General features: G+C 43.2%; 1 protein-coding gene across 2 annotated transcripts; it reads left to right on the forward strand.

Moving 5' to 3' along the window:
• Positions 1-23,993: 23,993 nt before the first annotated feature.
• Positions 23,994-56,222, forward strand: LOC142652380 (uncharacterized). Of its 2 annotated transcripts, none has more exons than XM_075828013.1 (7): positions 23,994-24,221; positions 52,610-52,775; positions 53,121-53,290; positions 53,614-53,791; positions 54,538-54,572; positions 54,856-54,935; positions 55,752-56,222. In XM_075828013.1, exons 1-7 carry the CDS (start codon positions 24,100-24,102, stop codon positions 56,147-56,149), a joined length of 1,149 nt encoding a protein of 382 aa, XP_075684128.1. In that variant the 5' UTR covers positions 23,994-24,099; the 3' UTR covers positions 56,150-56,222. The 2 variants fall into 2 exon arrangements, with proteins under 2 accessions (XP_075684128.1, XP_075684129.1); XM_075828014.1 differs by lacking the exon at positions 23,994-24,221 and adding an exon at positions 42,651-42,765.
• The last annotated feature ends 15,867 nt before the right edge of the window (positions 56,223-72,089 follow it).

Below are 72,089 nucleotides of genomic sequence, written 5' to 3' on the forward strand. Positions count from 1 at the left end.
GTATAGTACTGTATTCGGAGTAACCTTATTCAATGTCTGATATATTATGTATTCTATACTTATATTATATGTGTTTGTTTTTTTTACGGAAAATAATAAAGATTTTAAAAAAAAAGAAAAAAAAAGAAAGGGTTAAAATAACTGTTACAGGAAATGTGGAAGACTTGTCCATAGCAACCAATCAGGTTGCTGCTTGCATTTTGAATCCTGCAGTCAGTTAGAAACCGTTGGTACCTGCCATATTTGGCTGATGGTGAATGCTGAAGAAGCAGTGGTTGTTTTCTTCCTACATTTATACAATAACTATTATTGATAATGTTCATGACAATTATCATCGGGAGCATTATTGTAACAATTGCTCTGGGCCAGGCGATAAAAGAAAGTCCAATAAGGGTCCTATGCTCAGACCCCTCAGACAGGGTCTACACACGGAAGGACAACGAGACACAGGTCAGTTGCATTTGGAAATCAGAGACTGAATTTACATTTGACCCAACTTCTACAGTGGATGTGAATGGCCCCCCACCAAATTGTGCCTGGCACAGAAATAGAGAAAAACTATTTGATACATTGGCCTGGTCTGGCACCATAAAAGTCTCCACCACTGTTGATGATACAGTCACTGTACATTGCATCACTCCCACCTGCTCTTTACCTACTTGTATTCACAAGAAAACCACCATTACGTTGTACAAACAAGATGTCAAGTTCTTCTTCAGTCCCCCATCCCCCATTCAGCAGTATGAACTTGTATATTTTGGTTGGTGTGCCAAGATGAAGAGCAGTGCCTGGAAATATGAATTTTCCAGCAGGCAAGGTGAGGCAGCGACTGTTATACCAAGCAATTACCACACAGAGATTGAAGACTCGGCTTACCCGGCAGGTCTACGTGACTACTGTTCTACCTACTACAACTACAAGGTCCATGTTAGATATAGCAAAGTGGGAAAATATGTGGCTACTCTTACTCTCCAAAATAACATGATGCCCGAGCTGGTGGTGTCTATAGAAGTTGAACGGGCTCTGCTGTATGTACTGAGGGCCACCTCTCCCCTACTTCCCCCTAACACTGAGGTAAAACTTTCTTGGATGTTTGAGCAATTGACAAATAAAGTGTCTGCCTTTCAGCTCACAGATGAAAATAGAATAGGGAATTGGGATGTGGCCTTCACCAAATCTGCAATTAACACCGTGTTTTGTTCATCACCTTTCAGTACTAGTGGACATGGATTTGCAGTTGCACATTTCTTAACCAATGGGAGCAAAATAGGAAAAGTCAATGGGGATTTTTTGTACACCAAAGGTGCTGTTGCCTTGACCGTCAACCTTAAATCTTCATTCTCTATAAAACTAAACCCTAGTATTAAAAAAAGCAACACCTACTACTTTAGTCAAACAAGTGGCCTGCACTTCTCATCTGAGAATAAAGAGGACATGAATGGCAGCGACCACTTTATATTCCTTCAACAGGAAAGTTTTGTATATTTGTTCCAGCTTAAGTTTGTAGATACAGAAAAATTCTCTCTCACAGTAGCCGTGTATTTAAACAGAAAAAGCCTTTTGTATAAGTCTTTAAATGATACGGGTCTGGAGGTTCACCTGTTCAGTAGTGGATCTTCATTACTGTATACATCCATATACATAGTTTGGTTTATACCATTTCAACATCCATCTTTACAGTGTGAATGGACCTTTATACTAGAACTATATGGGTCTAAAAAAAACTACCTGTTCAGAAATACAACATACACCTATACAGATAAGGTTTCCAATGCAGCATCATTCATACCAGGCATTGTCCTACCATTCAACCCCAGGTATTATGCAGGCTTTGTAGCCAAGGTGAACTTTACTAGAAGTGGAGTGAAGCCTGTCGTCCTAAAAGCTGTGTATGGCAGACATGACAGGAAAGTATTAGAGACCTCGGTATACTGCTACAAAGTCTTCTGTCAGATAGATGAATTCCACATAGAAAGACCTGCACATCCAGCAATTATAGTGTCAACAAGAGGAGCACGTCTTTCCATTTTTGTAGCCATACAAGTAAATTGCTCTGCCATGCACGGGGTAAATATCTTGTGGAGAATCTATAGCGTTTCCTCAGAATCTGACACACCAGTCTGGGATAACTATTTACAATTGCCACAAGTATTAGCAGTAAATCAAAACAATATTGAAATTCCAGAGTTTTCTTTAAATTATGGGTTTTATGTTTTTAACGTCTCCATTGACATTGCTACTGCTGATGATGATGAAGAGTCCTCACGTGCCAATACAGATTCTGTTGTTGTGGAGGTAAGGGAGAGTGACTTGATAGCTGTCATTTCAGGGGGCTCTTATAGGACTGTTGGTTTCAGTGAAAAGTGGACTCTTGACGGGCATTCTTCATATGACCCAGATTCACTAGATCCATTTGAAGGGCTGACATTTTCATGGTATTGCTCAAAAACTGCATCTGATTACCAGACTATGACTCTAAGTACAGGAGAAAGCTGTCAGTCAGAACAAATAAGCTTATTATGGGTGAACCCGAGTGCTGTCAGCCAGTCTGTGGAGCCTGAAACCTTACAAGGCAACAGACATTACCATTTTAGACTGTCTGTTAGTAAAGCAAACAGGACAGCCTATATTGATCAGACCGTTTTCATTGCTCCCGGGTCTCCACCTGCTGTCAGTGTTAAATGTATAGAGAATTGTCGGAGAATTTTAGTTCCAACTGAACGATTTTCTTTGTCAGGAAAATGCACTGATTGTAGTAAAACAAGCCGGCCCCAGTATGAATGGTCTATACGTCAGAGTTCAACAGAATTGAGCTTTGACTGGAAGGCAAAGACCACTACTGGAAGGTCTATTGCCTACATGTCCTTCATGGCTTCAGCATTTATAGATATTGCAGATATGTGGTATAGTCTTGATCTAACAGTTACGACTTGGACTGGTGCACCATCGGTTTATAAATACACATTTTATGTTAATTCCCCTCCAAAAGCTGGCAGCTGTAATATTGAGCCGTCTATTGGCATCGCTTTGCAGACTAAATTCATTGTTAGTTGTAAAGGATTCTCGGACAAAAATTTACCGTTACGTTATAAAGTTCTAACAGCTTTAGATAAAGTAAGTTACATAAGTTCATTGCAGCAAAACTCATTAGGTGTAATTATTTATGATGGCTATAACAGTTCCACGTCACCATTGTTGCTGCCAATCGGAGCCCCTGATAATTCCTATATTTTGACCGTATATGTTCAAGTGTCCGATGCTCTTTCTTCATACACACAAATAGCCCTAAGTGTAACTGTGGTCAATTCATATGAGGATCAGCCAGAAGAATCATCCATTGAAGAGCTTATTTCCCATGCCCATGACCCCACAATGAGATTTTTTCTTGACACTGGAGACTTTTTAAAAACAGGGCATTTTATATACATGATAGCCTCTGTTTTAAACAGTTTTAAGACCGACACCTTTGTACAAGCTTTCATGGACAAGAGAAGTGAATTGAGAGAAAGTCTTCTGAACATGTCATCTAGTATAATGATCACAAATATCATGGCTGTCAACCAAATAATCACAAGTATCAGCCAACTTACAGAAGAGGCCAAAGAAGTGAATACAAAATCTCAACACATTGCATTGACAAAGTTAAGAGAAGTTAGTGTCGCCTTAACCAAATATAGGAAAGGAATCATTGGTTCCGTAGAGAGTGAGAAGTTAAGCTCTGGTATACTAGAATCCCTGTCCAATGTTCTGAATGCCTCATTAATAAAGATGGACAGATTTGCAGCTGAAATACCTCTTCCATCTGTGGACGTGCTTAAGAACACTTTATCTGTACTGGAGACTGTGACAGATGCTGTATCATTTGGGAAAGTTCCTGGAGAATCGGAAACGTCCATGGTAACCAATAATTTTAGGATCACATTAAAAAGAGAAGAAAAATGGGATCTTTCTGGCTCACATAGAAAAACAGAGAATACGTTCCCATCTTTTTTCCTAAAATTACATGATAATGAATCGACTGTACCTGTTGATGCTATTGTAACATATGCGTTTTATGAATTCCTGGAGGATCCTCTGCCGTGGTTAAAAAATGGAAGAGATATTGATACGGTGATAACTGGGTTTTATATGGTAGCTCCAGATGATACAGGAAGGTTAATGAATTTACATCCTACTCAAGTTGATGTTATTATGAAAAGAAAGAATATACCTCCCGTTTTTGATATTTGGGTTTCACCAGATGTTCATAAAACAACAAGTGGAATATTTTGTTTTGAAGTTGACCAAACATCGGAGGCAGAGTGGTTTGTGCAGTTTTTTTATGCAGAAAGCATCATCTTTGATATTTCACTTCACATTGGGGATAATATCACAAATAACCCTGTTGCATTTTTCCGTATTCCTAATTCAGAAGAGCAAGCAAAAACAAGCGAAGACGAAAACATAAAGACTTGGAATTCCAAAATGATTCGCATTCCATTGGAATCTTTCCCTGAGATCTCGCTCATACACAATATTACAATTGAACTGACCACTACATTTGTTGTTTGGCGCAAAACAAAATTATTGCGCGCATCTATCTTTAATATTGCTTGCTTAGACTTTGAAGACATGGAAAATAATTGGAATGAAGGGAACTGTAAAGTAGGTCATTTTTCAAACAATACAGTGATACATTGCATTTGTGGGGGTTTGACAAAAGCACAAAGACGAAATGTGCCCTTTCTGAAAAAAAGACACACATTTCTATCAGCCAGAGTATTCGTTCTGCCTAATCCAATAGATTTAACGAAAGTTACTGTCCGATCTTTACAGTCAAACTTAGTGACATTGCTTTCTGTTCTTGTCATTTGCGTTACTTATCTGGGATTGTCTATGTGGGCGAGAAATAAAGATATAAGTGACCAGACAAACCGAGATGCAATAAGGTTACCAGCCAATAGCCCAGACCATGAACATCGTTATAGTGTTACTATTTATACTGGCAGTGGCTTTGGATCTGGTACCACAGCAAAAGTGTATTTGGAAATTATGGGCACAGAGAGAGACCACCGTGTATTGTGTTTAACATTCCCTGGTCGTCAGTTATTCAGACGAGGAGGGATAGATACATTTATTTTTACTACTAGCTACCCCTTGGGAGACATATCTAAAATCCGAATATGGCATGATAATACTGGGAATTCTCCTGGCTGGTTCCTAAGCAGAGTTAAAATTGAAAAAATGTTTAGTGACCAAGAATGGTTTTTTGTGTGTCAGACCTGGCTTGACGCTGAAAGACATTATGGATTAATACATAGATCATTCTCTCCTATGAATACTCAACAGCCGCTAGAAAAATCAGAATATTTCTATATTATATTATCTTGCCGGCTCAGAGAAGAACATTTGTGTTTTTCCGTTTTCCTCACTAATTTGCCATTAACTTTGACCAGATTTCAGAGACTTTCGTGTAGTTTTGTGATTCTCATGTGCAGTCTGCTCATCAACATCATTTTTTTCAACGCAGAAAAAAGTGAAATCGATGAACCCGAAATCCAGGTTATTCGATCTTTTATGGTTGGACTTCAAAGCTCCACAGTTATGTTTTTTATAGAGTGGCTAGTAGATAAATTAATACCATTTTCTGCACTGACAAAAACATCTTTAGTAAGTGACACAGCAAACCAGGATTCTTCTGGAGATGGAACAACGGAAAATAGTTCAGAAAACATAGGAATGGAATCTCGTGTCTCCCCCATGGAATGTTTACCCACCAGGCAACGCATGTCACATAACAACTGTGTGCTCCCGGAAGACATAGCGAATCAAATAGATGTATTAGAGGATAGTGATACATGTACTGAAGAACACCCTGAGACACAGCAAGAAAATGTCATGCTAAAAACATGTTATAATGTGTGTAACCATCTGAAAGTAGCTTCATGTTTTCTTGTGGCTTGGGGGTCTAAGTATGTTGTGTGGGGATTACTTTTTAGCATGACCATTATATCAGCAGTACTCATTATATTGTATGGCTTGTCATATGGGTTTAATTTGTCAATGATGTGGCTGACCGCGTCTGTAACATGTTTTTTCCAAAACGGTTTTCTCCAAATTGCCAAAACTGTATTCTTCAGTTTAATTTCCTGCATTAGGCCAAAATATTGCAAAGACATCCCTTGGCCATGTAGACATATGTCAAAGAATAGTGTACTAGAAATTCAGAGGTGTTACAGTTAAGAAAAATGTTGCATTTCACATGTTTAGCACTTTGAAACATTTATCAAATAAAAAAACAAAACGCTAATAATTCTGAAAAATGCTCTAAATAAAAAAAGTTAGTTTATCACAGTCTGTGAATGGATTATTTTTACGTTTAATCGGCTGGAAACAAAATGTATTTCTGCCCAAGTATAAAAACATTGGCATGGGGTGGGTGTAGCCTGTATAACACCAGATTAGTTATCTCAGTGCTTTGGAACATGTGCTTTAATTCCAGAAGGTTTCGGCTAAAGCTGACTTTACACCTTAAATGGATATTCCCAGAATCTTCAATTATCACCGATCCACAGCATTGGGGATAATTGTCTGATCGCTGAGCGCCCCAGCCCTGGGACAACCAGCGATCTTAAGAACGGGAGTCCCGAACCCCCAGATCTTCCTCAATGCTCGACTGTAGGCATTGAATGGAACGGCTGTCCAGCGTGCGCTCTGTGGCTCTATTCAAAGTCCATGGGAATGACGGAAACAGCCGAGTAAAGCCCTTGGCTGTTTCCATCAGTCTCATAGACAGTGAATGGAGCGGTGAATGTACGCAGCACGACACAGTGATCTTTGGATGTTCGACCTGTATCGTGTGTAGCCCCAGCCCAATTGACAAAACTGATAGTATATAATGATTAAATGATGGGCATAAGGCCTCATTTACACGAGCGTAATATACGCGCGTGCGACGCGCGTGCTTTTCACGCATGTCGTACGCACCTATATTAGTCTATGGGGCAGTGTAGACGATGCGTGAATTTTGCATAGCGCGAGTGCGTTGCGTAAACCTCACGACATGTTCTATAATCGTGCGTTTTTCGCGCATCACGCACCCATTGAAGTCAATGGGTGCGTGAAAACCACGCATGCCGCACGGAAGCACTTCCGTGCGAACTGCGTGATTCGTGCAAGAGCTGTCAAAAGGATGAATGTAAACAGAAAAGCACCACGTGCTTTTCTGTTTACAAACATCCAAACGGAGTGTCAAATTAGAGATGAGCGCACCGAACTTCACCGGGTTCGGCCGAACTCGTTTTGACCGAACCCGGCAAAAAATGTTCGGGTACGCGACGGCAGGAGACAGTCACTGTCCACGGTGCTGAAAGAGTTAAACTGGTTCAGCACCATGGACAGTGACTTCCGATCACAATATACATGAACGTGTAAAAGAAAAGTTCTGACTTACCGATAAACCTCCCGGCTTCTTCCTCCAGTCCGACCTCCCGGGATGACAATTCAGTCCAAGTGACAGCTGCAGCCAATCACAGGCCAAGCACAGCCTGCAGCCAATCACAGGCTGCAGCGGTCTCATGGACTGCCGCGTCATCCTGTGAGGTGGGGCCGGATGACAAGAGAGGGACGCGTCACCAAGGCAACGGCCGGGAGACCGGACTGGAGGAAGCAGGAAGTTCATGGTAAGTATGAACGTCTTTTTTTGATTCACAGGTTGGTGTATATTTTGATCGGAACTCACTGTCGAGGGTGCTGAAAGAGTTACTGACGATCAGTTAGCTCTTTCAGCACCTTGGACAGTGACGGGCGTCGACTAGCCTCATCTCTATGATGGCGGCTGCGCGAAAATCACGCAGCCACACATCATACACGGATGACACACGGAGCTGTCAAATGCCTTTTGTGCGCGCAAAACGCAGTGTTTTTTGCGCGTGCAAAACGCACACGCTCGTGTAAATCAGGCCTAAAAGACTGCTCATGGAGATACAAGCTTTAGGCTGCGTTCACACGTAGCATCCACAGCGCAGCTGATTGGCGGATGGCGAGCTTTTCGACAAAGTTATTATTTTGGTTTCAGGACTTTGTATGTGCAATTCAGCGTTCACTCAATAGTTTAAAATATTTCACTCATGTAAGTTTAATAGGTTGTGGATTGTGGATGGTGTCGTGGTTTGACAGCAAAACAGCAATTTTACCTGAAAAACCGCGCTGCCATTAACAGTCATTAAAAAAAAGTGCCATTTTTGTGGTTTAATCGCATGTGGGCGCAATTTATTGGTCACATCACCGTGCTGTGGCCGCTATGTGTGAACTCAGCCTAAGGAGCTTATCTGAGTGAAATAACTTTACCCATTTAACCATTGAGTGAATACTGAATTACACATACAAAATCCTAAAGCGAAAAAAACCTTGCTGAAAAACATGCTGGCCTGCCCCACTTTTTCAATGGAAGTGATTGTTTGTTTTTATTGATATCATTTTTCAATATAAACCCCTTCCCAACATTTGTCGTATGGATACGTCATTGAAAGCCAGTGCTTCCTGTATTTTACCGTATTCATACGACAAATGGATGGCACCGGCTCAGAAGCCGAGTCGGTGCCATCATCGCCGAATGTCAGCTGTGTATTACAGCTGACATCCGGCTGTAATGGCGGGGACCGAAATTAGCTTAGATCCCCGGCATTAAACCCTTGAGGGTATGTTCACACGGCTTATTTTTGGAAGCAGAACGCCTCCAAACATCTGCCCATTGATTTCAATGGAAAAAACAGCGTTCTGTTACAATGGGCCGTTTTTTTATGCGGCCGTTTTGAAAAAAACGGCCGCGTAAAATAACAGCTGCGGAAAAGAAGTGTATGTCCCTTTTTGGGACGTTTTTGAAGCCGTTTTTCATATACTCTATTGAAAACAGCTCCAAAAACGGCCGTAAAAAACGCAGTGAAAAACGCAGCGAAAATCAAGTGTGGCTTAAAAAACGTCTGAAAATCAGGAGCTGTTTTCCCTTGAAAACAGCTCCATATTTTCAGACGTTTTTGAGTTTGCGTGTGAACATACCCTAAAGGGACAGTGTCATGATTTTTTTATTATTATTAATTTATGTGTTTTTATTTAATAAAATATTATATTGACATTATTTATTTTTTCACATAAAAATTTTTTTTATTAACATATACACAGATGGAATACGGCAGCTAGAGTGTATACGGCTCTCATTCATTGTATCCTCTGCTTCTGCTATGTCACTCTGTACTGCGCAGGCACAGTTCAGAGCGACCCAGCATAGAAGCTGGTTTGTAGTTGGAAAGCCGGCGCCATTAGGAAGACCGGCAGCACTGCAGGTAAGGTGTTTGTCCATGTCTGTCTCTAGCGGACCCCCTGCCACACCCCCCCCCCCCCTCGTGGCCACCCCCGCACACCTGCTGTAACTGTGTGTGTGTGTGTGTGTGTGTGTGTGTGTGTATAGCAGAGCTGTATGTGTGTGTGTGTACAAGAGCTGTGTGCTGTGTGTGTGTGTAGCAGAACTGTGTGTGTAGCAAAGGCTGTGTGTGTGTATGAGAGCTGTGTGTGTAGCAGAGCTGTGTGTGTAGCAGAACTGTGTGTGTGTAGCAGAGATATGTGTGTGTGTGTGTGTGTGTGTGTGTGTGTGTGTGTGTGTGTGTGTGTGTGTGTAGCAGAGCTGTGTGTATAGCAGAGCTGTGTGTGTGCGTAGTGTGCGCAGAAGAACTGTGTCCTATTTTTGTGCAACGGAGTATGCAAGGGCACCGCTGATCCTTCATAGCCGCTTATCAGGTGCTTTGAAGAATCAGCGACAAGCACCCCCCACCACACTCACACACACAAATCCCGCCAAACATGCAGCTGTGCCACACACAACCCCCCCACACTGATCTTTTTTATGCAAAATTATATTTTAAAACGCTTGCATAAAGAAGTAACGGCTCGTTTTCCCATTGATGTAAATGGGAAGCTTAATCAAGCATTTGCCACCTTGTTTGCGTGTTTTTTGACGCATTTTGTGTGTGCATTTTGGCGAATAATTAGGACTCCCATTGACTATGGGAACATTTGGCGTGTTTTACGTGCATAGTAATTGACTCGACACTTCTATATTTACACAGCGCGTTTTTTAAAAACACGTGTCTAAAAAAGCGGGTTGTATATACTAACAGCGCACTTTACCAATTATGTAAATGATAAGTGCAATCAAGCGTTTTTTGATGCAGTCTTTGGTACGTAAAATGCACCAAAAAATCACTCCAAATACACGCCATGTGAACCTGTCAATTGAAAAGTCATTCACTTCACTTTCATCATTTTTAGGGTATGTGCACGCGTAGTGTTTTCAGACACTTTTCGGGCAGTAAACGTCTCAAAAAACGGCTGAAAAATCAGAAGCTGAACGCCCACAAACATCTGCCCATTGATTTCAATGGGAAATATGGCGTTGTGTTCCAACGGGGCATTTTTTTACGCCTTATTTTCAAAAAACGGCACGTAAAAAGACGCCCCACGAAAAAGAGGTGCATGTCACTTCTTGAGCTGTTTTTGAAGCAGTTCTTCATTGACTCTATACAAAAACAGCTCCAAAAACGGCCGTAAAAAAACGCAGTGAAAAAAGCAAGTTTGATTAATAAACACCTTAAAATCAAGAGCTTTTTTCCCTTGAAAACAGCTCCGTATTTTTAGACGTTTTTTATTAAGCGTGTGAACATACCCTTAGCCTTTTGGTGTGTCCTATAGCGTCTACCAGCTGCATTGTACAATCACTCCCAAAATGGGAGCCGGACAATGCTTAGCAATTTGAAGACACCTTTTCCTGGCTTGTAGACAAAAATATGGAGGGGGGTGAGATTCCCTTACACATTTACAGCAGCTGTGAGTCAGCTTGCTTTACCTTATTCACCTTGCTGTAATTCTGGGAAGTACTCCCTCTGGTGGCCAGACATCCACCTGTAATGGCAGGAACCGGAGCAAGCTCCGATCCCTGCCATTAACCCCTTAGATGCAGCGATCGCTGCATCCTTGTGGTTGGCGGCAGATCGGCAGCCCTGCCCTGCAATCGCAGGGCCGCCGACTGCTGCTATGGCAACAGGAAGCCTAACGATGGTCTCCTGCTCTGCTATTATGTAAGCCGATTAGGCCCCGCCCGGAGGCAAAGCTTAATCGATTTGCTGTTAGTGAATGACTGACAGATCTGATACATTGCACTACATAGGTAGAGCAATGTATTAGAAAAAAAAAATCAGACAGTTGGACCTTCAGGTCCCCTAGTGGAACTTAAAAAAAGTGTCAAAAAAGTTTCAAGTAATAAAATAAAATACAATCGTCCTTTTCCCTTATCAAGGCCTTTATTATTATTTTTAAATTAATAAACCACACATATTTGGTATCGCCGCGACCGTAACAACCTGAACTATAAAAATATTATGTTATTTATTCCACGTGGTAAAAAACCCATAAAATCTATACCAGAATTTCTGTTTTCTGGTCACTTTGACCTACAAATATTGGAATAAAAAGTGATCAAAAAGTCGCATGTACCCAAAAATGATACCTATAAAAATTATAGCTCGTCTTGCAATGAAAAAAGCCCTCATACAGCTCCATCGACAAACAAATGAAAAAGTTATGGTTCTCACAACTTGGCGACAGAAAAAATACATTATTTTTACAAAAGTAATTTTATTGTGCAAAAATTAGTAAAACATAAAAAAGTCTATAAATTTGGTTTCGCCGGAATCGTACTGACCCGCAGAATAAAGTTAACATGTAATTTATAATGCATGGTGAACGCTGTATAAAAAAAACCCTAAACAAACTATGCCAGAATTGCAGTTTTTGGTCACCTTGCCTCACAAAAAAATTTGATAAAATATTATCAAAAAGTCGCATGTACCCCAAAATGGTACCAATACAAACTACAGCTTGTCCCACAAAAAACAGCCCTCATACCACTGCGTCTATCAAAAAATAAAATTAGTCAAGGCTCCAATAAGTCCGGAAATAAAATATATGCAGTTGTGCAAGCCCGAGGGGAACATTTCTTCGATTTTAAGAGGCAAAGAATCAAGGGCCTAAAATTAGGGAGCCAGGAAGGGGAAGGCCCAAACATATCTGCTGGGGTGCCCGTATTATACCAGGACAACACTTCCCAGCAAAATTCCCCAAACTGCAAAGGTGCCGAGTGTGGACCAAAAGGGGGATAAGGAAGGACATATATCAGTGCGACACCGGCCTGTGCAGAAAGGATTGTGTCACAGCATAACACACATCTATGGATTATTTTATTGTTTTTTTTTTTACCCCATTATTATACCACCTGACTATGCCCCTGATGTACTTTGCCCAGCTCACATATGCCCAACTGTGAAATTAATCCCCATCACTCTTGAGTTCCTTTTCTCCATAACAGAATTTGTCCAGGATTCATTCATATTTACAAAAATGACCGATCGGGAGAGATTGCACATACAATGGTTTGATGTACAGAAATCTAAAATGGCTGTGGACGGAGCCTTTATTTATAGGTTCATGCTTTCACTTAAGACACAACCAATCAGATGATGCCAAGTACATATAGGTATACACCCAACAATACTTCCATATAAGGTAATGACTTTATTCCTGGTACTCATCTGTTTGGAATGCCAGATGATGTAATCTTTACCCTATCTTAGGGGATAGGGAATGCATTCATTTAAGAGAAGATTAAAAACATATCTAATACACATCTAATACATATCTCAAACAATATAATGCAGTCATTTTGTATTGATAATATTAATACAAAATAAATCTAACAGGTATTAGATTTATTACTGACAGTTCCCCTCTTTTTGACAAAATACTGCATCCAACTATTCTATCCCTATGGGAACCGATATCCTCTGAAGGTGAAAACTCGGATCCTCCTATCCCTTCCTAACCTAGTATGGTGTCCATTAGATTGGGGAATCTACCTATCATGAGTTACAGCTGAAACTGTGGTATTGTAATGACGGGGTATTGAGACAGACAGGTGAGCCCTAATCTACACGCCACTCAGTCCCTGCCTACTTGCATGGCCCGTCCTAGGCGACGGCGTACAACTGAGCGACAGTCCCTACGCTCAATATGTGTACGACAGACAAACAGACAAGGGCACACAGAAGCTAAGGGAAATGGGGCAGTTGCCCATGGCAACACCGTGAGCAACAGGAGTAGTGAACAAGCCGAGTCAAACCAGGAAACGTAGAGCAGGAGCGTAGTCAGTAAAGCCAGGGTCAAAATGAAGCAAGCTCAATAATAATAGCAGGAGCAGCAGAGCCAGGAAACAGGAAAGAATCACAGGCAAAGACAAGCAGGAAATGCAGGTATAAATAGACCGAGGGCGGGAGCTAGAACTGTCTGGCCTTGCTGTGATAGGTTCTCCCACTCCTGAGCCTACCAGCCTGAGTGGTAGCAGATCGAGTCACTCTATCAGACCTAGGAGCAGGTGCAGACTGATTACCCACGGGTGTCGACACAGAAGCTGTGTCTGGCAGATCCTTTACAGGTATATCACGGATTACACGGGTAGCCACATAAACAGTGGGATCATCAAACTTGCCTTGAGATCCTTTCCCACAGATCATCTATAAATCATTTACCTAAGAGTGGGGTGTTCCTGGCCACACAAATCTATTCCTAATTATATGATTCTTTCCTAACACCACCACGATGGACACATATGTCGACCTGAGAGGGGTTTCATCCATCACAGTAGGCGCATATCCATCCATCATCCTTAATGAATTGAGGCGTGGGAACTGTTACTGGAAGCAGGGATGTAGAAGTTATTTTATGTCCCAATGTTTCTCCTTTTTCTACACATAGAACTTTAATCTGCGTTGGGTTTTTATAACTAATTATAGCTATTATCCTGCTCGATATCATACGTGACTTGCAACAGGCCAGAGGGTTCTATATAATGGCAGCAGGCAGGGCCTACTATCTGACACATACCTCCTTGGGATGGTATGAGATAGTCCAGAACTACAGCATGCTGGATAGTTACTAAGATAAGCTAACTGGTAAATGTGCTAGTTATATTTAAAGCATCAAAAACATATTCTGTAATATTGTCAAATAAGTCAGCAAGCTTTTCAATATTATGTGCATTTCTTACAGATAGCCCTACTAGTATGAGTGATAGGCCTAACTTTTCTTGCCAGGGAACATATACTAGGGATTTAGCCTTACTCGGGTTAGCTTCCCTCTTGAACAACATATGGTTTGATATGTTACTGTAAGGATAATCATTATCTTCCCATACCCATGTGGCTGACTGGAGTCTAGCTAATGTACAGGTTCCTTCTGCTCCCATAGGTATCCATTTATATGCATTATTACCACACTATATAGATATCATCCGGAAGCTTAAAGGCGCCACTCCTATGATGTACCATCATATCTGCTAATTCCACAAGTCTTAGTGAATTATGGAAAAGGCACCAGGGTTCACTAGTCTTGTTACCCATGGGGCTATGATATCTTTCCTGTCTGTATATGGAAGGATCACTTTGATTAGAATTATCCCCAAGATCAGGAATAGCTCCCCTTTGGGTACAGGTGGTATTTTCTCTTTTCGTAAAATTTGATGCCCATCCACAAGCTTAATCGTGCACATACCAACCTAAACAGTCATTTGAATGTGGCATGTGACAGCCTAGATAATCTGAGGCCTTCTAAAAGCTAATTTTCAATTTACTACTAGTAGTATCTCCCAGCTTAAGTGCCATCATATTGACCCCTTTCCAATTTCCTGGGATTCCTTATCTGTAGTCCATCATCCACGGATGCACTCTTTTAGTAAGGTTGACCACCCATCAAGGGTCAAAAACATGCCCTACTATTGTATGAGGGACGCTGACATTCGTCCACATATGGTAATCGTACAATGTCAAGTTCCAACCATCGGACACAAGTTAGTCATTTTTTACGACAGTCTGATGATATTTGATAATCTTGTCTCAATTCTCCTTTGGGATTTAAGGATGTAATACATTGGAGTAAAAGATAGGTTACAATGATGAAGCCTCGGGGTTCAGAACCTTCTTGCAGTGACCGGTAAATATCCAGGAAGCTTTCTCTTCAAGTTTTACCGAAGTGGAAATGGTCAGCTGGCTTGATACGGTTCGTTACATCCGGGCTCAAGAGTTATCCAGACGTGTGTCTTTATCATTATCCAATCTCTGGGCTTAACATAATGAGACCCTGCAAGGAAATCTGGATCTGGAAGGGAACCATAAACACGATAATACAAAGAAATTCTATTTTTATTCAGTGCTCCCACAAATGCAGTAAGATCTTTCTGTTTGGAGTGACTCTGACTGAGTGTAACGCTATTAGAAGGCATTCTGTCCATGTTTTTCCTGTCTCAGACATTGCCTTTTGAATTTTTAACTTCAGTGTACCAATTCATTCTTTCTACCGCCCCACTACGCTGGGGGTGATGGGGTTTATGGAACGTGTGTTCAATGTTTAATGCTGACATTACTTCTCTAAATATTTCCCCTGTGAAATGTGTAGCTGGATAATTTTCTATGGTTTCTGCAACACCAGACCTACATATCACTTCATTACGCAGCTTCTTAGCCGTTTTTTTGCATTGGCTGTTGCCACAGATCATGCTTCAGGCCATCCTGAAAAGATATCAACACAGACAAGGACATATTCATACCTACCAACCTTGTGTAGCTGTATGTAATCAATCTGCAGTCGCTGCAATGGGTACAATGGCCTTGCGGTATGCTACTCGGGGGCTTTTACTGTTCTCCCTGTGTTATGGCCGGCACAGAGAAGACATGTCTGCACATATCGGGTAGCAGTGTTGTTGTACCCAGGGACAACCCAGAACCTGGAAACCAAACTTACCATTGCATCCATGTGTTGGTTCATCTGTCATCATAGGGTATTGGACCAAAGGCCGGCTTCTGAGGTTCCCCATACACTGGACACTGGGATACGCCCCCTAACGCCTCTTGGCCGCTTGCACCGCCTCCTTTACAGGAGACGGCGTCCGGCGCCATCTTGGCCACATTGAGTTGAACCGACACCATTTTATTCTGCCCGCTTTCCCGCTCCGACTCCACTGTAGAGGCCGAAGCTGGGGGATTTGCGGGGCTTGCGTCCCGAACGGAGCTCTCACCTGGTCCGAAACGCAAGGAAGACAGGTAGGAATACTTATAGGATACCCCACCTGTCTTCTTCCGTCTTATCTTCCATAGCTTTTTCTTTTGCACTTTGTCCTCCTCCGGTGGCAACTGAGCTCCAAAACAAATGTTCTGGAGGGACACTGGGGACTCCTGCAGCCGTATTTGCGTGAGCAACCCCCGGGGGCTGCTCACTGCCCGATTCAAAGTTTTGTACACCTTGGCTGCAGGAAAGTTCCCCACTTGCCCCTCCATTACTGCCTTCCCAGGGGGCCTCCGAGCCCATCTTCGTCTCCTCCCGGATTGGCATCCTCTCCACCTCCAGACTCTCCTCCACTTCTGCGGCCTCCACTTCTGCGGCCTCTGTAATCCTGGCTTCCTTTTCTGCAGCCTCCAATGCCTCTGCACTTTTAGCAGCCTCTTCATTTTTCCTTTCTTCCCCTTTGTAGGGGGTTTGGTTACATTGCGTGGGGGATGCCATCAGGGAAAACCTCTCGTCATTCTCCAGCTTCTCCCCGAAGGCTCCCCCACCGGCCACGATCTCCAATCTCCTTTCCTCCACCGCCTTCACTTCCTCCAGAATTTGTTTTACCTGGAAACTATACCGGGACCTCTTGGCGCCTGTTGTTTTCGCGGCTCGTCCCCTGGCGACTGCCAGATCTTCCCGTAGCCGCCGCAGGGACTTACTGAGGTCCCGGTATTCTTCCAGTCGGGCAGCTAGGCGGGGGCTGAAGGTTTCCACCGACTTCCCCGACCGCAGTAGCCCCCACTCCTCGACCGTACTCTGGTCCCTGGGTCGGGTATCTTGCCTTGCTGGGCCTTCTCCTGGGCCTTCTCCTGGGCCTCCACCTGGGCGTACTTACATCTCCTCCTCCACGTCTCTCCTCTCGACACCTTCCAGAGCCCCAGCATCAGGGGGGGCCACACAGATCTTTCCACGGGATGACCTTCACACCCCTGATGCTGGCTGCATCTTCCCAACAGGTTGGGAAGACCCTCTACCCCCCGCCTGCATGCTCAAGGGGGTAGAGGTCTGAGGCTCCATGTATGAATGGAGCCTCCTTCACAGACGTTTCCTTAGCCCAGGCAGGTGATATGAACCTGGGCTGGTGAAAAAAGGAAACTCCCTCCATCCTGGGTGTGGTCCTCACAAATCAGACACAGCAGCAGCACTCAGACACAACCTCCCTCCTCATTAGTCACTGCTGGTACTCTTTTAATAAAAAATATAAAACATTACAAAATATACAATATTTGCAAAACACAACAAAAAAAATGTATGTACATTTCTGTACATCAAAATTAATTTACCCAGCCTGACCATTCTTACATACATCCCCATGCATACATAACTATAATCCCATACTCATTCATACACACACCTATACCCCCCAACCCCATGGAAACATAACTATAACACTATATACAGCATACTTATTATAACATACTCTTATAACCTTGTGCCAACCAATGGCCCCCTAAAAACCAAAATCACCACATATATAAAACAAAATGAATAATAATCACACTAATAATAGAAATAACAAAATAATAATAATAAACTCTAAAAAATAAAAAATTACCATCCCATGGTGCACTTACTTCAGTGCATTATGTAAATGAAAAAAAAGTACAAAACCCTCAAAAAATAATGATTTTTTTTTTTAAATGATTTTTTATTTTAGATTTTTTTTTTTTTTTTTATTTAATTTAACTTATCCACATTCATGCCTAACCTTATACATACTAACTTTTTCATCACCACCCATCACCTCCCCTGACCAGCATCACGCCTCATGTCCTCCCATGTCCGCATAGTTCGGATGCTGGCCCCCAACACCCAACACACCGACCCAGCCCGATCCAACGTCACATCTCCTCTTCACATCCACGTAGTCCAGAATCAGGCTGGGCACACCCCCAGGCCCCCCACCTATGTACTGCCCATCTTACCTCAACATTCACACAAACCCATGCATACACCTATACACCATTCAAATCATAACAGACACATAACTATAACCAAATAGCATACTATATACATAAACCCGAAAACCTAAGTTTGGCCGCTTGTAAACCCTTTTTCTGTCTCCAAAAGCTCAAAACAAACACCTACTTGTGCTTACTCAGCCCATCAACAGAGGGGAAGGAGAGGAAAGCCCCCCTAGAGCACCAGCCCAGAGGCCAAAGCCACCCCCAACCACCACCCCGGTCCCTATCGCTAAACCTATCCAGCTTCCCTATCTCTATCCCTTATTACTTTATAAACTAATCTGTCCCTCCGGCTGTCCCTCATTCTGTCCCTATCACTATTTCACGGTGTCATGGCCAGGTGTAGACCCCTACCCCCAGTCTAATACCCAGGGGCACCCCCTCCCCTCCCCCTAAAGGTTGGTTCGACCTAAGGCACCTAAAATTAAAGCCCCTCCAAAGTCGAGAGGCCTTGGATGCACCCAGTCTCTCAACCTCCAGAGACCGGACCTTCACCAGGTCACCCATGATATTCCTACACACCTCGTCCTCCAGGAGGATTTTAAACTGAGTCGACACGAAACACAAAAATACCTGATCACTAAACTAACTAAAAAATAAGTGCAATGATCCCTTCCACCCAGTTCTCCGAATGCCCCATTGGCCCAACCAGCGTAAGGAGAGGTTAGTCAGACCGGGCCAACCGATGGAAGCTCCCACCCGTTTGTAAACCTCTTCATTGAAGGGACACCGAAGCAAGAAATGGTCCATGCTTTCCAGCGTGTCACCGCACTCCTCCCGAGGACAACCTCTTTCATCTGAGTTTCTATACTTCAGATTGCCCCTTACATACAGCCTCCATGGAAGCAGCGCCAAGCCAGATCCTAAAACTTCTGGGGAATCCTCACAGAGTTTAAAAGTTTTAATCCCACCACGAGGTCTCTACTTGGGCAGTTCCTGAGCGCCAGGGGCTTCTGAAAGCAGGTCAACAAGACCTTTCTGTCAAGAAATTTTCTCGACATGGTCTTGATCTCCCTCGCCTCCAGACCCCACCGACGAACAACCTTCAGAACCGGGGCAGCATGAGTCGGGAGGTGCCCATGGGGTGCACGCAGGTCTTTCGCTTGGCCTCCTGTCTCCCATTCCTGGAAGGTAGGCCGAAACCATCCCCTGCAGGAGGATATCCACAGAGAAGCCCTTTCTCTTTCAAAGAGGTTCGCCAAATTGATTTTAACCCCTTCCCGCATTTTCATGTACAGTTACGTGATGGGAGATGGTGTTTTCATGCAATACCACGTAATTGTACGTGAAGGAGATGGAGCTGGCTCAGGAGCTGAGCCAGCGACATAACGACCGTGTGACAGCTGTATGTTAAAGCTGGCACCCTAAGGTATCGGCCAGGACTGGAGCTAGCCTACGATCCAACCGATTAACCCCTCACATGCTGCGTTCAATAGAGATCGCAGCATGTGAGGAGTTTATAGCCACCGGCACCCCAGCAACATGATCGCTGGGTTGCCGGTGGCTGCAAAGGCGATCGGAGGCCCAATACCTCCCGGTCTGCCAGCAACGAAATCCTCCTATGACCCGTCGTCGGCGGGGCCCAAAAGGCTTCCGGTACCATCGGCAAGATGGCACCGGCTCAGCTTCCGGCTCACAAGCTGAGCCAGCGTCATCAGCAGTGGGTGTCCGCTGTATGTTACAGCGGACATCCCACTGTAAAGGCAGGAAACGGAGCTAGCTCTGATTTCTGTCATTAACCCCTTCAATGCAGCGATCCAATGCAATCGCTGCATCAAAGTGGTTTGTATGAAATCGGCAGCCTGCCAAGCGATGGCAAGGCTGGCGACTGTTACTATGGCAACAGTATGCTTAACAATGGCTTCCTATCTGCCATTACGGAAGCCGATTAGGCCCCGCCCAGTTCTAAAAAATTGCACTACATAGGTAGTGACAATGTATTAGAACATCAAACAAACAGTTGGAGCTTCAAGTCCCCTAGTGGGACTAAAGAAAAGTGTAAAAAAAAAGTGCAAAAAAAGAAAAAATAAAAGTTGCCAAAAATACAATAAGGCTGGGTTCACACGACCTATTTTCAGGCGTAAACGAGGCGATTTACACCTGAAAATAGGGCAACAATACGTCGGCAAACATCTGCCCATTCATTTGAATGGGTTTGCCGAAGTACTGTGCCGACGACCTGTCATTTACGCGTCGTCGTTTGACAGCTGTCAAACGACGACGCGTAAATTGACTGCCTCGGCAAAGAAGTGCAGGACTCTTCTTTGCAACGAAATTTGAGCCGTTGTTGATTGAAGTCAATGAAGAGCAGCTCAAGATTACGGGCGTCAAAGACGCTTCGCAATAATGCGAGGAGGAGCTTTTACGTCTGAAACGACACAGCTGTTTTCTCCTGAAAACAGTCTGTCTTTTCAGACGTAAAAGCCAGTTCTCGTTTGCACATACCCTTAAAGTTTCAAGCAATAACATAAAACGCAATCGCCCTTTTTCCCTTATCAAGTCTTTTATTATTGAAAAAAATAATAAAGACATACATATTTGGTATCGCTGCGATCGTAACGATCTGAGCTATAAATATATTATGTTATTTATTCCGCACAGTGAACGCCGTAAAAAAAAAAAAAAACTAAAAGATACTAAAAGATACTGACATACTTGCTATTTTTTGGTCACTTTTCTTCCAAAACTTTAAATAAAAAGTGATCAAAAAGTTGCATGTACCCAAAAATGGTACCTATAAAAACTATAATTCTTCTCGCAAAAAACAAGCCCTCAGCTCCTGCGATGAAAAAATTAAAAAGCTGTGGCTCTCACAACTTGGCGACAAAAAAAATCCATTCTCTTTACAAAAGTTATTTTATTGTGCACAAAGTTGTAAAACATAAAAAAGTGCTTGACTAGCCTAAGTAGAGTCATGTGCTGATTAACCATTTTACCTTTATTCCCCTTTTTTCGCCCCCTTCCCAATAAAGATACGTGACAACCGAGGTTGGATGTGAAATGGCCACAGCAGCCGTTTATTTATTTAACATTGATTAAATGCAATTTAATCCGAAACATTCAAATAACTCTTTTAGGAATTCGACCAGAGAATTCCTACTATAATTCACATGACTCAACATGGGTCAATTAACACTAAACAGAGCAGGGGAAGTCCTTGAAGCCATTTTTCCGATTTCCTTTAAATTAGCCATCTGCAAACCACCACCAACTATTTACCTCCAGCTGTAAACCAGCTCGGAAGCACCGCTCACCCCTGTAGATGGCTCCAACCACCAGAAGACCACTTCAAAGGGATAACACCCTATGAAGTCTTCAAATGATCTACCATTTTTTGGGGGACGCATACCCCCGTTGCGACCCCCCCAACATTTTGTACTGACCAACCTCAAGGCTCCCCCCGCCAGCTGCCATGACACCCGGACCTGCTTAAAAGAAATAAAACAAAACACAAGTTACATAAGCATACATCAAAAGCACAAGAAACAGATAAACCCACACCCCAATCCCATAAATGGAACCTAATTCAGGGCGGGTGGGTGTAAGCTAAGTTTTTTGCTTGTTTCTCCTCCCGCTTCTTCCGGCTCAATGCCGAAAACAGCGGGAGGAACAGTTACCACACCCTGGCTCCTCCCATCTCTCCCTCCTCCCTCACCTAACCTGTCCTTCCTATTGGCTGAACCCTCCCTCCTACGGCAGTCATGGAGGCTTCCCGTTAAGCCCTCCGTGCTGCCGTCCAGCCTCTGCTATAAATTAGGTATCGCCAGAATCGGACTGACCCACAGAATAAAGGTAACATGTAATTGATAACGCCTGGTGAACGCTGTATAAAAAAAAAACTAAAAAACTATGCCAGAATTGCTGTTTTTTGGTCACCGTGCCTCCCAAAAAATAAAGGATAACAAGTGATCAAAAAGTCGCATGTACCCCAAAATGGTACCAATAAAAGCTCGTCCCGCAAAAAAAAAACGCCTTCATACCACTACGTCTATGAAAAAATAAAATTAGTTAAGGCTCCAATAAGTCAGGAAAGAAAAAATATGCAGTTGTGCCGACCCGAGGGGAACATTTCTTCTGTTTCAAGTGGCGAATTATCAAGGCCCCTAAAATAAGGGAACCAGGAAGGGGAGAGCCCAAGCATATCTGCTTGAAGTGAGGGTGCCCGTATTATACCAGGACAACACTTTCCCAGCAAAATTCCCCAAACTGCAAAGATGCCGAGTGTGGACCAAAAGGGGAATAAGTAAGGACCATTTATTAGTGAGACACCGGCCTGTGCAGAAAGGATTGTGTCACAGCGTAACACACATCTATGGATTATTTTATTGTTTTTTTTACCCCATTATTATACCACCTGACTATGCCCCTTATATACTCCGCCGAGCTTACATGTACCCCCTACATTATAAACGGAAACACCAGTAAAAGTACAAACAAAACTACTGCCAAGCAAAATCCATGCTCCAAAAGCCAAATGGTGATCTTTCCCCTCTGAACCCTACAGCATGCCCAAACAGCATTTTACTTCCACATATATGGCAGCGCCATACCCGGTAAAACCCTTTTAACAATTTTTTGGGTGTGTGTCTCCAGTGGCACAAGATGGGCACGACATATTTGGCACTGAAATAGCACATCTAGGGAAAAATTTTAATTTTACTTTGCATCATTTGCAGCGCAATCATTTATGGAAAAGACCTGTGGGGTGAAAATGCTCACTACACCCCTTAATAAATGCCTTGTGGGGTGCAGTTTTCAAAATGGCGTCACTTCTCAGGGGTTCCTTTTATTATTTCACATCAGAGCCACTGCAATTGTGAACCAATACTCTGTGAATCACCGAACTAGGCCTCAATTTTGCATGGTACTCTTTCACTCCTGAGCCCTGTCAAATGTTGAGGAAAAAGATTAGGGTCACATGTAGGGTGTTTCTAAAACCGGGAAACACAGCATATTAACCCCTCCCCGCCGCAGCCCTTTTTTCAGATTTTCATTTTCGTTTTTTCCGTCGATATAGTCCTATGAGGGCTTGATTTTTGCGGGACGAGTTGTAGGTTTCCGTTGCATCATTTATTGTGCTATATAATGAAGTAGAAAATGGGAAAAAAAGTTATTTGTGGGGTACAAAATGAAAAAAACAGCGATTCCTCCATGGTTTTTTGTGCGTAGTTTTTTTGACGGAATTCACTGTGCAATTAAAACAACATGTTAACTTTATTTTTTGGGTCAATACGATTACGGCGATACCAAATATATATAGTTTTTTCTATATTTTACTACTTTTACAAGTAAAAACCTAAGTGTAAAAAATAAAATGTATTTTGTGTCGCCAAATTCCGAGAGCCGTAACTTTTTTATTTTTCCGTCGATTAAGTGGTATGAGGGCTTATTTTTTGCGGGATAAGCTGTAGTTTTTAATAATACCATTTTGGTGTACATGCAACGTTTTGATCACGTTTTATTTCATTTTTTTGTGGGAGATTAGTTGACCAAAAAAATAGAGGCTCTGGCGTTCACCGTGCGGGTTAAATAATGATATATTGTAATAGTTCAGACTTTTACGGACGCGGCGATACCAATTAAGTTTTTTTTTTTTTTTACTATGCTCTAGGGCAAGGGCGTAGCTAGGGGGGGCAGGCGGGGCATGTGCCCCAGATGCAACTACAACGGAAGGAAGGGGGGGCGCCGACCAGGGGAGTGGAGGCATGTGCCCTCCGGGCCGATACCCCCATAGACATTTAGTGCCATGGGCAGCACATGGGACAGGAGTGGGAGCTGTGTAATGTATGCACGATGTTCTCCTGCACAGGCAGAGCGTGTGTGTGTGTGCTCCGGGCAGCTGCATTATACGTCACATGTGACGTCATATAATGCAGCCGGCCATACACTCTGCCTGTGAGGAGAACACCATTGAAGTGTTCAGCTCCAGCTAGCAGACAGACAAGCAGGGAGGATGGAGGAAGAGAGGGATGGGGAGGAGCAGTCTTATCCACAGCTATTCTCCTGCCTGCAACGTGTGACCCCTCATAACATGAAGATCCCACTACGGAGCTCCGAACTGATAAGTACAGCTGTGTATGTGCAAGTAGGGGGAGGTGTGTGTGGAGGTGTGTGTGGAGGTGTGAGTAGAGGTGTGTGTGTGTGTGTGTGTGTGTGTGTGTGTGGAGGTGTGTGTGTGTGCGTATGTCTGTGTGTAGGTGTGTGTGTGGAGGTGTGCGTGTGTGTGTGTGCGTATGTGTGTGTGTAGGTATGTGTGGGGAGGTGTGTGTGTGTGTGGAGGTGTGTGCGTGCGTGTGTCTGTGTGTGTGTGTGTGTGTGTGTGGAGGTGTGTATAATTGTGTGTGTGTGTGGAGGTGTGTGTGTCGCGCGCGTGTGTGTATGTGTGTGTGTGCGTGTGCGTGTGGAGGTGTGTGTGTGTGTGTGTGTGGAGGTGTGTGTGTGTGAGTGAAGGTGTGTGTTTGTGGGGAGGTGTGTGTGTGGAGTTGTGTGCTTGTGGAGGTGTGTGTGTGTGTGTGTGTGTGTGTGTGTGGAGGTGTGTGGAGGTGTGTGGAGGTGTGCATGTGTGTTTGTGTGTGGAGGTGTGTGTGTGGAAGTGTGTGTGTGGAGTTGTGTGTGTGTGTGTGTGTGTGGGTGGAGGTGTATCTGTGGTGGAGGTGTGTGTGTGTGTCTGTGGAGGTGTGTTTGTGCGTGTCGAGGTGTGTGTGGAGGTGAGTGTGTGTGTGTGTGTGGAGGTGTGTGTGTGTCGCGCACGCGCGCGCGCGTGTGTGTGTGTGTGTGTGTGTGTTGAGGTGTGTGTGTGGAGGTGTGTGGAAGTGTGTGTATGGAGGTGTGTGTATGTGTGTGTATGGAGGTATGTGTATGTGTTTGTGGAGGTGTGTGTGGAAGTGTGTGGAGGTGTGTGTGTGTGTGTGTGTGTAGGTGTTAGTGTGTGGAGGTGTTTGTGTGCAGAGGTGTGTGTGAGTGGAGGTGTGTGTGTGTGTGTATGTGGAGTTGTGTGTTTGTGGAGGTGTGTGTGTGTGTGTGTGTGTGTGTGTAGAGGTGTTTGTGTGTGGAGGTGTGTGTGTGTGTGTGTGTGGAGGTATGTGTGGAGGTGTGTGTGTATGGAGGTGTGTGTGGAGCTGTGTGTGGAGGTGTGTAAAGGTGTGTGGAGGTGTGTTTGTGTGTGTGTGTGTGTGTGTGTGCGTGTGTGTGTGTGTGTGTGTGTGTCTGTGGAGGTGTGTGTGTGTGGAAGTGTGTGTGTATGGAGTTGTGTGTGTGTGTGTGTGTGTGTGTGTGTGGAGGTGTGTGGAGGTGTGTGTGTGTGTGTGTGTGTGTGTGTGTGGAGGTGTGGAGGTGTGTGTGTGTGAGTGGAGGTGTGTGGAGGTGTGTGGAGTTGTGTGTTTGTGGAGGTGTGTGTGTGTGTGTGTGTGTGTGGAGGTGTGTGTCTGTGTGTGTGTGGAGGTGTGTGTGTGGAGGTGTTTGGAGGTGTTTGGGGGTGTGTGTTTGTGTGTGTGTGTGGAGGTGTATGTGTGTGTGTGTGTATAGAGGTGTGTGTGGAAGTGTGTGTGGAGGTGTGTGTGGAGGTGTGTGTGTGTGTGTGTGTGTGTGTGTGTGGAGGTGTGTGTGTGTGTGTGTGTGTGTGTGTGTGTGTGGAGGTGTGTGCGTGTGTGTGTGTGTGTGGAGGTGTGTGTGTGGAGGTGTGTGTGTGGAAGTGTGTGTGTGGAGGTTTGTGTGTGTGGAGGTGTGTGTGTGTGTGTGTGTGTGTGTGTGTGTGTGTGTGTAGGTGTGTGTGTGTGTGTGTGTGCGTTTGTGTGGAGGTGTGTGTGTGTGTGTGGAGGTGTGTGTGGAGGTGTGTGAGTGTGTTTATAAATCGTTTTTGTGTCGGAGGTGTGTGAGTATGCATATAAATAAGTTGGGTGAGGGGATTCTGTATAATCTGTTTTAGTGGGGAGGAAGGATTTGACTGTATGGCCTCATGCACACTTCCGTCGGCCGTTGTACTGCCGCTAATGACGGTTTCCGTGAATCACGGACCTCACACGGATGGCTTCCGTGTACAGTCCGTTGTTTCACGGACCAAATCAATGCAAATGCAGAGACTGTTCCGTCAAAAACGGGCAGGAGTAGGACCTGCCCTATTTTTGAGGGAACGGCGGCACGATTGAGTTAAAACAATGGAAGTGTGCATGGACCTATTGAAATAAATTTGTCAGGGTGCTATCAGTTCAAACAACGGATAGCACCCTGATGAAAAAAACTGAAGTGGGCATGAGGCCCAAGGCCTCAAGCACACAACCGTTGCCATTTATACGGCTTCATATCACGGATCCGCAAAACAAGGACCGCACATAGAACTATACTGCTTGTAAAATGTACAAATGGCTTTATGCTCCAGTTACATTAAAATAAAAGTGAAAAAAAAGTTACACCTCATTGATTGGTTGATTAAGCAAACATTGTGAGTGGGAAGGAGATGTCGGGAAAGAGTTTGGGGGGGGGGGGCGCCAAGGTGAATCTTTGCCCCGGGTGCAGGAGAAACTAGCTACGCCTCTGTCTAGGGGGAAAATGGGGAAATGTTTTTTTTTTGCACTTTTAATTTTTTTCTTTTTTTTTTACATAAAAAAAAAAACTTTGTTTAACTCATTTTTACTTTTTTTTATTAGTCCCCCTAGGTGACTTCAACCAGCGATCGTCAGATCGCTTGCACAATATACTGCAATACTAATGTAAGTACTTATGTGAGGGCTCAATAGATGCACAAAGACGGCGGACCTGGGGGCCTTCATTAGGCCCCCAGGCAGCCATAGAAACCATCGCCCCACCCCCGCGCGATTGCGTTGCGGGGGGCGCAATGAGCTGTTAGAGGGGGTCGCCCCCCTCTTTCTAATGAGTTAAATGCTGCGGTTGCTATTGACCGCAGCATTTAACGAGATAAACGAGCGGGATCGGACTCGAGCGAGATGCCGCTCTTTACTCTGTAACATACAGCAAACACTGGCATCGTATGGAGCGGGTTCACTCTGTGAACTCGTTCCATACTTCCCCTACCCAACTTTGGCGTATGGATACGTCAAATGTCGGGAAGGGGTTAATTAGAGAGCTGTCTTGTTATAGTGGCACAAGCTGGGCACCACATATTGGCATATCTATAGAAAAAAATCCCATTTTCACTCTGAAACATCGAGTGCACACTAATTTTTGCAAAACACCGGCAGGGTTAACATGCTCACTTCACCACTAGCTGAATACCTTGAGAGGTGTAGTTGCCAAAATGGGATCACTTCTGGGGGGGTTTCCACTGTTTTGGACCCACAGGGGCTTTGCAAATGCGACATAGCGACCAGAAACCAATCCAGCAAAATCTGCATTTCAAAATCCAAATGCCGCTCCTTCCCTTGTGAGCCCTACTGTGTGCCCAAAGAGCAGTTTATGACCACAAATGGGGTATTGCCATACTCGGAAGAAATTGCTTTAGAAATGTTGGGGTTCTTTTTTTCCTTTATTTGTTGAGAAAATGAAAAATTTTGAGCTAAATCTACGTCTTTTTATTTTCACTGCCCAATTCTAATAAATTCTATGAAAAACTTGTGGGGTCAAAATGCTCACTACACCCGTAGATGAATTCCTCAAGGGGTGTAGTTTCCTAAATAGAGTTAGTTTTTGGGTGTTTTCACTGTTTTGGTCCCTCAGGGGCTTTGCAAATGTGACATGGCCTCTGCAAATCATTCCTGCTAAATTTGAGCTCCAAAAGCCAAATGGCGCTCTTTCCCTTCTAAGCCCTGCCGTGTCCAAACAGCCATTTTCAACCACATTGTTTTATTCTGGAGAAATTGCTTTACAAATTTTGCAGTGCCTTTTCTCCTTTAGTCCTTGTGTAAATGAGAAAAAATTAGCTAAACCTACATTTTCTTTGAAAAAATGTAGATTTTCATTTTCATCACCTACTTCCAATAATTTCTGCAATAAACCTGTGGGGTCAAAATGCCCACTATACCCCTAGATAATTTCTTTGGTGGATGTAGTTTCCCAAATGGGGTCACTTTTAGTGGTGCCCTTCAAACATGGTGCCTAAAATATATTCTAACAAAAAGAAGGCCCAAAGAATCCACGCTAGGGCCACATGTGGGATATTTTCTAACTCTGCAGAACCTGGGCAATAAATATTGAGTTGCATTTTTCTGGTAATACTTTCTGAAAAAAAACATGAAATTTGTAAATGTCACCTCTATTTTGCTTTAATTCCTGTGAAACGTCTAAAGGGTTAAGAAACTTTCTAAATGCTATTTCGAATACTTTGAGGGGTGAAGTTTTTAAAATAGGATGACTTATTGAAGGTTTCTAATATATGAGGGACTCAAACCCACTTCACATCTGAACTGGCCCCTGTATAAATAGCCTTTTTAAATTTTCTTGAAAATGTGAGAAATTGCTGCTAAAGTTCTAACCTTGTAACGTCCTAGAAAAGTAAAAGGATGTTCAGAAGAACAATGCCAATCTAAAGTAGACATATGGGGAATGTTAATTAGCAACTATTTTGTGTGGTATAACTGCCTGTCGTACAAGCAGATACATTTAAATTTAGAAAAATGCTCATTTTTGCAATTTTTCGCTAAATTTTGGTGTTTTTCACAATTAAATACTGAATGTATGGAGCAAATTTTGCCAGTAATATAAAGTCCAATGTGTCATGACAAAACAGTCTCAGAATCCCTTGGATATGTAAAAGCATTCCGAAGTTATTACCACATAAAGTCAAACATGTCAGATTTGAAAAATGGGGCTCTGTCAGGAAGGTCAAAAGTGGCCAAAGAGGTCCCACCTCTGGGACCCGCACCTATCTTAAGAACGGGGCCCCCTAAACCATGTTCTACCTCTTTCTCGCTGCCTCCCGGACATTTCCTGACTTCAATGTCGGGAGTTACAAAAAAAAGCATAGTTTGCTGAGTTACACTGTTTCCGTAAGTCCCATAGAACCGAATGGTAGTTACGGAAGCAGCGTAGCTCGCATGCTACGCTGCTTCCGTAACTGCCATTCACTACTATGAGAATTATGGAAAGTTACAGAGGGTGACTTCCATGAAGTCAGGAAGAGGCTGGGCGGTAGCAAGAGCAAATTTTCAAATTTCATTTTTTTTTGCAGAAATTCATTTTTAATCTATTTTTTTTTGTAACACAGAAGTTTTTACCAGAGAAACGCAACTCAATATTTATTGCCCAGATTCTGCAATTTTTAGAAATATCCCACATGTGGCCCTAGTGCGGTAATGGACTGAAACACAGGCCTCAGAAGCAAAGGAGCACCCAGTGGATTTTGGGGCCTCCTTTTTATTAGAAAATATTTTAGGCACCATGTCAGGTTTCAAGGGCTCTTTCGGTGCCAAAACAGTGGAAATCCACCAAAAGTGACCCCATTTGGGAAACTACACCCCTTGAGGAAATTATCTAGGGGTATAGTGAGCATTTTGACCCCGCAGGTTTTTTGCAGAAATTATTGGAAGTAGGCCGTGAAAATAAAAATCTTCATTCTTTCAAAGATAATGTAGGTTTAGCTAATTTTTTCTAATTTCCACGAGGACTAAAGGAGAAAAAGCACCACAACATTTGTAAAGCAATTTCTCCCGAGTAAAACAATACCCCACATGTGGTTATAAACGGATGTTTGGACACACAGCGGAGCTTAGAAGGGAAAGAGCGCTATTTGGCTTTTGGAGCTCAAATTTAGCAGGAATGGTTTGCGCAGGCCATGTTGCATTTGCAAAGCCCCTGAGGTACCAAAACAGTGAAAACGCCAAAAAAGTGACTCCATTGAGAAAACTACACCCCTTGAGGAATCCATCTAGGGGTGTAGTGAGCATTTTGCCCCCATAGGTGTTTCATAGATTTTATTAGAATTGGGCAGTGAAAACAAAAAAAATCCTTTTTCTTCAATAAGACGTAGCTTTAGCTCCAAATTTTTAATTTTCTCAACAAATAAAGGAAAAAAAGAACCCCAACGTTTGTAAAGCAACGTCTCTGGAGTACGGCAATACCCCACACGTGGTCATAAAATGCTGTTTGGGCACACGGCAGGGCTCAGAAGGGAAGGAGCGCCAGTTGCTTTTGGTGTAGAGATTTTGCTGCATTTGGTTTGGTTTCTGGGCGCTATGTTGCATTTGCAAAGTCCCTGTGGGACCAAAACAGTGTATCCCCCCCAGAAGTGACCCCATTTTGGAAACAACACCCTCAAGGTATTCACCTAGGGGTGTAGTGAGCATGTTAACCCCACAGGTGTTTTGCAGAAATTCGTGTGCACACGATGTGGGAGAATGAAAATGGTAATTTTTCCTTAGATACGCCAATATGTGGTGCCCAGCTTGTGCCACCATAACAAGACAGCTCTCAATTATTATGCGGTGTTTCCCTGTTTTAGAATCACCCTACATGTGGCCCTAATCTTTTGCCTGGACATTCGACAGGGCTCAGGAGTGAAAGAGTACCATGTAAAATTGAGGCCTAATTTGGCGACATATAAAGTATTGGTTCACAACTGCAGAGGCTTTGATGTGAAATAATAAAAGAAACCCCTGAGAAGTGACCCCATTTTGGAAACTGCACCCCTCAAGGCATTTATTAAGAGGTGTAGTGAGCATTTTCACCCCACGTGTCTTTTCCATAAACGATCGCGCTGCGGAAGGTACAAATTTAAATTTTTCCCTAGATATGCCAATTCAGTGTCAAATATGTCGTGCCCAGCTTGTGCCACTGGGGACACACACCCAAAAATTGTTAAAAGGGTTCTCCCGGGTATGGTGATGCCATATATGTGGAAGTAAACTGCTGTTTGGGCACACTGTAGGGCTCAGATGGGTGGGAGCGCCATTTGGGTTTTGGAGCGTGGAATTTGCTTGGTAATAGTTTTGTTTGGAGTATCACTGTTGTTTCCGTTTATAATGTGGGGCACATCTGAGCTGGGCAGAGTACATTAGGGGCATAGTCAGGTGGTATAATAATAAGGTAAAAAAAATAATAAAATGATCCATAGATGTGTATTACGCTGTGATCGATCCTTTCTGCACAGGCCGGTGTCGCACTGATAAATGTCCTTCCTTATGCCCCTTTTGGTCCACACTCCGCACCTTTGCAGTTTGGGGAATTTTGCCGGGAAAGTGTTGTCCTGGTATAATACGGGCACCGTCGCTTCCAGCAGATATGTTTGGACCCTCCCCTTCCTGGTTCCCTAATTTTAGTGCCTTGATACATCGCCTTTTGAAACAGAAGAAATGTTCCCCTCGGGCCGGCACAACTGGATAATTTTCTTTCCTGAATCATTGGAGCCTTAACTTATTTTATTTTTTCATAGACGTAGTGGTATGAGGGCTCTTTTTTTACGGGACGAGCTGTAGCTTTTATTGGTACATATTGGGGTACAATCAACTTTTTGATCACTTGTTATCCTTTTTTTGGGAAGCAAGGTGACAAAAAAAAAAGAAATTCTGCCATAGTTTTTTAGTTGTTTTTTTTTTTATACAGCGTTCAACATGCGTTATAAACTACATGTTACCTTCATTCTGCGGGTCAGTACGATTCCGTCGATACCAAATTTATAGAACTTTTTTTATAACTTTTTGCACAATAAAATTACTTTTGGAAAGAGAATGTATTTTTTCTGTCGCCAAGTTGTGAGAGCCATAACTTTTACATTTTTTCGTCGATGCAGCTGTTTTTTGCGAGACGAGGTATAGATTTTATCGGTACCATTTTTGGATACATGCGACTTTTTGATCACTTTTTATTTCAATTTTTGGAAGACAGTGACCAGTAATTATGGCAGTGTTCTTGAGGTTTTTTTTTTACGGCGTTCACTGCGCTGGATAAATAACATAATATTTTTATAGTTCAGGTCGTTACGGTCGCAGCGATACCAAATATGTATGGCTTTATTATTTTTTTCTATAATAAATGACTTGATAAGTGAAAAAGGGCGATTGTGTTTTGTGTTATTATTTTAAACTTTTATTGTATGTTTTACAACTTTTATTTTTACTTTTTTACACTTTTTTTTTACACTTTTCTTTAGTCCCACTAGGGGACTTGAATGTCCAACTGTTTGTTTGATGTTCTAATACATTGCACTACCTATGTAGTGCAATGTATTGGAACTGTCAGTTGTTCACTGACAGCAAGCCGATCAGGCTCCGCCTCTGGGCGGGGCCTAATCAGCTTACGTAATGGCAGACAGGAGCCCATTGTTAGGGCTCCTGTTGCCATAGTAACAGTCGCCAGCCTTGCCATCGCATGGCAAGGCTGCCGATTTTCTACAAACCTCTAGGATGCAGCGATCACAATGGATCGCTGCATCGAAGGGGTTAATGCCAGGAATCGGAGCTAGCTCCGGTTCCTGGTGATAGATCGGGGTGTCCGCTGTAACATACAGTGGACACCCACTGCTGATGACGCCAGCTCCGCTTCTGAGCCGGAAGCTAAGGCGGCGCCATCTTGCCGATGGTACCGGAAGCCTCCTGGGCCCCGCCGACGACGAGGCATAGGAGGATTCCGTTACAGGCTGATCGGGAGGTAAGCATTAGCCCTCCGATCGCCTTTGCAGCCACCGGCAACCCAGCGATCACGTTGCTGGGGTGTCGGTGGCTATAAACTCCTCACATGCTGCGATCTCTATTGAACGCAGCATGTGAGGGGTTAATCGGTCGGATCGGAGGCCAGCTCCGGTCCTGGCCGATACCTCAGGGTGCCAGCTGTAACATACAGCTGTCACCCGGCGGTGATGTTGCTGGCTCAGCTCCTGAGCCAGCTTCATCTCCATGATGTACAGTAACGTCAAAATGCAGTAAGACACCGGTTTTAATGACGTTAATATACGTGATCCGGCGGGAAGGGGTTAAAGTGTAACTAAACTACTAAAAAACTTCTGACATGTCATAGTGAAATGTCAGAAGTTTTGAACGGTGGGGGTCCGAGCACTGAGACCCCCATGGATCGCTATAACAAAGTGGCAGAAGGACCGCTGTGCCGCTTAGTTTCTGATCTGCTCTTCTTGAAAAGCCGAGCAAGTGGTGTACCACTCCGAGGAATGACGATCAGAAACGAAGCGGCTTAGCATTCAATCGAGTGCTTTTGCCGCTTCACTTTAGCGATCGGTGGGGGTCTCAGTGCTCAGACCCCCCACCGATTAAAAAGTCTGACATATCACTATGACATGTCAAAAGTTTTATATTAAGAATATATTCTGTGAGAAAAGAGAGAAATAGTAAAAATAAGGGCCAGCACCTATTAGACCCTCGCCCGCCCACCACCCTGTCCCTGATAACGGTATGCGCCGTTTGCATATTGCCAATGCTGCCTGTGGCAGCATATGGCAAATAGTAACAGCCAGGGATCAATCTGAGTGGTCCCTGCAGTGATCTATGTAAGTCTGTTTAGAAAATACAACAAGGACATTGGCTGTCTTCCTCTCCCCTCACTGTAGTTGATCTGTGAGTGAAGAGAGAGACACTATAACCAAATCCTGAGCTGTACAAATGAAGTAAAGTGAAAAAAACCACAAACTTTTCATGTCTGTGCCCCCTGATCACCCCATTTGTGCCCCCTCATCCCCTGTGTGAGCACAAGTGATCAGCCAGTTTTACATATATTTTTTGGCGCTGGATTTAGGAATCTATTTATCTACCTAGTGATAAACTTTTTTTTTTTTTCTTAGTTTGAAAAAAAATACCAAAAAACAAAGAAAATGTTTTTTAGACATAAAACGTAAAAAAACGTAGTAGCCTAATGGTTACAGTTCTACCTAAATAATGGCTCAGAGAAGGTTTACTGTGGAGCAAGCGTACACCTTGATATGCTCCGGCAGTTCAGGCAGCCACACCGACTGCTTCAGAGGTGGAACTTTTTTCAGACAGTGACGGCTCAAGTTATACTTCTACCTCTGGACCCCAGGCCCTATGGTGGTAGAATCAATTGTTGCTGTCAAATCCCCGGTGCAGGGTCAAGTGGTGCAGGGCCTCCCATGTTCTGGGATCCTGCAATTTAATTTACCTCCAGGTCCCGCAACTGTCAGCAATCCCAGGAATAAATGTGGATGTTGCTAATTATACCCCTTTGAACTTCTTCCACATATTTGTCAGTGACCAAGTCCTGGAGTTAATTGTCCAATAGACATATATCTATGCAAGACAGTTTATTGCACAGAAACCCACATCCATCTACTCATCATGGACCCCTACTAGTGTCCCTGAGCTTAATTTTTTTTTAGGCCTAATCTAAATATGGGGTTGGTCAAAAAACAACTATCCGCTCCTACTGGGCATCAAGAGCTGTCCACACTACCCCTGTATTTGCAGCAGTTATGTCCCGATACCGATATGAATCTATAATGCGCTTCATGCATTTTACAGATACCTCCCAAGTCCCCCAAAGAAATTAACCAAGCTACGGTCGCCTTAATAAATTGAGGCCTTTAATTTCCCTCCTACAAGAATCTTTCGTCAAATTCTACACCCCAGATCAAAATTTATCGGTGGATGAATCCCTGATTAGCTACAAAGACCGTCTTTCATTCCGGCAGTTCATCCCCTCCAAAAGTGCAAAATATGGCGTTAAACTATATAAAGTGTGCTAGAGCACAACAGGTTACACCTGTGGTTTCTTGATCTATGAAGGCAAAGACCGCCAAATTAATCCCCCAGGCTGCCCATAGACAATTGGCACATCTGGCAAAATTGTGTGGGACCTAATGGTGCCATTCCTGCACCAAGGGTACCACGTCTACACTAATAATTTTATAGCAGTGTCCCCCTTTTTAAATCCCTCCATGCTGCAAATACAGGGGCCTGCTAAACAGTCCATAAAAACAGAGTGGGATTCCCAAAGCAATTGGTGTCCAGACGTGTGGAAAGGGGGGCGTCATTCACACTGGTAAGCGAGCAGTTACTTGTAGTAAAGTGGAATGAGAAGAAGGACATCTATATGTTGTCCACTATGCATCCAGGCACCACGGTGGCTGTTAGAGAGAGGGGGCCATCGTGGAAAAGCGTAGGCCTGTCTGTGTGACAGAGTACAATAAATTCATGGGGGTGTAGATCTGTCGGACCAGATGCTTCAACTGTATTTAGTGAAGCGGAAGACCAGGGCCTGGTACAAAAAGGTAGCAATCTACCTAATTCAGATCACTACCTATAATGGGTTTGTACTTTATAAAAAAACACAAGGAACGCTCACCTTCCTCCAGTTCCAGGAGGAGGTTATTGAGCGTCTCCTATTTTACTCCAATGACCCTGCATAACCCTACAAGTCTGACGATGTGCAAAGTCTTTCAGAGCGCCATTTTCTTCACCCCGTCCCTTCCACCGAGACGCAAAGATATCCCCAAAAAAAGGTGCCGGATTTCCAGTAAGCATGGAAGGAGGAGGGATAGTCGATTCTACTGCCCGATGTGCCCATTTCAACTAAATTTAAATTTATATTTTCATTTTAGTTTGTGGGCTTTCCAAGTGGGGAGGAATTCTTTTGGGAGAGGTAGTAGAGTTTATTTATTCAGAAAATATTTTAACCCTTTCATATTTTAGATAATTTTTTTTCTTTTGAACAAAGCTGTTATTTTTATTAATATTTCTAATTGGTGATACGGGCATGATCTTTTTTTTTTATTTGGAGGATCACTAATAATCGAGCTGTTCCTAATCAATACACTATGGGCTTTACTACATTTGGGTTTTCGCAGGACCTCCTGCATCCGACAATGCTTCTGGAAATACTGACATCATTTTGGGGATTAGTGATCCTTTAGGGTATATTCACACGCTTAAAAAAAACGTCTGAAAATACGGAGCTGTTTTCAAGCCAAAACAGCTCCTGATTTTCAGCTGTTTTTTAAGCAACTTGCGTTTTTTGCGGCGTTTTTTACGGCCGTTCTTGGAGCTGTTTTTCTATTGAGTCAATGAAAAACGGCTCCAAAAACGGCTCAAGAAGTGACATGCACTTCTTTTTACGTTGCTTTATTTTACGTGGCCGTTTTTAAAAACGCCCTGTGGGAACGGAACGCCGTTTTTCCCATTGAAATTAATGGGCAGATGTTAGGAGGCGTTCAGCCCCCCGCATGTTTAGACGTTTTTCGGGGCGTTTACGGCTCGAAGAACGGCTGAAAATCGCCTGTGTGAACATACCCTTACTGTTCCTATAGATGGTTTTGGACACTGCCCCTTTATATATACTTTAACCGTTGGTTGTTTTGTGCACATAACAGTTCCTACCTTGCTGGGCAGAATCAGTTGGCACGTTCGTCATATAGGGATTGATGGAGCTAAAGAGACGTTGTACAACCAGTCACTGAAAAAAAAAAACCTTGTCATGACAGCCGTGCAGGTGTTGAGTGAACAGACTCGAGTTTGCAACATAGTTGGATGCATTTTCCTCCATTATTTTTTTTTAAATATTGCCCGTCACTCCAGTATAGTTTATTTTTTCCTCTCTGACTGATTTTATATTAGGACAGAATTCTGTCCACAATGACATCAGATGAGGGACAACTGCTTCTTTAGCAAGCCATAGTCATAAGTACAGGCAAATACGTCTATAGCGACATGCATCCGTTATAAATACACAGCTTCACTTCTCTTTTGCATGCTCACTACACCACTAGATGAATACCTTTAGGGGGTCTAGTTTTTAAAATGGGGTCATTTCTGGGTGTTTTTTTTTTTTGCTCAGGCAGCTCATTGCTTCTAAATGCTTGATATGGGGCCTATAATTTATTCAATTGTGCCCTGAAAGCCTCCATGTGCTCCCTTCCTTTTGGGCCCTGCCATGCGTCCAGGCAGCGTTTTAGGGCCACAATGAGGGTACTTTTGAAAACAGGAGAAACAGCTTGATGGATTTTGGGGTGTGTTTCTTCATTCTCATGTTCGCTTTACAAAGAAATCTGTCTTTACAATGACACATTTGTGTAAAAAGTGGAATTTTATTTTTTTCCACGTGCTTTACATTAAATTTAGCAAAAAACTGTGGGGTCAAAATGTTTGTGGCATCAAAGGGGGTCTAGTTTTCTAAATGGGGTAATTTATGGGGAGTTTCTATCGGTCTAGCAGCTCAAAGCCTCTCCAAATATGCGGTGGGGTCTAAAACATTTTCAAGCAAAATATGTATCCTGAAAGCCTCCAGGTGCTCCCTTCCTTTTGGGCCCTGCCGTGTGTTCAGGCCGCGTATTAGGGCCACAATGGTGGTATTTATGAAGACAGGAGAAACAGGGTGATAGATTTTTGGGTGTGTTTCTTTATTCTCATGTTCGCTTTACAAAGAAATCTGTCTTTACAATAACACGTTTGTGGAAAAAGTGGAATTTTATTTTTTTTCACCTGCTTTGCATGAGTTCTTACAAAAAAACTGTGGGGTCAAAATACTCACTACACTTCTAGATAAATACCTTAATAGGTATAGTTTTCAAAATGGGGTCATTTGTGGGGGTTTCCATCATTCTGACCCCTATGAGGCCCTGAAAACCTGGTGCAGGAAAACAAAATGTACTTCAAAATGTATGAAATGATTATTAAATTTGTAAGTCTTCTAAATTGTTCAAAATGTATTTTATTTTTTCAAAATTGCTGCTGGAATAGAGTAAAGAGATGGAAATATATATTTAATTAAAAAAATGTACAGTATGTATGTACACATATGTGACATATTGCCAGTTCCAAATAGGGAAAAATGTTAATGTTAATTTTTACAAAATGTCATAAATTTAGATATTTTTTCATTAATTTACACAAATCGTATCAGTCTACTTTTACCAATAAAATAAAGTACAACATGGGACAAAAAAACGATGTCAGAATTCCTTGGATATGCAAAACTATTGCAGAATTATTCTCTGATAAAGTCACACATACCAGATTTGACAAATCTGGCTTGGTCATTAAGGTCCAAACAAGCTTGGTCATTAAGGGGTTAAAGAGAGGTGATACCTTTTTTTTTATTCTTTTTTTTTGTTTCTCTAATAAAACAGTGTGTTTGGTGCAACTTTCTAAATACTTTTTATTAAAAATTATTTTTACTTTTTGAGATACAGCTGCTTTATATCCTGAATAAATAGCGTCTGTATCTAGTGCTAAAACCTGTATCCGTCAGGTTAGTGGCACTGACGGGTACTGTGTCAGCGGGTTGGGGGGGGGTCGAATTGCGTGCGAGGGGAGAGAAGGGGGCCCAAGTTGTGTCAACAGCCCAAGGCACAGGGTACACTTAATCCGCCACTGCTGAGTGACCACACCCAGCACTCTGGGTCAAGTCATATAACATTGTAACAATATGCAGCCCATTATTGCCCCAGATATACTACAGTAGTTTGGGAAATTTTACTGGGAAAGTGTTGCCCTGGTATAACACGGGTGCCCTCGCTTCCAGCAGATGTGCTATGTCCCTTCCCTTCCTAGTTCCTAAATACTAGGGCCCTGAAACTGAAGGAATGTTCCCCTCTGGTCTTCAGATCGGGATGTTTTTTCATCGCCGCATTACTAGTGCCATAACTTTTTTATTTTTCGGTTGATGGAGCAGTGCGCGGGCTTGTTTTTTGTGAGACAAGCTGTAGATTTTATTGGTACCATTATGGGACATATACGACTATTTGATCACTTTTTATTTCATTTTTAGAAGAGGAAATTACCAAAACAAGCAATTCTGGAATAGTTTTTTATTGTGATTATTTTTGGCATTCACTGTGCGCCATAAATTACATGTTAATTTTATTCTGCGGGTTGATACAAATACGGCAATACCAAATTTAGTTTTTGTATTGCAGCTTTTACACAAATCACTTTTTAAAAAGAAAAAAAAATTCCTGTGTCTCCCTATTCTAAGACGCATAACTTTTATTTTTTACGTCGACAAAGCTATGTCAGGGATTTTTTGCAGGAAGGGCTGTCGTTTTTATTGGTACTATTTTGGTGTAAATTTGACTTTTTCATTACTTTTTATTCAATTTTTTTATCGATTTATTTCTAGAGTAGGAAATTATACAGCTTTCTGATATATATGTATTTTAAATTTGGATCATATGCGTTTTTATACCAGTGTAGTTGTAGTGGTACTGCTCACAGATTAGTCCATAGAAATGAATTTATAGGATAACTGAATAGACTAAGGATGGCGGCAGTCATGTGACCCCTGGCATTCAGGTAATACTGTCCGGGTATATAACAGGTGAATAATAGGTTATTGAAGAGCAGAAGTTATAAAGTATTTCTACCTACAGCAACATCTCATCTTGCCTGTCAGTGTCTGTGAGGAGCAGCTCTTCTCCCTGTCTCCTCTGTGTGTTGTTAATAAAGTTAAAGGGGTTTTACCAGCCAATAAAAATTGATGGCCTATCCTCAGCATAGGCCATCAATTGCTGATGGGTCGGGGGCTGACTCCTGGGACCCCCGCCGATCAGCTATTTTGAAGAGGCTGCAGCGCTCGTAAGCCCCTTCATTTCTTCTTGCTCACTGTGAATGTTCGACACATTTAGTGGCGATTCACAGGTATTGCAGCCTTCTTCTCCCATTGAATTCAGATGCTCATCTCATGAACAGTGCGGCCCTGCTGTCTCCTTCTGTGTATTACATGAGAGGTGTGCAGTATGGGTAATATAAAAGTCCATGCGGAACAGTCCAAGAGGACAAAACACAGTAGTAGAGTATATTACAGTAATCAGTAAGTGCTGCACAATGTTATTTATTACATATAATTGGGGGTACACTTTATATTATGAAATTATTAGAATCTAGGCTATAGATGGAATCTATGAGGTGTTTTCCCAAAAATGGATTGGACTGAAATAAAAACATCAAGTGACAGAACCAAATACTAAACAAACTGAAAAAATCACATAACATATAACAGAATACCTTCCGCAGGGGCGTAGCTAGGGGGGGGCAGGCGGGGAATGTGCCCCGGGCGCAGTTCAGAGGGGGGCGCCAGCGCCACCTCCTCCTGCACTATAATTGTACGTGTGTCGCAAGGACACAGGTACAATTAGAAGCAATGAATGACCGGGCACGTTCCGTGCCCGGCCTTTCCGCGCCTTTCCACGAATGAAGCAACTGGTACCTTTTGTACCAGTAAAGCTTCCGTCGATGAAAGGCGCTGACTGACTGACAGGGAAAGTCATCCTGCCCAGCCAATCAGCGCCTTTCTTAGATGCTGTGTTCAACTCCCTGAAGACCTGCGCAGAAGAGAGCAGGTCTCCATGGCTGCCGGACGGCGTGGGAGCGGGAATAAGGTGAGTTTGAATTTTTTTATTTTTTTAAATTGTAATAAAAGTGTGTGGCTGTATCTGCGAGGGGAGGGGGGAACTTTGTCTACACGGGGGGGGGGGACTTTGTCTACACGGGGGGCCTTTATCTACGGGGGGGGGCTTTATCTACAGGGGAACTATATCTACAGGGGAACTATATCTACAGGGCTGGGCTATATACAGAGGAACTATATCTACAGGGGGGCTATATACTGGAGTGGGCTGTCTATAGAGCACCATATACAGGGGTGAGCTATAGCTACACCTGTAGATATAGCCCACCCCTGTATATGGTGCTCCATAGATAGCCCACCCCTGTTTATAGCCCCCCTGTAGTTATAGTCACCCTGTATATAGCCCAGCCCTGTAGATATAGCCCCCCCTGTAGATATATTCCCCCTGTATATAGCCCACCCCTGTATATAGCCCCCTGTAGATATAGCCCCTCTGTAGATATAGCCCCCCTGTGTATAGCCCACCCCTGTTGATATAGCCCCCCTGTGTATATCCCAGCCCTGTGTATATCCCAGCCCTGTGTATAGCCCAGCCCTGTGTATAGCCCAGCCCTGTAGATATGGTCCCCCTGTAGATATGGTCCCCCTGTAGATAGCCCAACCCTGTATATAGTCCCCCTGTAGATATAGTCCCCCTGTAGATATAGCCCACCCCTGTATATAGTCCCCCTGTAGATATAGCCCACCCCTGTATATAGTCCCCCTGTGGATATAGCCCACCCCTGTATATAGTATCCCACAAATAGCTCCCCCTATAGTGCTCCACAGAAAGCCCACCCCTGTATATAGCCCCCTTGTACATATAGTCCACCCCTGTATATAGTGCTCCACAGATAGCCCACCCTTGTATATAGCATATACAGGGGTGGGCTATCTGTGGAACACTATATACAGGGGTGGACTATCTAGTGGAGCACTATATACAGGGGTGGACTATATGTACAAGGGTGGGCTATATACAGGGGTGGGCTATCTGTGAAACACTATATACAGGGGTGGACTATATGTGGAGCACTATATACAGGGGTGGGCTATATCTACAGGGGGGCTACATACATGGTTGGGCTATCTGTAGAGCTCTATATACAGGGGTGGGCTATATCTACAGGGGGCTATATACAGGGGTGGGCTATCTGTAGAGCACTATAGGGGGAGTTATTTGTGGGACACTATATACAGGGGTGGTCTATATGGGGGCACTATCTACAGGGGCCCTATGGCAGGCACTATCTACAGGGGGCACAGTATGTGTGTGGGACACGGTGTATGGTGCTATTATAATTAGAGGTGCAGTGTATGGCGCTATTATATGTAGGGGCGTAGTGTGTGGTATAATGATAACGTTATATTTATTTATAGGTGCAGAAATGTAGGTAAAGTGAGAAGCTGAAGACATCTGAGCGGCAAACTGCAGAAATGGGCTGTGACCGGGAGAAGTCATCATAGAGGTCTGGACCGGATGGAGAGGAAGAACTAGAATCTGAGACGTCACCGGTGAGTCACTTAATGTAAATGTTTGTTCTGCCTCTAATCAGTATTGTAGTCACTGTATGATGTGCAGAGAGATGATGGGTGGTATGATTATGATAGGATTTATTTTTTGTGAAACAGCATCTCCCAGCATATCCTTATCATTGTTTGGGCCATGCTGGGAGCTGTAGTTGTACGCCGTACACACCTATACACCAGGGGTTGCACTAAATTGAGCTGTATTTGTGCTGGTGTTGTATATATGTAGTGAGCTTGCTTCTGGGGCTGTATATATGTACTGAGCTTGGTTCTGGTGTTGTGTATAGAACCATATTGCTTGTGAAATGTACAAATGTTTATATGCTCGAGTTACATAAAAAGAAATGACACGTCGATTGGTAGAGAAAACAAACACGGCGAGGGGGAAGGAGATGTCGGGAAAGAGGTTGCGGGGGGCGCCAAACGGAATCTTTGCCCCGGGTGCTGGTGAACCTAGCTACGCCTCTGGCTTCCGGAAAGATCCATGATTACTGACACTGAAGAACTATCTACACAGCTCTGTATATAATATTCACTGATATGTTCTTCATCAATGTACCTGCTGCTCACATACCAATGCTCATTGTGACATCACTACTACATACCAGTGCTCATTGTGACATCACTTCTACATACCAATGCTCATTGTGACATCACTACTACATACCAATGCTCATTGTGACATCACTACTACTATAAGGGCAGCTCTCCCAGGGCGGGGCCTTTAGAATCTTGCTGATTGGTTCTTGTGCGCTGCACGTCTCGTTAATTAGCAAAGTGATTACAAAATGTTGAGGAAAGTGAAGAAAGGTTTGAAACTCGATAAGAGTTCCAGTCTGACCCGGGCCGAAAAAAATATCTGGTAAGTGAAGGAGGAGAATCTCAAGTGTTTCTAAAATGTTTAGATTTCCACAATATTATTAAACACGAGATGATGTTTTGTAGAAACATTTTGTCTCTACGAAGCTTGTCCCTGTTCACACTGGGAATAAATAAATCCTGTATTTTATAGTGTGAACAAAGGTTTATTTCTTCAGGTTATGTAAGAGAAGTAGATATCCCAGATCTGCTGTTCCATCAGGAATCATAACAAGGGATTGTGTGTTTTACCCCCAGAGCTGCTGGATCCCAGCTACAGACAATCTGCCCTGGGATGTTCAGATACTGATTTCTCCTGCATTACAATGACTATTGAGCAGTAATCATATTTGTACAGTATATGTATGTGGAGAATATATATAGACACAGACCTTGCACTTGACATGCATTTAACTTGTGCACAACTTTTCTTTATGTCCATGTCTTTCTGATTAATATTCATGTACATGTAACTCAGTGTAACTCTATGGACTGTAACTGTCACTCGTAGTTTACATTGGAGCCATCACTCCACAAATAATAAATGTATCTCCAGTCTTATAGAGGGAGTTATGAGTATGGGGCCCCCCTCTATTACCTCATATGGCCCAATAGGTCAGTATAAACCCTTCCCTCTTTGGCCGCTTTTGACCTTCCTGACAGAGCCTCATTTTTCAAATCTGACATGTTTCACTTAATGTGGTAATAACTCCGGAATGCTTTTACCTATCCAAGTGATTCTGAGATTGTTTTCTCGTGACACATTGGACTTTATGTTACTGGCAAAATTTGCCCGATACATTCAGTATTTAATTGTGAAAAACACCAAAATTTAGCGAAAAATTGCAAAAATTAGCATTTTTCTCAATTTAAATGTATCTGCTTGTAAGACAGGCAGTTATACCACACAAAAATGCTGCTAACTAACATCCCCCATATGTCTACTTTAGATTGGCATCGTTTTTTGAACATCATTTTATTTTTCTAGGACGTTACAAGGCTTAGAACTTTAGCAGCAATTTCTCACATTTTCAAGAAAATTTCAAAATGATATTTTTACAGGGGCCAGTTCAGTTGTGAAGTGGATTTGAGGTCCTTAGATATTAGAAACCCCCAATAAGTCACCCCATTTTAAAAACTGCACCCCTCAAAGTATTCAAAACAGCATTTAGAAAGTTTCTTAACCCTTTAGACATTGCACAGGAATTAAGGCAAAGTAGAGGTGAAATTTACAAAGTTCATTATTTTTTTCCAGAAATTCATTTTGAATCCATTTTTTTTGTACCACAGAATGTTTTACCCAAGAAATGCAACTCAATATTTATTGCCCAGGTTCTGCAGTTTTAGGAAATATCCCACATGTGGCTCTAGTGTGCTACTGGACTGAAGCACCGGCCTCAGAAGCAAAGGAGCACCTGGTGGATTTTGGGTCTCCTTTTTATTAGAATATATTTTAGGCACCATGTCAGCTTTGAACAGGTCTAGTGGAACTAAAACAGTGGAAACCCCCCAAAAGTGACCCCATTTGGGAAACTACACCCCTCAAGGAATTTATCTAGGGATGTAGCAAGCATTTTGACCAGCCAGTTTTTTTGCAAAAATTTTTGGAACTAGGCCATGAAAATGAATATCTACATTTTTTCAAATAAAATGTAGGTTTAGCTAATTTTTTTTCATTTCCAAAAGAACTAAAGTAGAAAAAGCACCACAATATTTGTAGAGCAATTTCTCCCGAGTAAAACAATACCCCACATGTGATAATAAACAGTTATTTGGACACACAGCAGGGCTTAGAATGGAAAGAGCGCCATGAGGAAATTATCTAGGAGTACAGTGAGCAGTTTGACCCCACAGGTGTTTTACAGAACTTATTGGAAGTAGGCCGTAAAAATGAAAATCTACATTTTTTCAAATAAAATGTAGGTTTAGGTATTTTTTTTTTCATTTCCACAAGGACTGAAGGAGAAAAAGCACCATAAAATTAGTAAAGCAACTTCTCCCGAGTAAAACAATACCCCACATGTGGTCACAAACATCTGTTTGGACACACGGTAGGGCTCAGAATGGAACTAGCACCATTTGGATTTTGAATAGTGTCTGGGCGCCATGTCACATTTGCTGAGCCCCTGTAGTACTAGTACAGTGGAAACACCCCAAAATTGACTCCATTTGGGAAACTGCACCCCCTGAGGAATCATATAGGGGTATAGTGAAAATTTTGATCCCAAAGGTTTTTTGCTGAATTAATTAGAATTAAGCTATGAAAATGAAAAATAATTTTTTTTTCCAACAAGATGTAGTTTTAGATCAACATTTTTCATTTTTACAAGGAATAGAGAAGAAAAAGCACCCCAACATTTGTAAAGTAATTTCTCCCGAGTACGGTAACACCCCATATGTGGTTATAATAGGCTGTTTACGTATATGGTAGCATTCAGAAGAAAAGGAGCGGTACTTATCTTTTGGAGCGTAGAATTTGCTGGAATGGTTTGCGGACGCCATGTTGCATTTGCAAAACCCCTGATGTACAAAACAAAAGTGACCCCGTTTTAGAAACTACACCCCTAAAGGCATTTATCAAGGGGTGTAGTGAGAATTTAGACTCCACAGGTGTTTTTCAGAAATGAATACGCAGTGGATTGTGCAAAGTGAAAATTGCAATTTTTCCACTGATCTGCCTATTCATCGCACAATATGTTGTGCCCCTGGAGAATCTAACCCCATAAATTGTTAAGCGGGTTCTCCCGGGTATGGTAATGCCTTACTTGTGGCCATAAATTGCTGTTTGGGCACGCTGTAGGGCTAAGAAGGAATAGACCGCCATTTTGAGCATGGATTTTGCTTGGTAGTTTTGTTTGAGTTTTGCTGGTATTTCTGTTTATAATGTGGGGGCATGTGTAATCTGTGCGGAGAACATCAGGATATATGTAATCTGTGCGGAGAACATCAGGATATATGTAATCTGTGCGGAGAACATCAGGGCATAATAAGAGGGTATAATAATGGGGTAAATAATACAATTCTCCATAGATGTGTGTTACGCTGTGAAGCGATCCGTTATGCACAGGCCGGTGTAACACTGATAAACGGTTTTCTTTCTTATCCCCCTTTTGTAACGCTCTGCACCTTTTGGGGACTTTTTCTCCTTCGTTGTTTGGGAAATATTGCTGGGAAAGTTTTCCGCTGGTATAATACGGGCGCCCTCGCTTCCAGCGGATGTGCTATGTCCCTTCCTTTTCCTAGTTCCTAAATACTAGGGCCCTGAAACTGAAGGAATGTTCCCCTCCGGCCTGCACATTCAGATGTTTTTTCATCACCGCATTACTAGTGCCGTAACTTTTTTGTTTTTCAGTTGATTGAGCGGTGTGCAGGCTTGTTTTTTGCGAGACGGGCTGTAGATTTTATTGGTACCATTTTGGAACACATACGACTTTTTGATCACTTTTTATTTCATTTTTTGGTAAAGGAAATTACCAAAAACAAACAATTCTGGAATCGTTTTTTATTGTTTTTTTTATCGGCATCCACAGTGCGCCATAAATTACATGTTAGCTTTATTCTGCGGGTCGATACGATTACGGCGATACCAAATTTATATAGTTTTTTTTTATGTATTGCAGCTTTTGCACAATAAAATCACTTTTTTTATAAAATCATTTGTTTTCTATGTCGCCATATTCTAAAACCCATAACTTTTTTATTTTTGCGTGCACAAAGCGGTGTCAGGGTTTATTTTTTGCGGGACGGATTGTCGTTTTTATTAGTACTATTTTGGAGTAAATGTGACTTTTTGATCACTTTTTATAGCATTTTTTGGAAGGAAATGTGACCTAAAAACAAAGATTCTGGCGTTGTTTTTCATGTTTTTTTTTACGGCGTTCACTGTGCGGGATAAATTACATAATAGTTTTGTAGTTTGGGTCGTTACGGACGCGGCGATACCAATTATGTATAGTTTTGTTTTTTTTTTATGGGTTTTCCCATAATAAAAGACTTACTATGGGAAAAAAGTCAGTTTAGCTTTATTTTTATTTGAAATGTGTGTGTTTTTATTGCTTTACCACATTTTTATTATCTTTTTTTTACTTTTCTGACTTGTCCCACTAGGGGACATGAGGGCCTGATGCCCCGATCGCTACTCTAATACACTGCACTACATACGAAGTGCAGTGTATTAGCGCTGTCAGTTATTCACTGACAGCAAGCCTATGAGGACACGCCGCAGGCGGGTCCTCATCGGCTCCCGTACAAGGCAAACTCGGACGCCATTTTCTGGCGTCCGATTGCCACAGCAACCCAGCGATTGCATCACTGGGTTGCCGGTAGGGTGAAAACCTATCAGATGCTGCGCTCTATTGAGCGCAGCATCTGAGGGGTTAATCTGCCGGATCGGAGAGTAGCTCCGGTGCTGGCAGTTACAGGAGGGTGCCAGCTGTATAATACAGCTGTCACCCCGCGGTGATGGTGCCGGCTCTGCTTCTGAGCCCGCACCATCACTGCGCCGTACATCTACGGCGCTTTGCGGGAAGCACCTCCCGACAGCGCCGTACATGTACGGCGCATGTCGGGAAGGGGTTAATGGTGGACAAGCTTGTAAGGGCTGTTTGCATGGAGTAATAACCCCCACTACCCTAATACTGCTATTTAGATATGATTTATGGAGGAATGTGTTGTATTATATATATATATATATCTCTATCAGTATATTTATGTACTGAATGGCCACTTTCTTAGAGACCCCTGCACTTTCACGGTTAGAGCTTCCCTTTATGAAAATTAGACATTAGTCATTAGACCCTGCGGTGCAGCATTAGATCAAGTATTTGTATGATGAGAAAAACCACTGTGCTCACTATTTAGCAATGTTGATTTCTACTTTATTCAGCATAAGCAGTAGTGGGATGTGGAGTGTTAACCTACGGCAGTTTCACGTGTACCCTTATACTTTGTAAAGGCCTCGGCGTTATATAGAAACAAGGCAACTTTAAATCGTACATTACAGTGATACATAAGACACAACAAATGTTTGGACAGAGTCTACGCAGTTACATCTGTATAAGATGAATAGAATAACATACTTTAACTTAAAAAATGCACTTAGATCTTTGCGATCAATAAGACCTAATGGAACGAGGGCTTCCGCCTGTAAGATCAATTTCTGCCTCTTTTTTGAAGCAAAAGGTTATGTCTATTCCCCCCCTGTGAAAGCGTGTTTAATGCACAAAATGCCCGCAATCCACATTCCCCTGGGATTACCTCCATGATATGTAAGCATGCGTTCACTAAAAGGAGGAGATCCCTACCTTGTACCCAATAGATCGTACATGCTGCCTGAATCTCTTGAATATCGGGTGGATGGTCCTCCTGATGTAATAGAGATTACAGGGACACATGACAATACACACAACAAATTCAGTTCTACAGGTAATGAATGATGTTATCCACTTTAGTCGTCAAGCCTCCTAATTTCAATCCTTGCACGATTGAGTTGGCTGCAGAATCTGCAGTGTCCAGATCTATAATCTCCTCTCGGAGCCAACTCAATCGTGGAAAGAACCTGAAATAAGGAGGGAAACTATAGTCACACAGTTTAACCGCTTCCCGACCGCCCACTGTATATTCACGTCGGCACTTGCTGGGCTCTGTGCAGTGCCGACGTGAATTCACGGTGGGTGTTAAAAGCGCGATCCGGGTGTCTCAGAGTAGCGCTGACACCCGGATCGCGCTGTTATCACCTACCTCTGGTCCCGGAGATATGATCGGGACCTGATTAGTTCAGGTCCCGGTCATGTGATCGCAGGGAAAGTGTGTTGTAGCAACGAACTGGAAAGTTTGTTGCTATAACAAAGTGGAACGTTTGTTGCTACAACAAACTTTCCCGGGGACCGATTGCGGGTGCTGCAGTCGGTTATAAGGCAGAACCGGGGGCCATATAACAGCGCCCGGGTCTGCCATGCACAGCAGCCTATGAGAACCAGCCGGATGCTGGCTCTCATAAGCTTCCTGTCAGTGTGACTCTCAGCGTCACACTGACAGTTTATAATACGTTACACTACCTAGGTAGTGTAATGTATTATAGCAGCGATCAGTGCTGCCAGGCTTCAAGTAAAAAGTAAAAAATAAAGTAATAAAAAAGTTTTATAAAAGTGTAAAAACAAGTTATAAAAGTTACAAAAAAAAAGAATGCTTTTTTCCCTATAATAAGTCTTTTATTATAGGAAAAAAATGAAAATGTTAAAAAAAAGTACACATATTTGGTATCACAGCGTTCGTAACGACCCAAACTATAAAACTATAATATTATTTTTCCCGCACGGTGAACACCGCAAAAAAAATAAATTAAAAAACAATGTCAAGAATCACTTTTTTTTGGTCATCAACCCTCCCAAAATATAGAATAAAAAGTGATCAAAAAGTCGCATGTACCCCAAAATAATACCAATAAAAACTACAACCTGTCCTGCAAAAAACAAGCCCTTACACCGCTTTTTTGACGGAAAAATATAAAATTATGACTCTCAGAATACACAAAAAATAAATAATTTCATCAAAGTGATTTTATTGCGCAATCGCCACAAAACATAAAAAACCTATATACATATGGTATCGCCGTAATCGTACCGACCCGCAGAATAAAGTAAAATGTCATTTATACCGCACGGTGAACACTGTAAAAAAAATATACGAAAAACATTGTCAGAATTAATGTTTCTTTGTCACTTTGCTTCCAAAAAAATCTAATAAAATGTGATTTAAAAAAATCACATGTACCCTAAAATGGTACCAATGAAAAGTACAGATTGTCCCGCAACAAATAAGCCCTCACACGGCTCCGTTGGAGAAAAAATAAAAAAGTTCTGGCTCTCAGAATATGGCGATGCAAAATGTGCAGAGTGTTCCAAAAGCGGATAAGATTGGGCACCATTTATCAGTGCGACACCGGCCACATATCTGCGAATTATTATTTATGTACCCCATTATTATACCCTCTTATTATGCCCTGATGTACTCCGCACAGATTACATATACCCCCACATCATAAACTGAAATACCAGCAAAACCCCAAACAGAACAGTTACCAAGCAAAATCTGCGCTCCAAAAGCCAAATGGTGTTCCCTCCCCCCACAGCGTGCCCAAACACCAGCTTACGTCCACATATATGACATTTTATATCTGGGAGAACCCGCTCAACATTGTATGAGGTATTTGTCTTCAGTGGCACAAACTGGGCACAATATATTGTACATTAAAATGGCATATCAGTGGAAAATTTTAATTTTCACTTTGCACCATCCGCTGCGCATTAACGCCTTGGCGCACCACGACTTAATAGCATGTCGTGGTGCGAGGGGTTATTTATGGAGCGGGCTCATGCGCTGTGCACGCTCCATATTCTGCAGGTGTCAGCTGTGTATTACAGCTGACACCCGGGACTAACGGACAGGAACAGCGATCGCGCTGTTACAGGAGCCTGTATAATGACATTATACTGCAATACATTAGTATTGCAGTGTATTGTACCAGCGACCTAATGATCGCTCGTTCCAGTCCCCTAAAGGGACTTTTGGGAGGTTTCCACTGTTTTGGTACCTCAGGGGCTTTGCATATGCGACATGACACCCGAAAACCATTCCAGCTAAATTTGAGCTCCAAAAGCCAAATATTGTTCCTTCCCTCCTGAGTCCTGCCGTGGGTCCAAACAGCAGTTTATTACCACATATGGCGTATTGCTGTAATCAGGACAAATTGCTTTACAAATTTTGGGGTAATTTTTCTCCTTTATTCATTGTGAAAATTAAAAATTTCTATGTTTTTTCAGAAAAAAGTAGATTTTCATTTTCACGGCCTAATTCCACTAAATTCAGCAAAAAAACTGTGGGGTCAAAATGCTAACTATACCCCTAGAACAATTCCTTGAGGGGTGTAGTCTTCAAAATGGGGTCAGTTTTGGGGGGATTCCACTGTTTTGCTTACTCCAGGGCGTTGCAAACGCGATATGGAACTGAAAACCAATCCAGCAAAATCTGCGCTTCAAAATCCAAATGGCGCTCCTTCCCTTCTGAGCTCTGCCGTGGGTCCAAACAGCAGTTTAGTACCACATATGGGGTATTGGCGTGAAGTAGCTTTACAAGTTCTGGGGTGCTTTTTAATCTTTATTCCTTGCAAATATTATTTTTTTTAATATTTTTTCAGAAAAAAAAGTAGATTTTCACTTTCACAGACAAACTTCAATAAATATAGCAAAATACCTGTGGGGTCAAGATGCTAACTATACCCCTAGATAAATTCCTTGAGGTGTGTAGTTTCCAAAACCGTCTCACTGTTTTGGCACCACAAGACCTCTTCAAACCTGACATGGTGCCTAAAATATATTCTAAAAAAAGGAGGCCCCAAAATCCACTAGGTGCACCTTTGCTTCTGAGGCCGGTATTTCAGTCCATTATCACACTAGAGCCACATGTGGGATATTTCTAAAATCTGCAGAATCTGGGCAATAAATATTGAGTTGCATTTCTCGGGTAAAACCTTCTGTGTTACAGAAAAAAATGTATTACAAATGAATTTGTAAATTTCACCTCTACTTTGCTTTAATTCCTGTGAAGTGCCTAATGGGTTAAGAAACTTTCTGAATGCTATTTTGAATACTTTGAGGGGTGCAGTTTTTAATATGGGGTGATTTATGGGGTCTATCTAGTACATAAGGCCCTCAAAGCCACTTCAGAACTGAACTGGTCCCTGTATAAATAGCCTTTTGAAATTTTCTTGAAAACGTGAGAAATTGCTGCTAAAGTTCTAAACGTTGTAACGTCCTAGAAAAATAAAATAATGTTCAAAAAACAATGCAAATATAAAGTAGACATATGGAATATATAAAATAGTAACTATTTTGTGTGGTATTACTATCTGTTTTACAAGCAGATACATTTAAAATGAGAAAAATCATAATTAACTCTTTCAGCACCCTGGACAGTGACTATCTCCTGACGTCGCGTACCGGAATTTTTTTTGCCGGGTTCGGCCAAAACGAGTTCGGCCGAACCCGGTGAAGTTCGGTTCGATTGTCCGGGTTCGCTCATCTCAAAGACACTCCATTTGGATGTTTGGAAACAGAAAAGCACGTGGTGCTTTTCTGTTTACATTCATCCTTTTGACAGCTGGTGCGCTGTTTCAGTCGGTTCGCACGGAAGTGCTTCCATGCGACCAGCGTGGTTTTCACGCACCCATTGACTTCAATGGGTGCGTGATGCGCGAAATACGCGGAGATATTGAGCATGTCGCGCTTTTTGCGCAGCTGACAAACGCTGCGCAAAAAGCACGGACTGTCTGTACTGCCCCATAGACTTGTATTGGTCTGTGCGTGGCGCGTGAAAACCACGCGGCCCGCACGGACCCAATACACGCTCGTGTGAATCCCCCCTTATTACCACATAAAGAGACACATGTCAGATTTGAGAAAATGGGGCTGGTCATGAAGGTCAAAATGAGCTCGGTCTTGAAAGGGTTAAGTTGTTATGATGGTCCTCAATGGTTGCTTCTAGCAAAAACAGAGACGACATTATACTTTATAGTTCTGTCTGCCAAGTTCCTGGATCCTATAAGACATCCATACAGAATATGTGCACACTGATTCCAACTAATGTACTTACCATTTGTTTTCATCCTGATGGAATAAATGGGATCTGTCAGAGGAGACATTGTTTATTTATTGTATTGTTTCCATGTATAGTAGATGCAGTATACAGAATACATTCAGCTTTCTCTTTAAAGTCACTGCTAATGCTGCATGTACAATAATGATCCAGTCATTCAATGTTCTCATTTTCCTAATTATTTATTCAACTTTTAGGGCCGCCGATGACGAATCGGAAGAACGCCTCCAAAGGGAAGGCAGACAGTTCAGTGACCATCTTATAAACCCAGTGATCACCGATGTCCCTGACTTTAAGGAGAGATTATCTGGAGAACTGGTCTTCCTGAAAACATCCCAGATCGTCCATGGAATCTTCTCTGAGGTAATTGCAGTTCTATGTATCTGACCAGCAGGTTGTATATGAAGAGATGATTGTATATGGACGAGTGTTATTTTCATAAATGCTTTATGAATGTCATCAGTGAATATATTCAGAGTAATATTGGTCATACATCTTCCATATGTTCTGTCTGATCTCCAGGTTGGGCTGAGAATGAAGCTCTGCTGTGAGAGAAGTTGTAGATCTGTCCAGTACATTGTACAGCACTGTCCTCTGTATACAGCAGTGGTGACTAGTAGCTGTATACAGAGGTTAGGATAGGGAAGGCTATATATAAAACCAGTGTATACTCCCAGTGTGTAATTCTGTCTCCATTTACTTACGCAGCTGATTAAAAAAGAGAAGATCGGACAAAAGAGGGAGAAAATTATCGAGTTTAGGAGAGCGCCTCTAATAACAGTGCTGGCTGTAATATCAAGGCAGCAGGATTCATTTCTGGCGGAGGAACTCCTATGGATAGATTACAACCCTCTAATGGATGAATTCATGCCTAGAAGGTAAGGGATCATGGGAATTATATATCCTTCCATATGTCCACTAAACTGATCACATTACCATAGAAAACCTCACTAATTTTGCAGTAATGCATCATATGGTATATTGCCACAAGTCTTATCTACTATAAATCTCAATATACTTTGTGTTATAACAGCCCCCTCCCCCATAATGAGCTGTGTAATATGTGGTGCTGTCTAAATAAAGGCTGATAATAATAATATGAACTATAATGTAGTAAGAATTATAACTTATAATATAGAGAAATTGTTCCAACAATGATTCTCCGCTAAATCTTATTCTCTGTCTTCTTCATTTCTTGCAGGATGTGGCCGGTGTCCAAAATCAAGATGGCCACAAAACAGCTTCACCAATTATATCAAATTGTGTCTGTGGAAACTGAAGGAGAACATTTATTTCATGTTCATTCCCCAAAAGAAGAACGTGACAAAACCTTCCTTCAGTGGGAATATATAATCCATCACATCAACCAGCAGGAACCTGTGAGTCAAGATTTTATCCACTGAATTACTGGGGTTTTGTAGGTTTAGTGATGGAAAAGGAGAAATTGATGGCACAGAACAAAGAGACTTGTATTAGGACGTTCTGGTGAAGTCTAATGGAGATTGAAGGCCTTCTCCTGTATCTTTGACATAATGTTTCCTGCAGCTCAGCCGCTCATGCTTTATTAGGGTATGTTCACACGTACACGTCCGTAACGGCTGAAATCACAGAGCTGTTTTCAGGAGAAAACAGCTCCGCAATTTCAGACGTAATGGCAAGTGCAGGCGCTTTTCGCGGACGTAATTGGAGCTGTTTTTCCATTGTGTCAATGGAAAATGTCTCCAATTACGTCTCAAGAAGTGACAGGCACTTCTTTGACGCGGGCGTCTTTTTTACACGCCGTCTTTTGACAGCGGCGCGAGTAAATAAAATGACCGTCGGCACAGAACATCGTAAAACCCATTCAAATGAATGGGCAGATGTGTGCCGATGCTTTGGAACCGTATTTTCGGACGTAATTCGGGGCTAAAACGCCCGATTAACGTCCGTAAATAGGGTGTGTGAACCCAGCCTTAATAATAATAATAATAGTAATAACCTTCATTTCTACAGCAGGTATAATATATTCCACGGGACAAATGAGCGTCCCCTGCCCGTTAGCGCTTACAATCTAGAGATGCCGGATTGTGGGGTTCCTTGTATGTCACAAATAGGAACTAACGTCTTTATTCATTGTCTTTCACAGTTTCATCTTGATGACATATTATCTGCAGATACAAGGTATGTTATTTATTTCACTCTCATCATTTTATTTTATGTCTTTTTTATGTTTTGTGCTGGGACATGTAGACCCCACAGGTTATATTAATAAATGAGGCCCTAGAGGCTGAGTCAGGACAAGGTACCATTTTTTTAATTAAAACATAGTATAAATTTAAACCCCAAGTATGAGAAATAGGGTAACATAAAATTCAGTAAAAGAAAGGACTGTGTCTCCAGAAGTTGTTCTATAACATGCAATAATTCACATATCTTTTCATTTTTCCTTTTTTGCACTTCACAGGTCAATGGATTGGAAATTCAATGAAAAGATCCGTAATATCGATCCTGAATGCTGGATAGAAGAGGAGAATATAAAGAGAAGTAAGTCGTCTTTTATAGTGTGTATGGTGTCTGTACATCAAGCTCTTATAGAAAGTGTGACTGCAGTTATTCCGTCTTCTCCTGGATAAGACGCTGCTTCCTATGTGAATGTCATGTGAACAGAAGGTGCTACAAGACGAAGTAATATGCAGGAGTTTAGTATCGGAACCTGATTACTTTACACAACCCGGGTAATAGAGGAGGTTACTGATTAAGGGGTCCCCCTCTATTATGTCCATATGCCCTAATAAATCTTAAATGTGCATCGCTGAATACGCCGTTCTCTTCAGAAGAATACACAGGGGGTCTAAATCTAATTTAGAGGAAAAATACAATGCTGCCGCTCATGGAAACCAATCATATCTCTGCTTTCATATTTTAACCTTCAATAGTACAATGGAAACTTAAATTTGATTGGTCGCCATAAACAAAGTCAGCTGTTCCTACCTACAATTGTTTATATACATTATTCCTGTATCCTTCTGGGCGGCCCACAATATTTACTAGAATATTACTGGAGCTCGTCCTCACTCAGCGATAGTGATGTACACCGCACCCCACCCCACCATACACGTAACCTGTGTGTACAAAAATTCCAGGATTTAGGCATGATGAGGTTAAAAATGCAATAGGCACTCAAAACCACAGCATTCACAAACAGTTGTGTAAATGGGTAGTCATAACTATCCATTCACTGCACAAAAAATTAACCAACACTGCAAAGTGTGAACGAGGCATAGTTTATATATTGTAGGTATATAAAGGTATTGCAGGTACTTTGTGTTGCGGCTTTATAATTGTGTTATTTTGTTTTAGGGGGCTGGCTAAGAATGAGTGATGATGTCAGATATTGGTGGAAAGTTGCTAAATCTAAAATCTCTGGAAAGAAAGTCACTCAAGAAAAAAGTAGAGAGAGCAAAGAAAGACCAGAAAACATTAAAGAACCCTCCTCTTCTTCATCATCTCAACCAGAGAGCTCAGACCCAGAGCCCACCGTGCAGGATGACCTTACAGAGCTAGTCCTGAAAGAGGTAGAAGATCCTAAGGAAAACATCAACTTATTAAGATCTGAGGAGCAGGACCTGAGAGAGAGGATCATAGAAGTGCAGAATGGACAGATTGTGAGACCACGCTCAAATCTCGGGTTAACATATGACAATGATTATACAACAACTTGGAGACTATCTGGCTGGTGGGAAATGATCAGCCTATAATTCTGCTTTATCAGAGGGTTACAAAATCAGACCCTTCCATCCGCTTTCAGGAATCTGTTAGGAGAATTTTCCATTCTTATCAATAAAAATTCAATGATTCATCTGAATAAGTGCTTCTTTTATTCTTGCGGCAAGGAGACAAATGGCAGATCAGCAGTTGTCTGAGCTTCATCACATAAGCACACGTTTATATAGGCTTTAACCACAACCAGGTGACATTTTGCACATGACAGTGAGTATCTTACACAAAATACTAGTCTAATGCAGTTTTGCTTCATATAGCATATTTTGACACTAACAACTGAAACTGGGATAAAGTTGAACTTCCTTAAAGTCCATCTGTCTCTATTGAGAAATCCAACTGCCCCAAACTTGAAAGCAAAGCATATTTAACACTTTATCAGAAAAATCATTTCCTGAGAAGTTCTGCATAGCTCAGTGTATATTTCATTTCATTGCATCAAATAAGCATACATTTTAAATAAAACTTTCCTAACAGAATCTCAAAAAACCTAATGTTTACAATTCAAAAGTGCAAAGCAGGAAAAACAATCAAAAGTTCTTTGCAAATATCAGAACTTCCCGCACCGACCCGCACCATGTGTGCAAAAAGTAACATCTTTAAAAAAGGGTTTCATGAAAGAGAAATAGCAGTACAAACAGCTATCATTTCTATATTCTCTCTATCAATAAAACATAACCTCGTCTCAAAGAACTGTTTTGTGTGCTTTTCTAACAAAGGATTTGACCAATCCATCTCAAACAAGTAGTTAACTTTGGAATATTCAATGGGTTATCGAGAGACGGATAGTTGTACAAGATGTTAGGGCTTGCAGGGAGATTTGATCCACTTGTTGTGGAATTGTCCAAAGTTAATAAGATACTGGAACAGGGTTATAGAAGTTTTGAATAGAATTTATAACGTTGAGATAGATTGCAGTCCAATTACATGTATACTTTGATGTAGTCTTGGGACAACTCTAAATAATTCCCCAAAAAGATCTCTAGGGTGTAGTTTATATATTGCTAGAAAAATGATACTGGAACAATGGATCTCCAATGAGCCCCAGAATGAAGGTAGCGGTCCTGAGATACATCCATCTTAAAGGTATTACATGTAAAAACATGAAGGCAACTAGAAAATGTTCTCAGCAATGGGGAAGATGGTGTAATGAGGTGTCCCCAGATGTTAAAAAACTGTTTGGTTGAAAGCAGGAAAATAAAATAATAAAAAAAATATATATATATTTATTTATTTTTTTGCTCTATTTTTATCGTAGGGGGGGGGGGAATGTAATTTTTTTCAGTGCGAAGCAATTTTATAGATGAAAATTATTGAAAGAATTTTGTATTTGAAAGAAGAAAATTTAAAAATGTAAAAAAAAATAACTTTTGGAATAAACAAAGTCTGTGTAGTTAAAATTTGCAATAGTACCCTAAACGCAGGAAAATAAAAAATAAAGCAGGTCCACATGTCGGTATAGGCAGTCAATACAAATATAAGATTTGCGCAGCTCATGCTTAATTGAGATTTCAGACAAGGATTGAGAATGTTAGAAGACTTGCTGCTTTAGTCTATTTTAAGGGTATGACCAGACGTCTTTCTACAGACACTGTCCGCATCAAAGCCGCACATAATCTGTGTTGCAGATTTTGTTGCGGCTTTGCCTAAAATGTGCATAAGGGCTTGTTTACACGAACGTATATTACGTCCGTGCAACGCGCGTGATTTTCACGCGTGTTGTACAGACCTATGTTAGTCTATGGGGCAGTGCAGACAGTCCGTGAGTTTTGCGCAGCGTGAGTCCGCTGCAAAAAACGCACGACTTGTCCTATATTTGTGCGTTGTTCGCGCATCACGCACCCATTGATGTAAATGGGTGCGTGAAAACCACGCATGTCACACGGAAGCACTTCCGTGGGACAAGCGTGATTCGCGCAACAGCAGTAAAAAGTATGAATGAAAACAGAAAAGCACCACATGCTTTTCTGTTTACAAACATCCAAACGGAGTGTCATAATGATGGCGGCTGCGCGAAAAGCACGCAGCGGCGCATCAGATGGTTATGACACACGGAGCTGTTAAGTGCCGTTTGCGCACGCAAAATGCCAAGTTATTTGCGTGCGCAAAACGCACATGCTCGTGTAAACCAGGCCTTAAATTGATGCGGATTAGCCGTTGCGTATTCAGGTGAAGAGTACTTCCCTTCTCTCTATGTAAAGGATCGGCCAGACATAGCTTCTGTGTCGACGCCCGTTTTTACTCACTCTGCACCTGCTCCTAAGTCTGGTCGAGTGACCCCTTCTTCCACCAATCAGCCTGGGAGGCTGAGGAGTGGGAGAGCCTATCACAGCCTGGCCAGACGGAGCTAGCTCCCGCCCTCTGTCCATTTATACCATCACTTCCTGCTCCTCCTTTGCCTGTGATTCTTTTCAGTCTGTTTCCTGGCCTTGCTGCTGCTGCTTACTACTTGTCTTCTGCTTCATATTGACCCTGGCTTGACTGACTATTCTCCTGCTCTGCGTTTTGTATCTCGTCCTCTCCTGGTTTGACTCGGCTCGTTCACTATTCTCCTGCTCTGCGTTTTGTACCTTGTCCACTGCTGGTTTAACTCGGCTCGTTCACTATTCTTGTTGCTCACGGGGTTGCTGTGGGCAACAGCCCCATTTCGCTTAGCTTCTGTGTACCCTTGTCTGTTTGTCTGTCGTGCACTTAGTGAGCGTGGGAACCGTCGCCCAGTTGTGCACCGTCGCTTAGGACGGGCCGTTGCAAGTAGGCGGGGACTGAGTGGCGGGTAGATTAGGGCTCACCTGTCTGTCTCCTTACCCCGCCATTACATAATAACAGGCCCATAAACCTTTTCTACCCTGGTCCCTGTCACTACTATGGACCCCCTTGAGACCCTGGCTCAGCAAATGCAGGGCCTCTCCCTACAGGTCCAAGCCCTGGCTCAGAGCGGCAACCAGCAAGATGCTACCCTGGTAGTGCCCCCCACCTCACCTCTTGAACCCCACCTCAAGTTGCCTGACCGGTTCTCAGGGGACCGGAAGACTTTTTTCTCCTTTCGGGAGAGTTGTAGGCTTTATTTCCGTCTAAAGCCCCACTACTCAGGTTCCAAGAGCCAGTGAGTGGGTATAATTATGTCCCAGCTCCAGGACGGGCCCCAAGAATGGGCCTTCTCCTTGGCTCCTGACGCCCCTGAACTTTCCTCTGTTGACCTTTTTTTTTCTGCTCTCGGGCTCATATATGACGAGACTGACAAGACTGCCTTTGCCGAGAGTCAGCTGGTGACCTTACGTCAGGGTAAGAGACCCGTTGAGGAGTACTGTTCGGACTTTAGGAAGTGGTGTGTAGCTTCTCGGTGGAATGACCCTGCCTTGAGGTGCCAGTTTAGATTGGGTCTGTCGAACGCCCTGAAGGACCTGTTAGTTAGCTACCCCTCTTCTGACTCTCTAGATCAGGTTATGGCTTTAGCGGTACGACTTGACCGACGTCTCAGGGAACGACGACTTGAAAGTTTTTGTGCCTTCTCCTCTGGCTCCCCCATGATGGCTCCCGAAGTTCCATTGCTTCGTTCTTCCACGGAAAACTGGGATGAACCAATGCAACTCGGGGCCTCCGTGTCTCCCCAACAACGTAGAGACTTCCGCAGGAAGAATGGTCTCTGCTTCTACTGTGGGGAGGACAAGCATCAAGTGAACAACTGTCCTAGGCGTAAGAATAAGCAGCCAGAAGAACTTCCGCGCCTAAGTGATCATCGGGGAGGTCACTTGGGCGCACAGGTATTTCCCGTAAATATGAAACCTAATAAGATCTTGCTTCCCTTTCAGGTCTCTTTTGGTGGTAGGTCTGCTACCGGCAGTGCCTTCGTGGATTCAGGGTCTTCTGCTAATATTATGTCTGTGTAATTTGCTATATCTCTAGCTATGCCATTGATTGATTTGCCTAAACCTGTCCCAGTAGTGGGTATCGACTCCACTCCTCTTGCTAATGGTTATTTTATACAGCATACCCCTGTTTTTGTATTCCTTGTTGGCTCCATGCATTTGGAGCAGTGCTCTGTACTGGTTATGCAGGGTATATCGTCCGATTTGGCATTAGGCCTTCCCTGGTTGCAGTTGCATAATCCCACGTTTAACTGGAATACTGGGGATCTTACCAAATGGGGTAATGAATGCATGACGTCACGTTTTTCTGTTAATTTTATTTCTCTCCCTGAGGAGGTGAACACTCTACCTGAGTTTATTCAGGACTTCACTGATGTTTTTTCTAAAAAGGCCTTTGAAGCGTTACCTCCTCATAGAGAATACGATTGTGCAATCGATTTGGTGCCAGGAGCTAAGCTCCCTAAGGGTAGGATATTTAATCTCTCTTGTCCCGAACGTGAAGCCATGAGAGAATATATCCAGGAATGCCTGGCCAAGAGTTACATTCGTCCCTCTACTTCGCCGGTAGGTGCTGGCTTCATCTTCGTAGGGAAGAAGGATGGTGGTCTTAGGCAGTGCATTGATTACCGAAACTTGAATAAGGTCACTGTAAGGAACCAGTATCCCCTTCCTTTGATTCCTGATCTCTTCAATCAGGTTCAGGGGGCCCAATGGTTCTCTAAGTTTGATCTACGGGAGGCTTATAACCTTATCCGCATCAAAGAGGGGGATGAGTGGAAGACTGTGTTTAACACGCCCGAAGGTCATTTCGAATACCTCGTCATGCCCTTTGGGTAGTGTAATGCTCCCGCGGTCTTCCAGAATTTCATAAATTAGATTTTAAGAGACTACCTGGGGGTATTTCTTGTAGTGTACCTTGATGACATCCTAGTGTTTTCCAAGGACTGGTCCTCCCACATTGAGCATGTCAGGAAGGTGCTCCAGGCCCTTCGGGAAAACAAACTGTTTGCTAAAACCGAAAAATGTGTGTTTGGGGTGCAGGAGTTACCATTTTAGGGTCAAATCCTCACTCCTCATGAATTCCGCATGGACCCTGCCAAGGTTCAGGCTGTGGCGGAATGGGTCCAACCTGCCTCCCTGAAGGCGTTACAGTGCTTCCTGGGGTTTGCTAATTATTACAGGAGATTTATTGCTAACTTCTCGGTCATCGCTAAGCCTCTTACGGATCTCACTCGCAAAGGTGCTGATCTCCTCCATTGGCCTCCAGAGGCAGTCCAGGCTTTTGAGATCCTTAAGAAGTGCTTTATCTCGGCCCCAGTGCTGATTCAGCCTAACCAAATGAGCCATTTATCGTGGAGGTTGACGCGTCCGAGGTGGGAGTGGGTGCTGTTTTGTCCCAGGGTACCAGGTCCCTCATCCATCTCCGTCCCTGTGCCTACTTCTCCAGGAAGTTCTCACCCACTGAGAGTAACTACGACATTGGCAACCGCGAACTCTTAGCCATTAAATGGGCATTTGAAGAGTGGTGCCACTTCCTGGAGGGGGCTAGTCACCAGGTTACGGTCCTTACCGACCACAATAATCTAGTTTTCCTAGAATCTGCCTGGAGGCTAAACCCGAGACAAGCTCGATGGGCGTTATTTTTTATTAGATTCAACTTTTTGGTCACCTATAGGGCTGGGTCTAAAAATATTAAGGCTGATGCACTGTCGCATAGCTTCATGGCCAGCCCTCCTTCGGAGGAAGATCCTGCTTGTGTTTTGCCCCCAGGTATAATCATTTCCTCTGTTGATTCTGACTTAGTCTCCGAAATTGCGGCTGATCAAGGTTCAGCTCCCGGGAACCTTCCTGAGAACAAGCTGTTTGTTCCTCTGCAATTCTGGCTAAGGGTACTCAGGGAACATCATGACTCTGCACTATCTGGCCATCCAGGCATCCTGGGCACCAAGCACCTCATTGCCAGAGACTATTGGTGGCCTGGGTTGCTTAAAGACGTTAAGGCCTACGTCGCCGCTTGTGAAATTTGTGCTAGGTCCAAGAATCCCAGGTCCCGACCAGTGGGCTTACTATGTTCTTTGCCCATTCCCCAGAGACCTTGGACCCATATCTCCATGGATTTTTTCTCTGATCTGCCTCCATCTCAAGGCAAGTCGGTGGTATGGGTGGTAGTGGACCGCTTCAGTAAGATGTGCCACTTTGTGCCCCTCAAGAAACTACCCAATGCTAAGACGTTAGCTACCTTGTTTATCAAACACATCCTGCATCTCCATGGGGTTCCTGTCAATATTGTTTCTGACAGAGGGGTACAATTTGTTTCATTGATTTGGAGAGCCTTCTGTAAAAAGTTGGAGATTGATCTGTCCTTCTCCTCGGCCTTCCATCCTGAAACTAATGGCCAAACGGAGAGGACTAACCAGTCTCTAGAACAATATTTAAGGTGTTTTATCTCTGACTGTCAATATGATTGGGTCTCCTTCATTTCCCTCGCTGAATTTTCCCTTAATAACCGGGTCAGTAACTCGTCAGGGGTCTCCCCCTTTTTCTGTAATTTTGGGTTCAATCCACGGTTCTCCTCCGTTTCACCTGGTGGTTCCAACAATCCTGAGGTAGATGTCGTTCATCGTGAACGGTGCACAGTCTGGGCCCAGGTTCAGAAGAACCTAGAGGTGTCCCAGAGCATACAAAAGACCCAGGTAGATAGAAGACGTTCTGCTAACCCCTTGTTTGCAGTCGGGGATCTGGTGTGGCTGTCTTCAAGAAATTTGCGCCTTAAAGTCCCGTCCAAAAAATTTCCTCCCAGGTATATAGGGCCGTACAAGGTCATTGAAGTCCTTAACCCTGTCTCCTTCCGACTGGAGTTACCCCCGTCTTTTCGAATACGTGACGTCTTTCATGCCTCCCTCCTGAAACGCTACTCCCCATCCTTGGCTCCCGCGAGGAAACCTCCGGTCCCTGTTCTCACCCCTGAAGGGGTAGAATTCGAGGTGGCCAAGATTGTGGACAGCAGGATGGTCCAAGACTATTTCCAGTACCTGGTCCATTGGAGAGAATACGGGCCTGAGGAGAGGACTTGGGTACCCGCCCGGGATGTTCACGCTGCAGTATTGCTCAGGAGGTTCCATCTTCGGTTCCCCTATAAGCCAGGTCCACCTAGTAAGGGTCCAGTGGCCCCTCATAATAGGGGGTTACTGTAAAGGATCGGCCAGACACAGCTTCTGTGTCGACGCCCGTGGTTACTCACTCTGCACCTGCTCCTAAGTCTGGTCGAGTGACCCCCTTCGTCCACCAATCAGCCTGGGAGGATGAGGAGTGGGAGAGCCTATCACAGCCTGGCCAGACGGAGCTAGCTCCCGCCCTCTGTCTATTTATACCCTCAATTCCTGCTCCTCCTTTGCCTGTGATTCTTTTCAGTCTGTTTCCTGGCCTTGCTGCTGCTGCTTACTGTAATGTCCGTGGCTGCGGGCTGTCAGCTCCAGCCTCCCGCTGACAGCCGCACCCACGAGTCGGCAAGCGCTGGCCCCAGCCTTGCATCCACTCACCTCCACCGGAGCCCGCAGGACATCTTGAACGACCTTTGACCCGTGAGTACCCTGGGCTATAAGAGGGGTCCAGCCCCCTAGTTCGATGCCTGAGCGTTGTTAGTTTTCCCAGTCTGTCTTGCAAATGGTCCCTTAGTGTTTCCCGTTCCTGTTGTTACCCGTACCTTGTTCCCCGTTCCTGTTTCCCGTGCTTTGCCCTAGTATCTAGCCGTGCCATGTCCTGTGTCATCTGCCACGTCCAGAGGAATCTGCCACGTCCTGTGTCATCTGCCACGTCCGGAGGAATCCGCTACTTTCTGTGTCATCTGCCACGTCCGGAGGAATCTGCCACGTCCTGTGTCATCTGCCACGTCCGGAGGAATCCGCCACGTCCTGTGTCATCTGCCACGTCCGGAGGAATCCGCCACGTCCGGAGGAATCCACCACGTCCTGTGTTATCTGCCACATCCGGAGGAATCCGCCACGTCTGGCGCAACTTGCGGCTCCTGTGTCCTCCGCCACGTTTGGCGCCATCTGCTGCACCCATCTCATCTGTGCCAGAGCTGCGGCCACCATCTGGACTATTCAGGTACCCTTGTGCGGGACATTGTATTTCTGGGGTGTCCTGTTGTTTGGCCAGCTGCCTCCCCGCTGCGGCGGTACGGCCTAGTGGGTCCACTAACCCGCTTCGTGACACTTACTACTTGTCTTCTGTTTCATATTGACCATGGCTTGACTGACTATTCTCCTGCTCTGCGTTTTGTACCTCGTCCTCTCCTGGTTTGACTCGGCTCGTTCACTATTCTCCTGCTCTGCGTTTTGTACCTTGTCCACTGCTGGTTTAACTCGGCTCGTTCACTATTCTTGTTGGTCACGGGGTTGCATTGGGCAACAGCCCCATTTCCCTTAGCTTCTGTGTACCCTTGTCTGTTTGTCTGTCGTGCACTTAGTGAGCATGGGGACCGTCGCCCAGTTGTGTGCCGTCGTTTAGGACAGGCTGTTGCAAGTAGGCGGGGACTGAGTGGCAGGTAGATTAGGGCTCACCTGTCTGTCTCCTTACCCTGCCATTACACTCTATCAGTGCAGGATAAAGAGAAGGGGCAGCCCTTTCCCTAGTAAAAGAAATTCATACTTACCCGGACGTTGTCTTGGTGACGCGTCCCTCTTTCAACATCCAGCCCGACCTTCCTGGATGACGTGGCAGTCCATGTGACTGCTGCAGCCTGGGATTGGCCTGTGATTGGCCTATGATTGGCTGCAGGGAGTTCTGTGTAAGTATGAACTTCTATTTTTTTTTACACGTTGATCTATATTGTGATCGGTAGTCACTGTCCAGGGTGCTGAAACAGTTACTGCCGATCGTTAAACTTTTTCAGCACCCTGGACAGTGACTATCTCCTGACGTCGCCTAGCAACGCTCCCGTAATTACGGGTGCACACACGTAGTCACCCGTAATTACGGGAGCCCCATAGACTTCTATGGGCCTGCCCGTGCCGTAATAACGGCCCGTGATTACGGGTGTTTTTACTTTCTTGTGCATAGGGCCTCAGTCTGGCTATAGACCTAGAAATACATTTGTCCAGCCAGAATGAAGAAATATCATGTTGGTAAAACCAATACGCTACACAACACACATAACATCTGCAGAATTCATTGCGGAATTTAGAATCTGCATTGAAGTCAATGGAGAAATTCCGCAATGAGTCCGCAACAAGTCCGCTACACATCCGCAACAGCCAGTGTATGCTGCGGACACCAAATTCCGCACCGCAGCCTATGGTCCGTAGCGGAGTTTTCCGCAACGTGTGCACGTACCTAACTAAAAAGCTGTGGAAAGCAATGGAGAAAATGTCCGCTGCAGATTTCCGCAGCAGACTGCCCACAGCGGAATTCCAGAGCAATTCCGCCACGTCTGGTCACATGCCCTCAAAGCATGTTGTACTTTAACCCCTTAAGGACGCAGCCTAGTTTGGGCCTTAAGACTCAGAGCCCATTTTTCAAATCTGACATATTTCACTTTATGTGGTAATAACGTCGGAATGCTTAAACCTATCCAAGCGATTCCGAGACTGTTTTCTCGTGACACTTTGGGCTTCATGTTCGTGGTAAAATTTGGTCGATATATTCAGTCTTTATTTGAGAAAAATTGCAAAATTTAGAGAAAATTTAGAAAAAATATCATTTTTCAGAATTTAAATGCATCTGCTTGAAAAACAGACGGTTATACCACCCAAAATAGTTACTAGTTCACATTTCCCATATGTCTACTTTAGATTGGCATCGTTTTTTGAACATTATTTTATTTTTCTTGGACGTTACAAGGCTTAGAACATAAACAGCAATTTCTCATATTTTTAAGAAAATTTCAAAAGCCTTTTTTTTAAGGCACCTGTTCAGTTCTGAAGAGGCTTTGAGGGGCCTATGTATTATAAACCCCCATAAAGCACCCCATTTTAAAAACTAGACCCCTCAAAGTATTCAAAACAGCATTTAGAAAGTTTTTTAACCCTTCAGGCATTTCACAGGAATTAAAGCAAAGTGGAGGTGAAATTTGCAAATTTCGTTTTTCTTTCTGAATTTCAATTTTATTCTATTTTTTTTCTGTAACAAAGAAGGTTTTACCAGAGAAACACAACTAAATATGTATTGTCCAGATTCTTCAGTTTTTAGAAATGTCCCACATGTGGCTCTAGTGCGCTCGTGGACTAAAACACAAGCCCCAGAAGCAAAGAAGCACCTAGTGCATTTTGGTGGTGCTTTTTTATTAGCTTATATTTTAGGCAGCATGCCAGGTTTGGAGAGGTGTTGAGGTGCCAAAACAGTAGGAATCCCCCAAAACTGACCCCATTTTGGAAACGGCACCCCTCAAGGAATTAATTTATGGTTATTGTTACCATTTTGACCCCGTAGTTTTTTCACAGCGCGTATTTGAATTGGGCTGTGAAATTAAAAGAATGACAATTTTTCCAATAAGATGTCATTTTTGATCAGAATTTCTTATTTTCACAGGGAACAAAATGCCCCATTTTGTTGCCCAATTTGTCCTGAGTGCGGCAATACCCAATTTGTGGTGATAAACTGCTGTTTGGGCCCATGGGAGGCCTCAGAAGGAAAGGAGCGCTATGTGTTCTTAGGAGTCCAGATTTTGCTGGATTGGTTTTCGGGTGCCATGTCGCATTTGCAGAGCCTCAGAGGTATCAAAGCAATGGAAACCCACCAAAAGTGACCCCATTTTGGAAACAAAACCCCTCAAGGAATTTATTTATGGGTGTTGTGACCATTTAGACCCCACAGTTTTTTTCACAGAACTTATTTGAATTGGGCTGTGAATTAAAAAAAAAAACTTTTTTCCAATAAGATGTAGTTTTGGCTCAAAATGTCTTATTTTCACAACGAATAAAATACCCGATTTTGTTGCCAAATTTGTCCTGAGTGCGGCAATACCCTATTTGTGGCCATAAACTGCCGTTTGGGCCCATGGGAGGTATTAGAAGGAAAGGAGCGCTATGTGTTCTTTTGAGCCCAGATTTTGCTGGATTGGTTTTCGGGTGCCATGTCGCATTTGCAGAGCCCCAAAGGTATCAAAGCAATGGAAACCCACCAGAAGTGACCCCATTTTGGAAACTACACCCCTCAAGGAATTCATTTATGGGTGTTGTGACCATTTAGACAGTTTTTTCACAGAATTTATTTGAATTGGGCTGTGAATTAAAAAAAATTTTTTTTTTTCCAATAAGAGGTAGTTTTGGTTTAAAATTTCTTATTTTCACAAGGAATAAAATACTGCATTTTGTTGCCCAATTTGTCCTGAGTGTGGCAATACCCTATTTGTGGTGATAAACTGCGGTTTGGGCCCATGGGAGGGCTCAGAAGGAAAGGACCACCATGTGGCCTACTGGGAATTTTCTGGTGCTAAGTCGTGTGTGCAGAAGCCCCTGAGGTATCAGTACAGTTGAAACCCCCGAGAAGTAACCCAGTTTTAAAAACGACACCCCTTAAGGCATTCATCTAGAGGTGTAGTGAGCATTTTGACTCCACAGGTATTGTGTAAAAGATAATGTGCAGCAGTTGGTGCAGAGTGAAATTTGCAATTTTCTATACATATATGCCAATTCAGTGTCCGATATATTGTGCCCAGCATGCGCCACCGGAGATATACACCTCATAAACTGTAATGCTGGCTCTCCCGGGTACGGCAATACCCTACATGTGGCTGTTATCAGCTGCCTGGGCACACAGCAGGGCTCAGAGGGGAAAGATGAGGAGGGGTAAGCTGTGCGAAGTGGATCAGAGCGAGTAAAACTGGGGTAAATTAAAAATAAAGGGATGGATGATAAATTTTAAAACACTCTTTCATACAGAGCTCTGGTTTTTCGGGACACGCGTCACATTGATATATTGTGTCCTTCCTTATCCCCCTCTTATAGCAGACTCTGCACCTCTTTTGACTTTTTCCCTTCTTGCCAGTTTGGGGAACTTCTCCTAAAAAGTGTTGCCCTGGTACGATGCCTGTGGCCCCGCTTCCAGAAGTACTGTAAGGCTTCAGGACTTGATCTGACAAGTCCACCCCTCCCATGTACCTATTGTAGTCCAGGATGCAGTCTAGTTTGGGGGTCCCTGTACTGGTACCTCGTACAGGTACATGGGTACTGGTGTGGCATCTCCCTGGTCTTGTACTTGACACACAATATGTTGCTGCTAGATTGTGCCCTGCTCTCACCCCTTCTGAGTGTTTGCCCAAGCAGAGTCTTAGGGAGGCCTCTCAGGTTTCTTCTAGCAGTGCCGCATGCCGCAGGACTTCTGGAAGCGAGGCAGTTGAAGAGTGGGACGCTGGTATATAAATTATCCAGGTAGAGGTGGTAACCCTGGTCCAGCAGTGGGTGCACCAAATCCCACACAATTTTTGTATTAACTCCCAGTAAGGGGGGGGCATTCTGGGGGCTGAGTACTGGTGTCCTTCCCTTTTATATATCCTAAATTTGTAGGTATACCCTGATGCACTCTCGCACAGCTTATACATCTTCACGCCATACCTTGCCCTCTTACCCGGCAGGTACTCGCGGAATTGAAGCCTCCCTTTCAAATGTACCAGGGATTCATCTATAGAAATACACTTCTCGGGGGTGAATGCTGGGAAAACCGGGCACTGAAATGGTCTAATAGGGGTCTCCGTTTATACAAACGGTCAAAACTGGGGTCATCTCGGGGTGGGCACGGCTCATTATGAGTATAATGTAAGAAGCGAAGTATTGCCTCATTTTTATTTTATTTTTTAGTTTCCAGCTCAGTTCTGAAGTTGCTTTGAGGGGCCCATATATTAGACACCCTTATCAAACACCCCATTTCAGAAACTAGACCCCTCAAAGTATTTACAACCGCATTTAAAAAGTTTATTAACCCTTTAGGTGTTTCACAGGAATTTAGAGCAAAGTAGAGGTGACATTTAATTAATTTAATTTATTAGGCACCATGTCCGGTTTGAAGAGGTCTTGTGGTGCTAAAACAGTGGAAACCCCCCAAAAGTGACCCCAACTAGAGACCTTGAGGAATCCATTGTAGTTTTCTTGGGGTGCATGCGACTTTTTGATCAGTTTTTATTCTAATTATAGGTGGCGTGGTGACTAAAAAAACAGCAATTTTACTATTGTTTTTTGTTAAAAATTTTTTACAGCGTTCACCGTGCGCTATAAATGACATATTCACTTTATTCTGCGGGGCGATACGATTACGGCGATACCAGATGTTTATAGTTTTATTTTATGTCTTATGGCGTTTGCACAATAAAATACATTTTGTAAAATATAATTTATTTTTTGTGTTACCTTATTCTAAGAGCCATAACTGTTTTATTTTTTGATCAGGAAAGTCGTGCGAGGACTTATTTTTTTCGTAACGAACTGTAGTTTCGATCAGTACCATTTTTAGGTACATGCGACTTTTTGATCTCTTTTTATTCCATTTTTTGGGAGGTGAAGTGACCAAACAATTGTGATTGTGGTACGGTTTATTATTATTTTCTCTTACGGCGTTCACCGCGCGGGATAAATAACGACATTGTTTTGTAGTTCAGGACGTTACGGACGCGGCGATACCAATTATGTATAGTTTATTTGTTTATTTATATATTTTTATTAATAATAAAGAACTGATAAGGGAAAAAGGGGGACTTTTACTTTTATTACTTTTAAATCGTTTATTTTCTTATTTTTACACAACTTTTTTTTACTTTTTCACACTTTTTTTACTTTGTCCCACTAGGGGACATGAGGGCAGGAGGCTCTGATCGCTATTCTAATACACTGCACTACATACGTAGTGCAGTGTATTAGAGCTGTCAGCTGTTCGCTGACAGCAAGCATAGCGGGTCCTGATTTTGTCGGGACCCACTAGGCTTCCGTCGATGGCGTAGCCAGAGTCCATTGTTAGGATTCTGGTTGCCATAGTAGCCATCACGGCCCGCTATCGTGTAGCAGGCCGGCGATGGCAGCTTAACCCCTAAGAAGCCGCGATCGCTATTGAACGCGGCTTCTAAGGGGTTAATCGGCGGGGACCACCGCGATCGGTCCCTGCACACTAAGCTGTGATAGCCTGCTGTCGGAAACAGCAGTTATCACAGCTCAAACATGCGCCAGGATTAAATGGCGCCGTGTTTACTCAGGTCAGTACTATTACTGACCTGAGCGCGAACGATGTACTTAGCGCGACGTAATAGTACTGACCTGAGCGCGAAGGGGTTAAGGATCTCCATTGTTCATAAAGAGGACATGTCTTCCCAACGTGAGTCTGTTTCCTCCATACCTGTTTCCCTCTAAAAAGGGAAGAGAAAAACACCGACCTCCAATGGTGTAATAACGCAATGGTAAAAACTAAGAGTTAATTATACTCACAAACATACACAATAAACGAGTATGTAGATAAAAGTAATATAGAGAAACACCGAGGTCCAGCATGTGACCCGACTCGAGTTTCACCACACAGCTTTTTCCAGGGTATGTTTCCATATCACAATCCCCTTCTTTACGTTTAAGTAAATTGACATGCTGCAAAGTAAAAAAAAACTGCACTGCAGGGATGTAGCAAGTCATGAATGAGTAAGGATGCACGTCTGAGCTCCTCTGGTATCCAGCGCTAAAGCAGGTTTTTGGCTGCCTATATCCAACATGGGAAGCACAAAAAAAGGCAAGTCAAGACCCCCGTCACCTCCACAGGACACACAGGGGGACATTCAGTCCTATTTCCACCGGCACGAGCCGCTGGAACTTCCAGCTCCATACTCACCCCAAGATGGCCGACTGAGCCGCTCCTCCATGGAGGAATGCCTGATGAGGGCTTCCCCTCCCAGCCTTACACTCTCTGGGGTTGCGTAGTGCTCTGCTGTGACTGCGAAATCGGTCACCAGGAGCGGTCACAATGCCACGCGCTCCAGACCGGAAATGACGCCATCTTTCCATAACGGGTGTGGTCCACGCACCATGCAGACACAAGGTGTGCCATGCGCATCACAGGAAAGACAGCGGGAGCTCAGGGAGTTAAATGCATGGCCTAAGTCTTGGTGTAGAGGAGAAGGATTTGGGTTCCTAGAGCACTGGGCTGACTTTTCATTGGGGTACAAACTGTATTCTGCAGATGATTTGCACCTAAATGGAAGGGGGTCCGCTGTGCTGGGGGAGAGAATTCTAGCTGGGGTGGCAGAGTATTTAAACTAGGGCTGAGGAGGGAGGTCAATGTAGAAAAAAAAGGGGTAGCCAGGTTAGAGAGGGGTCAGACTATATTGGTGGGGGGAGAAACAGAATGTGGGGAGAGGACTAGACAACAAGATAAGGAGATCCTTTCGTTACAAAACATCAGTGTAAATAAAAAGGCCCAATTAATGTCAAATCACATTTCTGATAATAAAAGTGAAAAACTGACAGGCAAGTTAAAGTGTATGTTCACAAATGCCAGAAGTCTAGCAAGCAAAATGGGGGAGCTGGAGGCCTTGACACTGGAAGAAAATATAGATATAGTTGGTGTTGCTGAAACATGGCTGGACTCTTCACATGACTGGGCTGTAAATCTACAGGGTTTTACACTTTTTCGGAAAGACAGGACAAATAGGAAAGGTGGTGGTGTATGTCTGTATGTGAGAAATGATATGAAGGCGAGTCTGAAAGAGACAATAGTGGGTGAATACTGTGAGGAGGTTGAAACCTTGTGGGTGGAACTAGAAAGGGAGGTAAACACTAAAAAAATTACTTTTGGTGTAATCTATAGACCCCCCAATATAACTGAGGAGATGGAAGTTCAGCTATATAAACAGATGGAGCGAGCTGCACAGGCGGGTACTGTAGTGATAATGGGAGATTTTAATTTCTGGGATATTAATTGGTGTCATGGTTCAGCTTGAACTGCAAAGGGGAGACATTTCCTCAACCTGTTGCAGGAATATTTTATGGGCCAGTTTGTGCAAGACCCGACTAGAGGTGAAGCTCTGTTGGATCTGGTCATTTCTAATAATGCAGATCTTGTTGGGAATGTCAATGTTCGTGAAAAC

This window comes from Rhinoderma darwinii, chromosome 5, assembly GCF_050947455.1.
Source record: "Rhinoderma darwinii isolate aRhiDar2 chromosome 5, aRhiDar2.hap1, whole genome shotgun sequence".
NCBI classification, from domain to species: Eukaryota; Metazoa; Chordata; class Amphibia; order Anura; family Rhinodermatidae; genus Rhinoderma; species Rhinoderma darwinii.

What these genes read in the sequence shown, in the direction of transcription:
- LOC142652380 (XM_075828013.1), top strand. Translation starts at nt 24,100, where the DNA reads ATGGAGGAAGAGAGGGATGGGGAGGAGCAGTCTTATCCACAGCTATTC. An exon ending in TCCATGGAATCTTCTCTGAG is followed by an intron (nt 52,776 to 53,120) that starts GTAATTGCAGTT and finishes TTACTTACGCAG; the next exon opens with CTGATTAAAAAAGAGAAGAT. An exon ending in AGAGGAGAATATAAAGAGAA is followed by an intron (nt 54,936 to 55,751) that starts GTAAGTCGTCTT and finishes ATTTTGTTTTAG; the next exon opens with GGGGCTGGCTAAGAATGAGT.